The 61,681-nt window shown below is 46.6% G+C and overlaps 3 protein-coding genes across 5 annotated transcripts; 2 read left to right on the top strand and 1 right to left on the bottom strand.

Annotated features, from left to right (window-relative positions):
• The first annotated feature begins 6,010 nt into the window (after nt 1–6,010).
• On the top strand, nt 6,011–37,061 carry TREH (trehalase). Of its 2 annotated transcripts, XM_048511390.1 has the most exons (16): nt 6,011–6,315; nt 9,890–9,990; nt 17,823–17,994; nt 18,318–18,405; nt 20,143–20,252; nt 23,393–23,485; nt 23,706–23,822; nt 25,383–25,505; nt 25,641–25,690; nt 26,827–27,027; nt 30,671–30,888; nt 31,242–31,353; nt 31,646–31,758; nt 34,048–34,101; nt 34,923–35,009; nt 36,652–37,061. In XM_048511390.1, exons 6-16 carry the CDS (start codon nt 23,433–23,435, stop codon nt 36,673–36,675), a joined length of 1,152 nt encoding a protein of 383 aa, XP_048367347.1. In that variant the 5' UTR covers nt 6,011–6,315; nt 9,890–9,990; nt 17,823–17,994; nt 18,318–18,405; nt 20,143–20,252; nt 23,393–23,432; the 3' UTR covers nt 36,676–37,061. The 2 variants fall into 2 exon arrangements, with proteins under 2 accessions (XP_048367347.1, XP_048367265.1); XM_048511308.1 differs by lacking the exon at nt 36,652–37,061 and having other exon boundaries at nt 34,923–35,647.
• An 868-nt stretch (nt 37,062–37,929) lies between these two features.
• RBM8A (RNA binding motif protein 8A) lies at nt 37,930–44,058 on the top strand. Of its 2 annotated transcripts, none has more exons than XM_048513616.1 (6): nt 37,930–38,094; nt 39,683–39,742; nt 40,617–40,694; nt 40,849–40,985; nt 41,787–41,923; nt 43,687–44,058. In XM_048513616.1, the coding sequence occupies exons 1-6, from the start codon at nt 38,028–38,030 to the stop codon at nt 43,730–43,732; spliced, it is 525 nt and encodes a 174-aa protein (XP_048369573.1). In that variant the 5' UTR covers nt 37,930–38,027; the 3' UTR covers nt 43,733–44,058. The 2 variants fall into 2 exon arrangements, with proteins under 2 accessions (XP_048369573.1, XP_048369574.1); XM_048513617.1 differs by having other exon boundaries at nt 37,937–38,081; nt 39,682–39,742.
• A 3,183-nt stretch (nt 44,059–47,241) lies between these two features.
• LOC125438588 (gonadotropin-releasing hormone II receptor-like) lies at nt 47,242–59,721 on the bottom strand. The gene is made up of 4 exons (XM_048507033.1): nt 59,390–59,721; nt 51,361–52,542; nt 49,869–50,073; nt 47,242–47,901 (listed from the first exon to the last, which is right to left on the bottom strand). The coding sequence occupies exons 2-4, from the start codon at nt 51,934–51,936 to the stop codon at nt 47,411–47,413; spliced, it is 1,272 nt and encodes a 423-aa protein (XP_048362990.1). The 5' UTR covers nt 51,937–52,542; nt 59,390–59,721; the 3' UTR covers nt 47,242–47,410.
• Nucleotides 59,722–61,681: the final 1,960 nt, after the last annotated feature.

Genomic DNA, 61,681 nt, shown 5'->3' with positions numbered 1-61,681 from the left:
GTTTATACCCTGGAAAGGAAGACCCCTGGCTCAGTGGCAGAGCATCTGTTCGGCATGCAAAAGATTCCAGGTTAATTCCCTGGCATTTCATTTGGCAGTTGGTGAGGTGGGAAAACCTTTGCCTGAGTACTGAGACCCTGGAGAGCCACAGCCACTCTGAATACACAGTGCTGACCTTGAAAGGCCAATGGTCCAGTTCAGTGTAAGACAGCTTCATGTGTTCAACTTTTGTTGTCTCTTTAAGGTGCTACTTGGACCTGGATTTTGCTCTGTTAGGAATTGTGTCAGTGCTGCACCAACCAAGATGCTGTGGTAACGTGTGCGTCTTCACTGCCTTGATTGAGTGCAGCTATGGATCAGTGTGACTGACTATCTGTAAGGCCTATGAAATAGGTTGTACACACTCGCCACACCGTCCTCCTTCTGGTGTATTGCTGGCTTTGGGTTTGTAGTGGAGTCTGAACTGTAGTGGAGACCATTGACAAATACGTTCACAGAAAGTATTTTCTCATCATTGGCTAGAAGCTGGTTTGCATGTCTAGCAACCCCTTTATATGTAGTGCAGACACTTCAGTACATCCACTGTTATCATCCTTTAGGTAGGATAGTGAGTGTCACAATAGATTGACGTTATAGTTGTCTGTGTGGCGAGATTACCCCCAAGAAAAGAAGCAATAGTTCAGTAATAAGCCTTGATGACCCCTACATACATGTATAGAACTGAATACCCATCAGTGGTCCCCCCCTCCCTCCTTGCTCTTTTCTCCTGCTACTGGGGCAAACCTTAGGATTAAATAGATGTGAGATTGGCTGGTCTAGGTAGCATTTATCATAACTGGCTAAACCCTGAAGCAGATGGTTTCCCTTCTGAGCTGAAAAGCTGATGTGTAAGGATTTCCCCCCATATGCCCCTGTGGAGACCTGCTTCCGTGTTCTTTATAGTCTGCACCATCATCACCCCAACATTTTAATACAAATATATAAGGACAGATGGTTTTCCTATTGTCCACAGGAGTAAGCCTTTCCTGTTCGATTTTATGTACGTTTCTTCAATATATTTACCGTATATACTCGCTTATAAGCCGAGTTTTTCAGCCCTGTTTTAAGGCTGAAAAATGCCCCCTCGGCTTATACACGAGTCCTGCTTACCAGCCGGCTCTTCAAGCCTCTGCCGAGGCTGGGGGCGTGGCCGGGAAGATGTCCCTGCGGCTGCACAAGCCGCTGCCCTCCTTCCAGGGTGAAGGGGAACCCTGGCTGTCTGGGCTTCCTCAAACCCCAGGAGGCAGAGGGAGCTCCTTATTTGGGCAGTGACTCCCCCTGATGTCGCCCAAATAAGGAGCTCCCTCCAGCTCCGGTTGCCTGGGCTTCCTCAAACCCAGCAGGGAGGTGGAGGGAGCTCCTTATTTGGGCAATGACATCAGGGGGAGTCACTGCCCAAATAAGGAGCTCCCTCTGCCTCCCAGCTTCCCACCTTCGGCTTATACGCGAGTCAATACGTTTCCCCAGGTTTTGGTAGTAAAATTAGGTGCCTCAGCTTATACGCGAGTCGGCTTATACACGAGTTTATACGGTATACAGAAAGCGCAGGATAGAAATATTTTAAAGATTGCCTTTTAAATATGCCTGAGCCTGCAGTCTCTTTTCTCCAGAAATAAGAGCTGGAACAAAACCATACAGTGCTATATTAATATATACTGACATTTCAAATGTATAACCTGATAGTGTCAGAAGTCCCACAGTATTCATTGGGGCGTCCTACGAGGTAAGTGTCACAGGCTGTCTGCCGAGCAAACCAAGGAGGTGGGCTGTAGTTAGCAAATGTCTACAGTCTTCATTTAACAGGCAAAATAGTCCCCAAAACACTAGGCAAAGCAATGGTCAGAGTCCAGTCTTCGGTTAAGCAAGAAAGCTCACTGGCCAACCAAGTAATAAGAGTCCATAACGCAAGTCCAGAGAGCAGGTCCAGGAAGGCAGAGTCCGGGTGATGGAGTGGAGAGATCAAGAGGGGGGTGCAGCGTGCTGCTTTTGTTTTCCAGCCCATCAGATGTCCCCTTGCTCTCCGGCAAGGGAGGTGGGAACAAGGACGGAGGGTTGGCCATGACAGTAAGTGTGCACAGTGTTGAATATTTGTGAAATCCATCCTATTGAAGTAAAACAATTGAAAAATGTACTGTGGAAGTTGCTTAGGATATCATTCAAAGATGACAGTGGTTCTTGTTAACAAGCTTGGATCAATTCTCTAAGCCACAGTCTCTTTCCTCCCACCTCAAAGCTGCTGGGACTGTGAGCCTAAAATAAGGATATGCTTTTTGGCATGTTATAGCTTAAACATTTTGTAAATAATTGTGGTATGAACAGACTGAGCAAATCACCCTTCCTTACAGTGGGGGGGGGGGGTGTGTGCTTGGATTGAAACCCTGCAGTGCCACCTGCTGGACAAAATGTTCTAGGCTGCATCAAATTCATGTAAAGCTTTTATCTTGGATTATTTTGTACAGCAGTCAGCAGTGTACAAATTGAAGGCTTAATTTCACACTTCAGACCGAAGTGAGCTTGTAATGAAAGTGCACCCCAAAGCATGTAAACTCAAAAGTGAATCATTTTGAGGTCATTGGGTCTTACTTCCTTGTAGCCAAAGACCACTCAAGCCCTGTGTATTATGAACTGATATAGGGCAATGATATCTCCAGCAAACACAAATAGGTAGCCAAATGCTTGCAAGAAGGAGCTGAAAACTTCAAAAAAATTAAGATGATTGGTGGCAGTATCCCAGTTAAACAGGACCAGATAAACAGTGCTAATTAAAACCCAAGTAAAGACACCATGTGGCTGAGAGCACATAGACTAGTCATGTTTACATTATAAATTATCAAACCAGATTTATTCCAAATTTCCAGCATGCTGGTTTTGTGAGATGATTTTAAACTTGTGATTTGTTGTAGGAACATATGTGAAGATGGACTGGATGCCTTTGCCTGTTAAGAGTGGTATTTTCAAATTACCTAAAATGGGTCTGGAGGAAAAGAACATTATTGGTAACTTATTCCTGACAACATTATGCACAGATCATTGGACTCCCTCTCCTCTTTGCCCGTTTTCAAGGCTCCAAACAGGGCTGGCCCACCTCCCCTTCATCTTTGTCACTGGTAATCTATCCTCTGGATAATACAATTTGGAGCAGCCCAAGAGCTAGGAGGTGTGACCTCAAAGAGCATTATCATCGCATCAACTTGCCCATGCTTGAGTCCTATGAGAGCCTTCCGCTAAGATGGATCCTCTGACTGCCTTTGACAAGAAAACCTTTTCTCCATATGAGGAATCCCTCCATAAGTAGAGTCCTTTCAGTTGGAGAAAGTTTCCTTTGGGCTGGCAGAACGTCCACCAGCTTAAGACAGGATGTGTGCCAACATCTTAAGACTTCTTTTGCATTTATAGGTGTTACTGTGAAACACATTTTAAAACAAGTACAAGAAATTTCTCTTGGCAAGGAATGATGCAGGCAGTTGAGCATTCTGAACTTAGGCAGAACAAAAGATGGCAAGGGTCGCCATAAGTCAGCTGTGACTTGACCGCATTTTACACACACACACACATTGCAGAAAAGATTATATGTCATGGGGATATAAGTCCACATTTCTGTAGATTGGAACACCCAGCAACTCCAAAACACAGAGGGTTGAAGATTCCCAATGTAAAAATCAATTGGTTTTAATAAGCTTGTTTGTCTCAGAGACTTGTACAGTTGGAAGGGGACCATCTTGTCCAACCCCCTGCTCAGTGCAAAATCAGAGCATCCCGGATGTGTTTGTCCAGTTGCTGCTTGAAGACTGCCAATGAGGGGGAACCCACCATCTCCCTAGGCAGCTGATTCCACTGCCAAATTAAACTTACTCTTTAAAAAGTCTTAATATCCAGCAGATACTTTTCCACTTGGAATTTAAATCCATTATTGTGAGTTCAGTCCTATGTAGCTCCCTGCCCTCCAAGAGAGCAATCACATCCCCCCCCCCACCCTAATCTCCTCTTTTCTAGACTTAAAATTCTCAACCTTTCCTTCTAGGACTTGATCTCCAGGCCTGATCATTTTCACTGCTATGTTCTGCACCAATTTCATTTGTCCACATCATTTTTGAAGGGAAGCTTCCAGAATTGCACACAGTACTCCAGGTGTGGCTTGACCAATTCAGTGTACAGTGGGACTTTGGCATCTTGCAGTTTGGATGTTATGCCTCTGTTGAAACCACCCAAGACTGCATTAGTCTTTTTTGCTGCAGCATCACACTGGCTGCTCATGTTCAGTTTATAGTCCACGCATATCCTAAAGTCTTGAGAACTATATTTCCCATCTGGTACGCATGCTTCTCATTTTTGTTACCCAATTTGGTGTCATTTGCAAATTTATTGAGTAGTCTCTCCATCCCTTCATCCAGATTATTTATAAAAATACTGCAAAGTACAGGGCGCAGAACCAAGCCCTGGTGCACCCCACTGGACAACTTCCAATCAGATGAAATGTTGTTGACAAGCATGCTTCGGCTGTGGTTCTCCAACTAGTTCCCAGTCCACTGATTATTGTTGAGCAGTCCTTAGTCCTCTAATTTACCCATTAGAACATCATGGGGAACCCTGTCAAAAGCTTCACTGAAATCCAGGTAAATCACAATCCAGAAAGCCCATCACTTGATCAAAGAAGGAAACAAGGTTAGTTTGGCAGGACAAACCCTTGCTGATTTCCCCAGATCATTGAATTGTCCTTCAGATACTCACACATTGATTCCTTTAAAATCTGCTCCATTATCTTCCCTGGGACAGAGGTCAGACTGGCTGGCCAGTAGTTTCCCTCTGACTCCCATCAACACCTAAGGACATTTTTGCTCTGGTGTTCCCTCCCTAACTCTTATTTGACCTCCATGTTGGTGCATTTTTGTGTCCAAATGCATAGAAATAAAATGTTTTGTTTTAAATAGTTTATATAACAGCTTAAATAATAGTTTGTGTATATATATAATAGCTTAAATAATTGTGTGTGTGTATATACACACTGTTATTTAAGCTATTATATAAACAATTTAAAACAAAACATTTTATTTCTATGCATTTGTGTATATGTATGTGTGTGTTTTAAATGTTTTTTGATGCTTGAAGTGTTCTAATGTTTGCCGCCTTGGGGAGCCTGAATTGCGTGGAAAGCATGGGAATTGTTTAAATAAATAATGAATTATTTGCATCTCACATATTTCTTGCTGCTAAGCCATGCACCTCTCAGGCAATCAGCCTTTCTCTCTTAATCGATCCACCTCTCTTATCTTTTTAACTTCTGCTCTACAGAATATTTGTTTGGCTCAAAGTCTGTTTGTGAAATCCACAGGGCATGTTAGAAAGTGCTGGATCTAATGTACTTGGCTTCAGTCTTTTGACCCTAATAGGACTTAGATCTTCTTTCACAGTCCCCTAGCTACAAGCAAGTCATTTCCATTGGGAACAAACTGAACTTTGCTGGCTCTGGAATATTTTAGCAACCAATCTCAGTTGAACAACTGAAAACCAGGCGTGTGTCATGGTTTGAAAATTAAGTGGCTTCAAGTCCTCAATCGAGCACCTAGATCAAATCTCGGTTTTTCAATGAGGAGTAAGGACTTTGACCCAGTTCAAGTTGTGAATATATCCTGATTATATAACAATAGGAAGAGTTTGATGTTTGAAATTTACACTGTGTTAATTTCCTAATACAGCAGTTTAGATCTTCTGTGTAAAAAAAAACATGTCATTGTGCAAGTTATTTTGGGTTGCCAGTGGGATCTTCCCTTTGTCTTTACACATTGCTGCCATCATCTGTAACTGGACATTGAAACTGTTTGCAGGTGGCCTGTCGGTACTGTAAAAATCTACCCATGACATGTTCTCTTTGTTGGCACATTTTGGTAAAGGATTTACGTTTCACATGTGCAGGCTTGTAAAGCGGAATTCAGTTGATTACAATGTATAATAATTAGCCCATTGAACTCTGAACAGCATGCACACCCATTCAAGTTGGCCGGGGGGAGGACATGGAAACTGTGGCAAGCAGGAATTCCCAGGGATGATGCCCCACCTCCATGCCCTTTATATTTCAGAACCACCGATCAGATTTGATTTTACTTCCTTGAAATTGCATGGATGAGACTTACTAGCTGTCTGTCTCGCTCTTCCCTGGATCAAGCATCCATTTCTTGCCTCTGCAAGAATGCCAGTCCCACCTTGGGTGCTTTTGGGCCTCTGTATAGCTGTACCAGTCTGGCAGGCAGCAGAAGGCCGCTTCCCACCACCCTGTGACAGGTGAGTGAACGACACTGATACTGCCGAGGTGAAGAGGGTATGAGGCTGGCCTCATTCTGTAGAGGCTGACTCAGAACTCACAGCCCAGATTCAAATGCGTACTCAACAAAAGGTCCGGGTTGTAAGAATGGGAGGCTGTTTGCCTTAGGAAAGTAAGCACATATCTGTGACCCACACCACAAAAATCCTGAGCTGCACCCAGGAAGGGAGATAGTCAAGTAAATGGAGACATATAAGGAAGCCAAATGGATGGGTCTAGAGCCCTAAAAATCTGTAATGTAAGACCGTTTGCTTTCTGCTGATGGGAGTTTCCTTATACTGGCTTTGATCTATCTGACACTAGCTATCCAATTTGGCATCTTTTGACTGGCTGTTTTGGGTTTTCCAGGCTGTTTTCTACTAGACCACAGCCTCACAGATCAGAAACCCCACAATAGCCAGTTCATTCCAGCTGTGAAGGCTTTCAGCAAATACATTGGCTTCTACTAGTGTGGTATGGTGGTTAAGAGCAGGTGGGTTCTAATCTGGAGAACCAGGTTTGATTCCCCACTCCACCTGAGTGGCAGAGGCTTATCTGGTGAACCAGATTTGCTTCCTCAATCCTACGTTCCTGCTGGGTTACCTTGGGCTAGTCACAGTTCTCTCAGGACTCTCTCAGCCCCATCCACCTCACAAGGTGTCTGTTGTGGGGAGAGGATGGAAAAGGAGCTTGTAAGCCACCTTGAGTCTCCTTACAGGAGAGAAAGGTAGGGGTATAAATCCAAACTCTTCGTCTTCCACTAACTTTATCATAGGCTGTCGTAGGGTAGCTGAACCAGGCCCCATGTTGAGGGGGCCATGTTGGAGGGCCTCCAACCACCAAGCTGCCCTAGTTGCCAGCCACCTTCCCCCTCTCTGCTGCTGTCATCATGACTACAGAGGCAACAGCCGGCAGCCTATCATGATGTGGTGGGTGAGGACCTTGACTGCCCTGCAGTGACTATATTTACTGGCTGCTGAGTCTCAAGCAGCCTCTGGAGCAGCCAATAGTAGGGCAATGGGACAGGCCCTAGTGGGCTGCCTTACTGCTGACTTCTCCAGCTGTTGCCTGACTTCACAACTGCGCAGTCACAGAGATGGCATGGGATGGTGACAGTGGTGTCTCTCCGGCAGCAGCTGGCAATCAGCTGTAAGGCAGCAGGAGGCCCCTTCCTGCAGCTCCACATGCTGATAAGAGACCACTGTTCAGAAGCTGCCCTACCTGTTGCACCCCGTGATTCTGGCCCTCTCCATGTCTTTTGCCTAGTGTCCTGGAATCACTAAGACAGCCTCCTGACTCTACACCTTGTGTACCGCCTCCAACTAATCTTGAAAAAGTGAGCTACTAACTATCAGTAAATTTCCCAACCCAGGCCATAGGTGCCAGTTTCCTCCCATTCACCCGATACAATCCCTGCCCTTGGAAAATCCCTGTCTGCAGGTTTGTCTTTTGGAAATGCCCTGTTAAAAAGTTGTTAGTACCTGCTGTTAGCTCTGTCATCCTTCAGATTTCTGCTCCATCCCTGGATTCTCCAGAAGTCAAAGAAGTAAGTTGGGTCGTGGTGGATGCACCTTGTCCCTGGTGCACAGGCTTATTAACGGATGCAAATGAATGCTAGATGCCATGCATTTCTAAGGCTGCTGAGGCTGAGGTCTGTTCTGAATTGTGAGCAGTAGTGGGATTCAGCAGGTTCGCACCACTTCGGCAGAACCGGTTGTTAAAACGGTGCTTGTAAACAACCAGATGTTAAATTATTTGAATCCCACCACCAGAACCGGTTGTTAAATTATTTGAATCCCACCACTGATTGCAAGGCATATCATCAGACAAGTATATTTCGAAATGACCATTGGTAGTACCCGTGAAAGGTCCTTCTCGGCGAATGGAGGACACCTGAGGCAGGAAACAGACTGGAGTTCAAGGAGCAGTTCCGCCCACCAGGAAGGGGGAAAAAGTCATTTCCTGCCTTTCCGATGGGACAGTGGGAACCACCCACCCACAATATGTCCTCTAGTCCAGGGGAGGACAGATGGTCAAGCATATTCTTGTCCTTTAAGTCAATGGGAACCACCCACCCACAATATGTCCTCTAGTCCAGGGGAGGACAGATGGTCAAGCATATTCTTGTCCTTTAGGAGCAGCAGTGGCATAGGAGGTTAAGAGTTCGTGTATCTAATCTGGAGGAACCGGGTTTGATTCCCAGCTCTGCCGCCTGAGCTGTGGAGGCTTATCTGGGGAATTCAGATTAGCCTGTACACTCCCACACATGCCAGCTGGGTGACCTTGGGCTAGTCACAGCTTCTTGGAGCTCTCTCAGCCCCACCTACCTCACAGGGTGTTTGTTGTGAGGGGGGAAGGGCAAGGAGATTGTCAGCCCCTTTGAGTCTCCTACAGGAGAGAAAGGGGGGATATAAATCCAAACTCTTCTTCTTCTCAAACTCTTCAATGAGGAATTTTGCAGTGAACAAATATGCTGTACAGTGTGGTGCAGAGATCACCGTGCAGAACTAGGGCTTGGGGGCTGGGTTCAGTTCTCAATTCTGCCATGAGTTGAGCCCATCAGCATCTTAGAGACCAGCAAGAGTTTTAGCATATAAGCTTTTGAGAGTCAAAATTCTCTCTGTCAGACTCTCAAAAGCTTATGCCCCCAAAATCTTGTTGGCCTCTAAGGCACTACTGGACTCAAATTTAACTCTTCAGCGGCAGGTAGAGTTATTGTCATGGGCTGGCTGCCAAGGAGGCAGGCTGTAGTTAGCAAATGTCTACAGTCTTTATCTAACAGGCAGAATAGCCCCCCCAAATGCTTGTCAAAGCAATGGTCAACTTCTGGTGGTAGCTGGAACTCTCCCACTCTTACAGTTGATCTCTAGGTGACAGAGAACAGTTCCCCTGGACAGAATGGGTGCTTTGGAAGGTGTCTGGCATTATACCCCAGTGAATTCCCTTCCTTCCCCAAACTCCACCTTCAGCAGGCTTCACTCCCAAAGTCTCCAGGTATTTGCCAACCTGGAGCTAGCAACCTTAACTGCAGACCACCATGACTACCCTCCTGAAATCACTCTGCCAATGGGGTTCATTGGGTGACTGTGAGCAATTTTCTCTCAGCCTACCTCTACCTCACAGGGGTGTTGTGAAGGTAAAATTGGGTGGGATCAGTGGTATACCGCTAGTGGGGACATGTGGTATCCCATGTCCCCGGGTGCACACTGTTTCGTCACATGGGTCTGGGGAGGGCAGAAGCCGGCCTGCTGGAAGGACAGGGCGCTGCAGTGGGTGGCACAGGTGGGTGCTGCCACGCAGGCTGACCCAGGAGCCATCCCCAAGCCCCCACCTTTCCCTGGTTTCCCTGCTGGCTCATATAAGTGGGGTGTGGGGGGGAGCCAGGCTGGGGAGGGGTTGCGGGGAGGCAGTCATGCCCCGAAGTGCCATTTATGCCCGGTACGCCCCTGGGTGGGATAGATCTACATACCATCTTGAAGGATAGCACCTTGATGTAATAATAGCTTTATTTTCATTTGTGGCCCTATTTTCATTTGTGTGTTTGCTTTTTCCTAGTAAGATCTATTGCACGGGGGAGCTGCTGAGGCAGGTCCAGCTGGCCAAGCTCTTCACTGATGACAAACACTTTGTGGATAGGCCATTGAAGGCGAGCCCAGGTAAATGAAAACGCCCCAGCCAGGCTGCTGCCACGCCTCCCCTGAGCTTGACGCTGGGAAAGAGCTTTTGAACCCTGCAGGCCTGCCTGTATTTTGGCCTGGGAGATGTTTAGTTTGTCTGCCTGGTGTAAGACTAAAGAGACTCCTCAGTAGGAAAAATGTAGGTTTATTTTTTCTATGGAAGGATAGAGGCAGGATGTGAGGTCACATGCTCCAAGTTTGTGCCAAGAAGTAAACGGAGGCTTTTATGGCTCTCCACTCGTGTAAGACTTTGTGGGATTCTGGCACATTTCCCCAAATGTCCAGGAATGCCTACAGAGTTCCATACAAACTGCAGGGCTGATCTGGTATGATTTAATCGTCCCTCTTCACTTCATATACTACCCATCTAGGGGTAGGCTTTTTAGTAGAAAGGTATCTCTCATCCACTTAGCTGGTGTTAGCTACCGAGCTTTGAGTTTAAGATTAATATATTTATCTCCCTTCAGGAATACATCAGTGCCAAAGAGCAGCAGCTTATCTAATTGCTCCGGTTGCAAAGGGTTGTTAAAATTACATACACACACACACTAATGCTTCCACAGCTTCCAAGTTACACTGACTCATAAATTACATTGAAATGCTTACCTTAGCTAAATATCTGCAACGTGAGGGTTAACATGAAACAGACTTATCCAGTGAAAGTTGAACTGAAATAAATTCATGTCAACCGTGTCTATGTTTTTTTTAATTTGATTTCCTCCATCCAACCCCAACAAGTAAACTGACTCTCTTGTTTAATCTGGAATGGACATCATTCGTTTGGATCTTACAAAGAATCCTTGCCAACATTGTTTCTGACCTTTTGCATTTCAGCATTTTCTTTGTCATTTTCCCACCCATTATGCAACCAAATTTGTAGCACTGTTTCAAACCCAATTGCAATCAATTCAATCAAACCCAATTGCAATGCCGGTCTCTTTGCTAAAGGGTGGCACAGGACTACTGTCCCTTTAAATTTTCATCTTACCTCAAACAGCTTCTCCTTCCTGGCTTACTATGTTGTTTCTTACTAACTCATATTTCAGTATTCTTGGATCAATTCTTGATAAATTTCTGTTCCTAAAAAAAGAAAGAGGATTGCATGACTGTGTCAAAAGGAAGCATAGTAAGAAGTAATTGCTGTGGTTGCAAAGGGTTGTTAAAACCACATAACACACACGCGCCCATGCAAGCTCCAGTTGCTGGAAACAGAAAATTATTAAATAAGGACTAGTTCAGTCAACAGAGTTGGTACCAAAGTCTCCCAAAAAGGGGGTGGGTCAGAAGGGAAAGAGCAGGGGACAGCAACATGTTGACAGAAGAGCATTTGTGTGTGTTATGTGCTGTCAGGTCACCTCTGACTTACAGCAACTCTATGAATTAATAACCTCCAAACATCCTAAGGTTAACAGCCTTGCTCAGATCTTGTTAGCCTAAGGCCTTGTCTTCCTTTCTTGAGACAATATATTTCATATTGGAACTTCCTCTTTTCCTACTGCCTTTAACTTTTCATAGCTTCATCATGTTTCCTGCTGAGTCGTCTTCTCATGATGGGGCTAAAGTGTGATAGCTTAAGTTTGGTCATTTTAGCTTCTAGGGAGAATTTAGGCTTGATTTGATCTAGAACTCACTTATTTTGGGAGTTGGGGGATGGGGGTGGGAAGTTCATGGTATCTGCAAAATCCTCTTGCAACACAGCGTTTTAAATTAATCGACTTTCTTCCTGTCAGCTTTCTGCATTGTCTAATTTTCACATCCATGCATAGTAATGGGAAATACCATTGTCACAAGACCAGGAATGTGGGGATCCACGCCTGTCTTATAAATCCTGGGTTATTTTTTCCAGACACTCAAAACCGCTGAGTTTTCCAAATATTTTATTGAGAAAAAAAAACAGAAAATAAGAAATGTTATAATACATAGATTTTTCAGCTGTAGTATCGCTCCAGGCAGGTTTTGTTTCAGACCTGGGATCGGGAGTTGCTTTCCCCTGCCTGGTCTGGATCCGAATTCCTTTGTTCCTTCTCTTTGGTTTTTAGGTAAACTCCGTTGCCCCCCTGCTGTAAATCAGCTTCCCTGATCCCCAAGCATTTGGTTTCTAGCTTCCTTTGTGTAATTCAATCAAAGCCTTTTGGTTTCCTATCTGGAGATCAAAGGTCCTTGGCAGGCTAGTGTGAATCTGCCTGATACTGTAACCAGAACAACCCCTTCACAACCATTGTATGAATCACCTTGACCGCTGTCTCCAGTGACACTTCCGTACACTTAAGGATCTTTTCTATCCATGGCTGCCCTTCCCAGTCTCAGTCTCCTTCTGATTTCTTGGTTGCCATCTACATTTTGAGTGAAGGAATAAAACATCTTCAACAATTTAAGTTTCATCACTGTCAGCCTTAAAATTTTGTAATTCCTCAGTAATCATTATTTTCATCATCTTGGTGTTAGCTGTAATCCTGCTTTGGCATTTTCTGCTTTAACTTTCACTGTTAGTCGTTTCAGTTCTTCACAATTTCCTGCCAGTAATGTAGTGTCATCTGCATCTTGCCTTTGCTGGGAAAGAGTGGCGTGTTAATCAACTTAAATAAATAAATGAATCAAATTGTTAATGCTCCTTCTGCCAATTTCCCCTCCATTTTCATCTAAATCTAATCCAGATTTCTTTATGATATGTTCTGCATATACGTTAAACAGACTGAAAGATTGATAAAGAAGAGCGTGGATTCATACCCCCCTTTCTCTCCCGTAAGGAGACTCAAAGGAGCTTACAAACTCCTTTCCCTTCCTCTCCCTACAAAAGACTCCTTGTGAAGTAGGCGAGGCTAAGAGAGTTCTATGACCAGCCCAAGGTCACCTAGCAGGTTTCATGTGTAGGAGCGAGGAAACGAATCCAGTTCACCACATAAGAGTCCGCCACTTAGGCTGAGGAGTGGGGGATCAAATCTGATTCTCCAGATTAGAGCCCGCAAATCCTAACCACTGCACCATGTTGAATAGGTAGGGAAGGACAGAATTTGCTTTAGAGTAAATATGCAGTAGAATCTTGGCCTCGGTGTTACTGCATTTTTATGAAGAACAAAAAGCCCCATGGGAACAGAACAGCTACTTCAATTTCTCTTCTGGCTGACCACAGAAAAGGGTCGCTTCGTTGTGGGAAAGGAAATGGAAGGCTCTTCGGGGTTTGTTTGTTTTTACTGTACATCAGTTACTGCTATGAAGAGTTATTGAAGCAGCACTCTGAGCCTCTACCTGTTGGGTGCCCGTTGGGAGGTCCAAAGCTGTTCTCAGGGGAACAAAAACAAAAGAATAAGCAATGAGGAAGGAATTTTCAATAAGCATAAGCATCAGCATTTTATTGTCATTGTGCACGCACAACGAAATTCACAGCAGCATTCCTCGATGCACACAATTTCAGACTCATACCCCATCCTCACTCTCCCCTTCCTCTACCCATCCCTACACAGCCCCAAACACATCAACACGAAGCCACGGAGTTTAGCTTAGCCACAGCTCTAGAGTAGAAGCTGTCTCTAAGACTCTTTGTCCTAGTTTTGATGGACCTGTATCGTCTGCCGGATGGTAACAGTTCAAAAAGAGAGTGTGCTGGATGAGACGGGTCTCTCAGAATATTTTGGGCTTTTTTTAGGCTTCGGGAATTATAGAGTTCTTCCAAGGAGGGGAGAGGGCAGCCGATAATCCTCTGAGCAGTAGTGATCACCCTTTGGCCAGGAAATCACCCAGATTGGCCAGGAAATCAAGGGGGTTGCCTTCCATCTGGCATAAAACAAGAGTCAGTGGGGCGAAGGGAGGTAGTTGTGAATTTCCTGCATTGTTCAGGAGGTTGGACTAGATCAGGGGTAGGGAACCTGCGGCTCTCCAGATGTTCAGGAACTACAATTCCCATCAGCCCCTACCAGCATGGCCAATTGGCCATGCTGGTAGGGGCTGATGGGAATTGTAGTTCCTGAACATCTGGAGAGCCTCAGGTTCCCTACCCCTGGACTAGATGACCCTTGTAGTGGCTTCCAGCGGTTTTTCATCCATATGCTTGACCTGTTCAAAACACCTTGGGCAAATCTCAGAAATACAACCTGCAGGACTGTTGATGGTTCCCTCCCGTTTTGGTATGGATGAGTTAAGCTGGAGCTGTTGTTGCTAGGTCTCAGAGGCTGACAGAATACCAGAATTTCCTGTTTTGATAACATGTCTGAAAGCAGCACTAGGTTACACTTGAACTCCAAAATACCCCAATGTCCGTTGTTTGAAAACCAGGGGTTATATAACAGGCGGAAAGACACAGAGGGGTGTGGTTAGTGTCTGTTGGCCGAGGCCAGATGAGAAAGCAATTTCTCCATTAAAGGCCAAACTTCCAGCACTATGTAGCAGGAGCTTATCAAACAATCAAACCAGCCCTGCTGGATCAGACCAAAGGTCCATGGAGTTCAGCATTCTGTTTCCCAGAGTTGCCAGCCAAATGTGTCAGGGAACACCTCCAAGCAGGGCAGGAATGCAGACGAACCTCCCCTTGTACTCAAAGGTAGATTCCCTCTGAACACGGAGGCTCCATTTAGCCAATACCTCTTGATGGACTTACCTTCCATGGGTTTCTTGACTCTTCATAAGAACATAAGAACATAAGAACATAAGAACAAGCCAGCTGGATCAGACCAGAGTCCATCTAGTCCAGCTCTCTGCTACTCGCAGTGGCCCACCAGGTGCCTTTGGGAGTTCACATGTAGGATGTGAAAGCAATGGCCTTCTGTGGCTGTTGCTCCCGAGCACCTGGACTGTTAAGGCATTTGCAATCTCAGATCAAAGAGGATCAAGATTGGTAGCCATAAATCGACTTCTCCTCCATAAATCTGTCCAAGCCCCTTTTAAAGCTATCCAGGTTAGTGGCCATCACCACCTCCTGTGGCAGCATATTTCTCCCAAAACACCAACTCAATGCTGCGTTAAATGAAAGCTGTTTCCTTTTATTAGTTCTGTAATTCTTCCCCAGCATTTTCAATGAATGCCCCCCCTGGTTCTAGTAGTATTGTGAGAAAGAGAGAAAAATTTCTCTCTGTCAGCATTTCTACCCCAATGCATAATTTTATAGGACTTCCAATCCATATCCCCTCAGAGGCGTCTCTCTCCAAACTAAAGAGTCCCTAAGCGCTGCAGCTCTTTCCCTACATAGGAAGGTGCTGCAGTCCCTCAATCATCCTCAAGTCGCCTTTCTTCTCTGCACTTCTCTTTTCTATCTCTTCAATATCCTTTTTTTGAGATGTAGCGACCAGAACTGAACACAGTACTCCAAGTGCGGTCAGCACCACAGCTTTGTATAAGTAGACGCATGACACTTTGCAGTTTTATTATCAATTTCCTTTCCTAATGATCCCAGCATAGAGTTTGCCTTTTTCACAGCTGCCATACATTGATTCGACATTCCCATAGAACTACTCAGCTAAAAGCCCAATCCTTTCCTGGTCTGTGACTACAGTAGCACTGGACCCTCTGTAAGCGTGTATGTGAAGTTTGGATTTTTTGCCCCTAATGTGTGCACTACACTCTTGCATTTTGCTAAGCATTGGAACTGTGCATTTGCCATTTCTTAGCCTTACCTCACCTAATTTTATCAAGGTCCAGCTTGGAGCTCCTCAATCCTTTGTAGTTCTCCACCCACCCTACTATAATTGGTATCATCTGCAAACTTGGCCTGCGCTGCCTACTTCCAGGTCATTTTATGAATAGGTTAAAGAGCACTGGTCCCAATATGGATCCATGGGGACCACCACTCCTACATCTCTCCATTGTGAGAATTTCCCATTTACACCCTCTTTGCTTCCTGTTTCTCAACCAGTTTTAATCCATAGGAGGACTTCCCCTCTTCCTTCATTTGCTGAGTTTTCTCCAATAGTCTCTGGTGAGGAACTTTGTCAAAAGCCTTTGGAAATCCAAGTAGACAATGTCCACTGGTTCCCCTTATCCACATGCCTGTTTACACATCCTCAAGAACTCTAGTAAGTTTGTAAGACAGGATTTGCCTCTGCAAAAGCCATGCTGACTCTTTCTCAGCAGGTCTTGCTTTTCTACATGTTTTATAATTTTATCTTTAATGACAGATTCTACTAATTTTACAGGAACAGATGTCAAACTGACTGGCCTGTAATTTCGAGGTCCCCCTAGATCCTTTCTTAAAGATTGGTGTGACATTGGCCATCTTCCAGTCTTCAGGGATGGAGCCTGATTTCAAGGATAAGTTGCATATTAAAGTGAGAAGATCAGCAATTTCATGCTTGAGCTCTTTAAGAACTCTTGGGTGAATGCAATCTGGGCCAGGGGATTTGGTAACATTTAGTTTATCAATGGCTGCCAAGAACTTCTTCCTTGTCTACCACTATCTTTGTTAGTTCCTCGGATTAAGCCTCCTAGAAGCTTGGTTCGGGTGAATTTTCCTCACCTCACCTCTTGGGTGAAGACAGATGCAAAAGAATTCATTCAGCTTTCTGCAATCTCCTGTCATCTTTTAGCACACCCTTTGTTCCTTTGTCATCTACGGGCCTACCGCTTCCCTTGCTGGCTTCCTGCTTTTTTGATGTGCCTTGAAGAACTGTTTGTTGCTGGTTTTGATGTTCACAGCCATGTGTTCCTCCTCAATCCTTTTTGCCTCCCTTACAGCTAACTTGCTTCTCTTTGCCACCATTTGTGTTCTCTCTGGTATTCTTTATCGAGTTAAGTTGGACTTCCATTTTTCTAAAGACATCTTTTTTTTCCTAATAATTTCCTCAACGTCCCTTGTTAACCATGGTGGCTTTCTTTTGGACTGGGGCGCTGCCTTTCTAACCTGGAACACATTCCAGCTATTGAGCTTTGTGACTGTGTTTTAAATAACCTCCAAAGCATCTTGGACATTTTTGACTCTTGATTTTCCTTTCAGCTTCCTGCGCACTATCCCCTCATCTTTGAGAAATTTCCCTTTCTGAAAGGCAAATGTAACTACATTAGTAGTTGTCACTTGTTAGCATGCAGAGATACTGAATCTGACAGCATTGTGGTGTTGTTCCCTATCGGCTCAACAACACTGACTTCCCTTTTAGGTCCTGGGTCCCACATAGAATTGAATCTAGGATCACATCTCCCTGGTTGGTTCTAACCATCTGCTCCCTAACCAAAGTCATTTAGCATATCCAGGAATGTTCTCTCCTTACTATGACCTGAACATGCATTTTCCAGTTTATGGGGATAGTTAAAATAAGCCCATTACCACTGACATTTTGCTTTGTTGGCCTCTCTAATTTCTTTTCCATCTCAGAATCCTCTTGTGCTTTGGTCAGGGGCGATAATATATTCCTAATGTTAAACTATGCTTCACCCTGGTATTGATATCCACAGTGCTTCTGTGGGGGGGGAATCAGCTCCCCCTGCATTGTCTATTTTATGTGACACTATGCTCTCTTTGATGTAGAGGGCCACTCCACCCCCAATACGCCCTGTCCTATCCTTCCTGTAGAGCCTGTAACCTGGGATAACAGCATCCCACTGGTTCTCCTCATTCCACCATGTCTCTGTGATGCCCACTATATCAATGTCCTCCTTCAAAACTTCCTTTCAAAAGGTATAGTTTGCTGGTCATTCGTGCCATGTGAAAAAAATCAGACCTGTTTTGAACCAGGCAGCTGTTAGTGGAGCCAATTGGATCTCTGACGGGTGAGCCAGGCGCTAGCCATGCATGGGACCTATTGCTCCCCTGTCCCCCCACAAACTTTTTTCATCTGGCAGAATTGCACCTTGTCTGACTTCTGACAACCATTTCTTTGTTTCTCCCCCAGAGGTTGTCCTGGAAAACTTGTGCTAGCTGGCTGGTGAATACTCATCACATCTGGTGCAGGGTGGGCCCTCCTCAGGCCCAAGGGGAGGCCAAGCTGTGGGGTTTGTGGAGTCTAACTTTTTTCCTCGTGGGCAGGAACTTGAGCCCTGGGAACCCCCAGACTGGACAGACAGGTACAGTTTCAGTCCCAACCAGCCATCCCAACCTTGACCTCATGCTTGAAAATGGCCATAGACCAATCACATCTGGAGCCAGCTTTTAGAATGGGCTTAGAGAGCAGGGCAACCCCCCTAATGGTGTTTCTGGAGCTCATTGGGCAAGTAAGCATTTTTGGAATTCTAGCAGGGCATAGTGGGCATGGCAACAAAATGGTAGCTTGGGGAGGGGGCATTTGAGGCCAGGAAACGACACCAGGGCAAAAACTGACCTTCCTTTCTCCTGGGCCTGTTGAGTCCTTCTGTATCCCTGACTCTCTCTCTCTCTGATCCCTTTTTAGGCCACAGATCCTCAACAGGATTTCAGATCCGAAACTGCAGTCTTGGGTCCGGGAACTGAACGCAAAGTGGAAGCAGCTGGGAAGGAAGGTAATCCTGAAGAACCAGAACTGGTTGTACCTACTGGAGAGGCTATAATGGGTGAGGGGCAAGGAATGCAGCAGTTTTAATGTACAATTGCAGCTTCAGTCTGGACACTGGCAGAGTGTCATTAAAGCTTCTAAGAGCTACTGCTGTTCCTTTAAATTGTGTCCTTTCCCTTTTTGCTGTCTCTGCTTCTCATCCAGCTGTTGCTGCCATGGCCCCTTCCCTCTTTCTCCCTCTCTCCCTCTGATAGTTCTCTCTCTGTCCTTCCTTCACAGAGCAAGGAAAGAGGAGTGGGGGGTGGGAAGACCAGTAGGAGCAGAAACGCCGAAGCGAGGGAAAACACTGGGGTTTTCCTGATCTCACTAACTGTGGGGCTTTCAGGATCCGTGGCGCCGTAACACAGAGTGTGTCTGCAAGGAAGTCTCTGCCCAAAAAGAAAAGTTCCTTGCTGCAGGGCAGAGCAGCAGTGTGTAATCGGCCAAGGATTCCCAATAAGAGTTGATTAAGGACTGACTAGGGAATGCTGCAGCAAATGCTAGTGTTACCACGCTGCCTGGGTAACTTTTATTTCCCCAGATCCACTCAGCTCTTCATGCAGCAGCAGAGGAGACAGAAACAGGGACCCTAACGACAGCAAGAATAGTTGAAAATAAAAATGGAGTTTGACTGAGATGCTGACCCTGCGTCAGCACCTCCCATAATTCTACAGCGGGTAAACCTCCAGCCAAGCCGAAGCAGCTTCTTCTTACAACAACTTTTATACACTTTCTCCAGCCTGGAGTCCAGGGGGAAATACAGGACAGCCGGCTAAGCAACCATCTATCACTTTACAGATACAGTAGCAACCAATTAGAGTCCAGGAGGGCAGTCCCTCCTGAATCTTTGCAGAAGGCAGAAACAGGGGCTAGGCCGAGAAGTGATGACGTGAGCACAGGCGGAAAAAATACAAAAAAAAGTCCTATGGGTGCTTTGGGGGCCAGGAAACGTAAACCTCTAATGTGATGACGGTGCACCCTTATCTGCCTGCTGGGGTGGGATTAAGGCAAGATGGAGAAGCTCTTCGGGTTCCCTTTTGTCAAACGTCCATCTGGCATAGGTTTTGCAAATGAAAGGGTCAGCCTAGGTGTGGAGCAGGGGTGGATTCCTGCCCCTTAAGGGCAAGGAGGAGGTTCCTGTATACAGACACAAATACAGAATATACAACTTTAATCCCTACATTCTACCTAATACAACTTGTTCCTACCTAACTTAGAAAGAAAGAAAACATAATTTCACCTTTATTAAACAGCAAGATCAGAAATGGAATAATTCATTTCTGACTCCGCTATCACTAGTGAACAGGAAGTAATCAATTAAGATGAGAAGCAGGAGGTCAGTGAGCAACAAAGGGGGAAAGGTGAAAGATTTAAAGGGATAGTTGCATGGAAAAGCAGCACCTGTCCATGACTGGGGCACTTCCAAGTAAGACATGGCAGCGGGATGCATTGCCAAATTTGAACGGGCAAATGTAATGTCCTATGAAGTGCCACATGGAATCATTATTTTAATTCTGCCTGCTGCTGTTGGTGGAAAAGGCATTCTTCGGCAAAGCGTAAGAGTCTTAGAGTGGCAGCAATTTTGGTTTGTAAGGAAACTCTCTGAATACCATCTAAAGTCTTCCATGCATAAAAATCACCCCTCTCCAAGCAAAGGCAGGTCTTCTACACGTGAATAAATAAACCATCTTTTACGTTACTCTAGATTTCCTAACAGCAGTAGAAATCCATAGCCCGAGCGTTATTCCCCTGATATCACGGTGCTAAGCACCCACTGATAGTGCCAGGGGGTCGATTCATTGAATACTACTACTGGTAAGGAGCATATATAGTCTGGAGGAGGGGGCACAGGATGGAAGGGGTGTGTGGCATGTCCAGACATTTCTTTGGAGGAGTTGTGGCTCAGAGGTAGAGCATCTGTTTAGCACGCAGAAGGTTCTAGGTTCAGTCCCCAGCATCTCCAATTAAAAGGCCTAGATACCAGACAGTGGGAAATACCTGTTAGGCTCTTGTTACATCCCATTTGCAAGAATTGAGACTCCAGGAAAAGGTTCCTAAGAGCTTGTATTGAAGACTGTGTGGGATTCCATAGCTGCAAGTAGCCAGAGCTGGGGGGCCCCACTGGCTTTGCAGCCCTCCTATCTCAAATTTCCACTGCCTTCTCCCACTCTTTCCCACAATAGAATGAATAAGAAAAGGACAGTATTTATTGTTATGTGTTCCAGGATTCAAGGATGAACGATAGTCTCACTCCGGCCCCAGGGAGGGGCAGGAGCAAGGGAGGCATACTTCACTAGGTTACAAGCACAGCGATTGAAACAGCGATTGAATGGCCCATTAACATACAGATAACAGCAAGCGCAGGTGTGACCTTGGCGCCAGCCAGTTGATGCCCACCCGGCCTGACAATACCTTAGCATAGACCCTTGGAGAGCTGTTGTCTGAGTACACATGACTGTCCTTGGGTCTTATGACGACTGAGGCTGGACGACTGAGGCTGAGATTAAGCTTGGGAGAGCCACTCTTATCTCACCTCGGTCCTGGGTCCTTTTCCCTCCTAATAATCTCCAGACAGCCATTGGATTTCTCAAAGATTTCCATTGTAAAAGTTCAAAACAGGAGAAATAAACATAATAATGCTTTTAGAGAAATTGACCAGCTGTATGTTTCCTGTAATGTGGATCTCTTGGGACCTCTAGCTCTGCAGGTGCTTCTCTTAGCTTAGCCTCCATGATAGAGTCACCTTAGGGCTTTGTTCCCTCTACTCTCCAAGAAAATCCTTTTCCTGGCTCGCCATGAGAGGTTTCCAAAACCTTTGAAGTTTCCCCATGCTAGCACCCTCTGCATAGTTTTCCCTGTCCCCTCAGGGTAGACTTCAAAAGGCAAAGCATGCTTTTTTTCACAGTCATATGTGACTTCCTTTTACTGTAGCGATAGCATCTCTCTCCCAAGTGACCACGCCCCTTTTGGGATGAAGTCTGTAAACTCCATGTTCACATACTTCAGCTTCCTATTAATACTGGTTGCATAATATCACATGTTTCTAGCTAATACATAGTTCAGCTAACTATTTTCCATCACAGGTCTGATTCAGTATAAGGCAGCTTATGTTCTTTCAGCACCCAAAAGGGTGAGACCGACAAGTTGTGCTGGTTGTCCCAGGCTTTTTCTGAACCCTAGGCCAAATTCCCACTGAAAATTTAATCTAGATACAACCAAGTTTCAAAAGAATCGGCACCTTTTCAACCAGGTTCCAGCATCCTCACTGCAGCATGTTTCTAGTGAAGACGTCTAGGCCTGCCCCTTGGGGAGGTGGGGGGGTGCCTGCTGTCAGGGGTGCAATTGTTAAGCTAGCAGCATCAACATTTCAGAGTATCTTTAGGAGACCCTCCTGATGATACCACCCCAGTTTGGTGAAGTTTGGTTCATGCGGGCCAACATTATGGACCCTCAAATGTGTAGCCCACATCTCCTATTAGCTCCCATTGGAAACAATGGAGGATGGGGGCACCCCCTTTGGGAGTCCATAGCTTTGGGCCCCCTAGACCAAACTTCACAAAACCTGGGTGGTATCAGTAGGAGACTCCCCTAATTATATCACCCAGGTTTGGTGAACTTTGGTTCAAAGTTATGGACCCTCAAATGTGTATCCCCCATCTCCTATTAGCTCCCATTGGAGTGGGTTTTTTAAAAAAGATGCATATGCAAGCAGGTCCAGGAAAATCCTGTGAAGGGAGGAGGGAAAGCCAGAAACGGGACTGTTCTGTGTTCTGCGGTTCGGCAAAGGGGGGGATCACGAGGAAACCTGGATATTTCGGGTGACTATCCCAGGATTAATCGCCAGTGGGAAATCGCCCCTAGCTAGGGGTGTCAATCTCCAGATGGTTGCTGAAGATCTCCTGGGTTTACAATTGATCTTGAAGTGACAGATCAGTTCACCTGTTGAAAATGGCCACTCTATGACATTATATCCTCCCCATGTCCCACCCTCTCTAGGCTCCACCTCCAAATATCCAGGAAATTCCCAACCCAAAGTGAGCAATCCTAAAGATCACACAGTGCTGCTGGAAAGAAATCTTAATTTGTTCTTCATGGAAGGCCTCCTCGTGCTTGACTTTGATTTTCTGTCACTTGACTGTTTTGGCTGTTGCCCAGAGTCCTGTGCCCTAAAAACAGTGAGGTCATAACTTTGGCTTTGAAGATGGAGCATCTTCCTGTCATGTGCTATGAAAATGTCACATGACTTCCTGTCCCTTGCTTGCAGTTCAGTGGGCTCTAGGGTTGAATCTTGACAAACATTTCTGAAGACAAAGGGATTTTCACCTATTTACCTCTCACCTGGCAGACCTCCATCCTACTTTATTTCTGGGCTGTATTGGGAGCACATTCTGGGCTGTAGGAGGAAAGAAACTGGGGACATCATGTTCTATGGGTGGAAATCATTCCACCTGTAGACATTTTGGATGAGAGTGAAGCCCAGATCTAGACTGAAGACCATTATTGTAAACAATAGCAGTGCAGTATGTGAGATAGTCAGATCTCAGAAGCTAAGCAGCATCAGCCCTGGCAAGTATTTAGAAGGGAGACCAGCAAAGAACACCAGGTCCTGAATGACATGGAGGCAGGCAATGGCAAACCACCTCTGAACGTCTCTTGACTTGAAACGCCACCAGAGGTCATCATAAGTCAGATGTAACGTGGCAAAAAAACCACCCCTCTGTGTTATATGCCTTTCACTGCATTTTGTTTCGTGACACATTTGAGACTGGATTAATAGGATCCCTGCAGTTATCCACCAGAGCATGTTACTGGGCTGCTAAACTGCCCCCAGCCCATCTCCTCTGACATGACTGTGTTTTCAACTATGAAATGTGGGAGGATCTGTGGGTGGTGTTTTCTCAAGGACTCTCAAATGTTGGAATGGTGAGTGGCTAAGGCCCTGCCTCTCCCTACAGGGACTCCTTCTGGGTGATTGAGGGCCTGCTGCTGTCTGACATGGCGACCACTGCCCGGGGCATGATCGAGAACTTCCTTTATCTTGTGGAAAAGTAAGAGACATCTGGGGAAAGGTGACAAGGGAGGGCTATATTTTTGCTGATGCCTTGGAGAGAGGTGGAGAAAAGGAAATGTCCAAGCAGTGTTTTTGGACCTGCATTAGGGATGACCTGTCCCCAAAGGAGCCACGTTCAGATGTGTGGCCCCTGTGTAACTCAAAGAACATGTCCTCCGCTCTCCTTCATTGCTACAGCTTTTCCTTCTTGGTAACAGATTTGGGCACATCCCCAACGGAGGCCGCATCTATTATGAGCGACGAAGCCAGCCGCCCTTGCTCACCCTCATGGTGGAGAGTTACTTGAAGCACACCAATGATACAGCCTTTCTGAGGTAACTTCCCTGTTTTCCCCTTTCTCTCTGAAAAGGCAAACAAGATTGAGCTTTAAATACAGTTACCAACCTCCAGGTGGGGCCTGGAATTACAGATGACCTCCAGACTACAGAGGTCAGTAGCCCCAGAGGGACCGTCTCTCCCTATATCACCCTTCTAGGTCCCTCCGCTCATCAGAGGCGGACCTACTGGTGATCCCTGGCCCCAAGGCGATCCGGCTGGTCTCTACAAGGACCAGGGTTTTTACGGCTCTGGCCCCTACCTGGTGGAACAGGCTTCCAGGTGAGATCAGGGCCCTGCGGGACTTACAAAGTTTCCGAAGGGCCTGTAAAACGGACCTGTTCCGCCAAGCGTTTGGCCAGCTGGGATGATGTCAACTTCGCCATAAGAACATCTGGCCTCCCGTGGGTATATAAAGGGGGGAGGGAGGGGTTGAAGCCATCTTTATGTATTCTTTTATGTAAATTTATATATTATGATGTTTTAACTGTTTTATCATTGATGGACACCGCCCTGAGCCTTTGGGGAGGGCAGTATATAAATATAATAAATAAATAAATAAAAATATGGATACTCTGGAAGGTGGACTGTATGACTTTATACCCTGCTGAGATCCTTCCCCTTCCAAACCCTGCCCTCCCTAGGCTCCTTCTCCAGATCTTTTGGAATTTCCCAAAAGTGAGTTGGCAGCGCTAGCTTTGAAGAAGCTATGAGGTCCTTACTTGGAAATTGGAGTTAGTGGGAGGGTCTCAGAGGTGGGACTGCCTGCTCAATTTGTATATCATGAAAGGATTATTATTACTATTACTACTATTACTACTATTACTACTATTACTACTAGTAATAATAATAATAATAATAATAATAATAATAATAATAATAATAATAATAATAATAATAATAATAATAATAATAGTGAGGCTCGAATTGTATATTACTCTGCCACAGAACAAACCATACTGGGCCTTCTTTGTTGTAGAATGCTCCGCCTGGGTCCTAGTGCCCACCTATCCGTGCTCCCCCATCCATTTGAAAATTTGAAAGCAAAAATACACTTTGACATAAATGCTCTTGTATCAAAGTACCATATTCAATAATTCACAAAATAATGGTTTTGACAAAGGCAGCACATAAAAATGAATGATAATTCTCATATTTGTTTGGGTCTACATTCTAATGTGCTCCCATGTTGGATTGTTTTTATGCCATCTTTGTACTTGCTTTTTAAACCTGTGTATTTATGCTTTTAAAATGTTTATATTTATAGTATATTGTATTTTTGGACTGTTTTATTGTGAGCCGCCTTGAGTTGTAGAGATATGGCAGGGTATAAGTGTAATAAATAAATAAATACATAATGTTGAAGCATACAACTTTCTCAACCACTGCACCTCAACTGACCAAACTATTATCTTTATGTGGAACAGAGTTATCAAACACAGACGGGAATTCTGTGCATCCAAACGCCACCCATGTATTCTAATCCTGGCATATGCTGCATACTGTCACTTTCTGCCAATAGCTGCGATTCATAGCTAAAACTCATGCCCCTTTTCCAGAGACAAGATCCATCTTCTAGAGGCCGAGTACCAGTTTTGGCAGAAGCAGCGAGCTGTCAATGTCACCATTGCAGGCAAGGAATACCTCTTGAATCGCTACAATGTCCAAGTGGGTGAGCCCAGGTGAGGAGATGGGAATCAGAGTCGCAGTTGATTGACATTCCAGTGTGCTTTTCCAAGCTGGTGCTTGGCCCATCTGATGGTGCCACTTCCTTGCTGATAAAGAACTGTGTTCTTCTGTCTTTTCTCGTTCCTCAGACCAGAATCCTATAGCGCAGATGTGGAACTGGCAGAAGGACTCGATGAAGGTACCTGATGGTGTTGACAATATAAAGACACTGCTACCTAGAATTGGGAATAGTATTTCCCTCCAGTTTTGTGTTCTGTAATAATAGCACAACGAGCAAAGAATATCTTGATGCAATATTCTGAGTGATTGTCTTATATGATTTTAAAGTTCATTTTATTTTATTTTTTGATTTATATCCTGCCCTCCCCCCGAAAGTTGTTTTGAGTCATCTGTTCTAGGAGAAAAGCAGCATACAAATATATGTAAAATTAGATCTATCTAAATTAATTTAATTTAAATGTATTTTAACTATTTTAGATTGGATTTTAACTATCATAACTGTTTTAATTGTTGAATAGAGCCAGGGGGCATACATTGAAAATGCTGGGGGGAAGAATTAGGACTAATAAAAGGAAACACTTCTTCATGCAACGTGTGATTGGTGTTTGGAATATGCTGCCACAGGAGGTGGTGATGGCCACTAACCTGGGTAGCTTTAAAAGGGGCTTCGACAGATTTATGGAGGAGAAGTCGATTTATGGCTACCAATCTTTGATCTGAGATTGCAAATGCCTTAACAGTCCAGGTGCTCGGGAGCAGCAGCAGCAGCAGGCCATTGCTTTCACCTCCTGCATGTGAGCTCCCAAAGGCACCTGGTGGCCCACTGCGAGTAGCAGAGAGCTGGACTAGATGGACTCTGGTCTGATCCAGCTGGCTTGTTCTTATGTTCTTATGTTCTTAATAATTGTTTATTTAACCAAATGTTATATGTTATTACTAAAGTAAGCTGCTCTGAGCCCTTGTGGGGAGGGGGGCATACAAATCACATTAAATAAAGAATAAATAAATAAAATACCTGCCTCACTAGATATTTCAGGGGTTTAGACATATGGGAAGCAGGAAAAGTTATGTGTATCTCCACCAGGTATAGTATTATAAACCCTTTTTGTGTCAACCCCTTAGTTTAAACTTAGAAACACGCAATGGTTTGGGGAAGGTGCTCCAACTCCCTCAATCAAGCCCTCCTCCCCTCCAACAAGTGCCAAGTGATTTGCTATGCATTTATCATCCCTGGCATGGGTGGGCACCGCTGAAGGGTTTTCTCATCCTGCTGTCCTTCAACTCTCCGCCCCCTTCATGTTTTTTTTCCTGCAGATGCCCAGCAGAATCTTTGGGCAGAGCTACAGAGCGCAGCCGAGTCTGGCTGGGATTTCTCATCACGCTGGTTCCTCCCAGGACCGCCTCCTCTGCCAGCCACCCGGCAAGACACCCAGACCAGTATGGTGGTCTCTGTCGATTTGAACGCCTTCCTCTGCAGGGTTGAGCAGGTGCTGGCTTCCTTGTACAGGACTCTGGGTGAGTGTGGTGGAAAGTGCCATCAAATGGAAGCCAACTTATGGTGATCCCATAAGGTTTTCAAGGCAAGAGATTCAAACAGAGGTGGCGACCCTGGACCTCCTTGGTGGTCTCATCCAAGCATTAACCAGGACCAACCCTGCTTAGCTTCTGAGATCTTCTGAGACTGGGTTAGCCTGGGGCAAGAGTCTGTCTGCTCTGCCTAAAAGCAAGTGAGCGGTTGGTGCTTCTTCCAGAGGATAGGCCTGATTACTTGCAACCCATTTCTCCGATCAAAGATACCCAGAACTGAATTCTGGTGAAAGGTTGGGGTGGACAGGCCTGTCTGAAGCTGGAGTAGCAAGCCAAGCTAAGAGACATCACAACGTCTTTCTAAATGGTCACTGGAACCAGAAAGGACCTGTCCAATTTTTGCCCCTAGCAATATGCCTAGAGCAGAGGTGTCCAACTCTGGCGCTTCAGATGTTCGTGGACTACAATTTCCATCAGCCCCTGCTGGCATGGCCAACTGGCAGGAAATTGGCCATGCCAGCAGGAGCTGATGGGAATTGTAGTTCATGAACATCTGAAGCGCCAGAGTTGGACACCCCTGGCCTAGAGGATCCTTTTTTCTACCAAGGGTCATTTGTATATTTATAACATCATCCGCTGGCCATACAAAATTATCAATTTAAAAATCAGCCTACTATATTTGGTCAAACATTTAATCAACTCATCCCTAGCATAAGGGCTGGAACTGCTTCTCTTTGGTAAGCCATGTGATGCCAGCTGGTCGTGATGATGTTGCTAATCACAACTGCTTTTCCAGGCTTGAATTTTGAGCCCCGCCTGTGGTTGCCTTGTCCAGGCCAGACCAAATGATTCTGTGGGCCTTATGCACCCCCGGGCCAGATGTTCCCCACCCCTGGCCTAGAGTGTTGTTTGTCAGCTGCTGTAAAGTAGCTCATGCATTCCCTAAAGCCGTGGTGGCGAACCTTTGGCACTCCAGATGTTATGGGATACAATTCCCATCAGCCCCTTCCAGCATGGTCAATTGGCCATCCTGGCAGGGGCTGATGGGAGTTGTAGTCCATAACATCTGGAGTGCCAAAGGTTCGCCACCACTGCCCTAAAGCCTGATCTAGGCTTTCCACCCCTGCTGCTTAGTTAGAATAGAATAGAATAGAATAGAATAGAATAGAATAGAATAGAATAGAATAGAATCTTTATTGGCCAAGTGTGATTGGACACACAAGGAATTTGTCTCCGGTGCATATGCTCTCAGTGTACATAAAAGAAAAATACATTTGTCAAGAAGAACTCATACAGAAACAACACTTAAATGATTTCGTCATATAGGTCTAGTAAGCAATCAGGAAACAATCACATAGTAGCTTGAAACCATAAAATGTAAAAAATCATAGGCAAAATAAAATGAAATTAAAATGAAATAAAATGTAATGTCAGCACAGGCTATGGGGGTCATACAGTCATAAAGCGGGAGGAAGATGGGTAATAAGAATGATGAAAAAGTGAAAAGTAGTGCAATAATTATATAATAAAATATATAATAAATAGTTTAACATTATCGTGAGGAAATTATTTATATTTAACAGAGTGATGGCATTGAGGAAAAAACTGTTCTTATGTCTAGTTGTCTTGGTGGTGCAGTGCTATATAGCGACAAGCTTAGAGGGTAAGAGTATGAAAGCTCAGTTTATGACTCAGGGATGCGAGGGTCAGTAAAATATTTCCCACAGCCCTTTTTTTGACCGATGCAGTACATACAGGTCCTCAATGGAAGGCAGGTTAGGCAGCAATTGTTTTTTCTGCAGTTCTGATTTATTCTCTGGAAGTCTGTGTCGATCTTGTTTAGGTTGCAGAACCAAACCACACAGTTATAGAGGCAGTGCAGATGACAGACTCCAATGGATTCCTCCTGTAGAACTGTATCAGCAGCAGCTCCTTGGGCAGTTTTGAGCTTCCTGAAGTTGGCTTACAGAAAGAAACATCTCTTTGTTGTGCTTACTTTTGATGACATTTTTGATGCTTTTTTTTTTTTTGAGGTGACCATTTTGTGGAATCATGAGATAATGATGGAGCCTAGAAATTCTAAGGTCTCCTACCTGTTGGATAACTGTGTTGTTCTACAGTATTGTGAGAGGAGGTAGGATGGGAGTGGTTTCTCCTGAAATCTACCACACCATTTCTAACGGTTTTAAAGTGTGTTCAGTTCTAGATTGTTCCAGTGGCACGAGGCTAGTTGTTCAACCTCCGTCTGTATCGCGGTTTCATCGTTGTCTCGAATGAGACCAATCACTGTTATCATCACCGCAAACTTCATTATTTTAACAGATGGATCGTTTGAGATGCAGTCATTGGTATACAGAGAGAAGTGGTGAAAGTACACAGCCTTAGGGGGGGCCTAGCCATTACAAGTGTCTGATGTAATTTTTTCCTAGCTCTCACCTGCTGTTTCCTATCTGTTAGGAGCTTGTGATCCACTTACAAATATGCTCAGGTACTGCTAGCTGATTTAGTTTGGTTAGAAGAATGTCGGTATGATAGTGAATGCTGAACTAAAGTCAACAAAGAGGACCCTTGCATAGGTCTTTGTGATTCAAGATGCTGTAGAATATAGTGCAAGCCATATTAACAGCATCATCTGTCGATCTATTGCTCGGTATGCAAATTGCAAGGGGATCCAACAGTGGATCATTGATGGTTTTCAAAATGATACATCACTAGCCTTTCAAAAGTTTCACTTAACTACAGATGTTAGAGCAACTGGTCTGTAGTCATTCAGTTCCATGATGGAAGGCTTCTTGACTCTGGGACGATAGTGGAGTGTTTGAAGCAGGAAGGAACATAGCACATCTCTAGTGATTTGTTGAAGATTTGGGTGAAGATGGGGGTTAATACAGTATCAGCTGGTCACGCAGAAGGTCCCAGGTTCTATTCCCAGTATCTCCCGCTAAAAGGGTTAGGTGGTCAATGGTATGAAAGACCGCTGACTTGAGACCCTGGAGAGCCACTTCCAGTCCAATTAAACAGTACTGACCTTAGGATGTTGTGGGTTTTCCGGGTAGTATGGCCGTGTTCCAGTAGTATTTTCTCCTGATGTTTTGCCTGCAGGTGAAACGTCAGGAGAAAATACTACTGAAACACGGCCATGCTACCCGGAAAACCCACAACATCCTAGTGATTCCGGCCATGAAAGCCTTCAACAAAACTGATCTTAATAGACAAGGGTATGATTCACTATAAAACACATGACAAGTTCATTCATATGTTCATTTCAGGAGCTCTTCCCAGTCCGTGTTCTGTTTCGAAGACAAAACTTTGTAACACGTCCCCTGGGAAGTAACTCACATCTTATACCAGGGGTCTGCATCCTGCGGCTCTCCAGATGTTCATGGACTACAATTCCCATCAGCGCTTGCCACCATGGCCAATTGGCCATGATGGCAGGGGCTGATGGGAATTGTAGTCCATGAACATCTGGAGAGCCGCAGGATGCAGACCCCTGTCTTATACCAATGGAATACCCCACCCCCCCAGAAGTAACCCAGGATATTTTTCATTAGAAGTAAAAGGAGAATATTAGTGACCCTTGACCTTAGAGGTCTTAGGAGCTTCATAAATAATCATGTCTCCTCTCAAGGGAACACTGAGAAAGCCAACCAGTTCCAGGCGGCTCACGAGTACCGAGTGGCTGCGGTCCAGGCTGTCCTGTGGAATGATAAAGCTGGGGTCTGGTTGGACTACAACCTCGTGCGACAGAGGCACAACGAGGCCTTTTACCCATCCAACCTCACCCCTCTGTGGGCAGAGTGTATCACGGAACCAGCTGCTGCCGAAAGGGCCCTGCGCTACCTGGAGGTAAGCAACCCTCACTTGCCACACTTGGCCTTTTTCACCGACTGCTTTTTGCTGACTCACCCAACCTGCAGGTTTTGAGGTGCTGACCGTACTTACATAACCCGCCTCCCTTTAGACCATAGGTGTCAAACTCATGGCCCTCCAGATGTTATGGACTACAGTTCCCATCATCCCCTGCCAGCCTGATGCTGGCAGGGGATGATGGAAACTGTAGTCCATAACATCTGGAGGGCCGCGAGTTTGACACCTGTGCTTTAGACCACTGGTCCCTCTCCTCCTGACCTCTTTTTTTGCTGCCCTGCTAGAATTCTTAATGGTCTCTTGGCATTTCATACCACACTGTGTGCCCACAGGAGAGCTCTGCGCTGTCTTATACCAATGGGATACCCACATCACTGGCTCGTACAGGGGAACAATGGGACCTTCCGAATGCTTGGGCTCCCCTCCAGTATGTAGTGATTGCAGGTGAGGACTTGCAACAAAATGGCCTGGTGGTGCTACCCCATTTGTGACAATGGCAATTGGCCATGTATCAGTTCTGAAGAAAGTCCTGCTAAGCAGAGGAGATATCCCTCAATAACTAGAACTCTGGGGAGGGGGTGACTTCCTCTCCAGCACACTAGCCTTCCTTGTTCCAAACTGCTGAGTTGTAGATTTTCCTTGTATTTGTAGAGGCTCCTCACATGGAAAAGATGGCTGTTCCTTTCCTATTTACAGCAGGAATTCTCATCGACACCCCTTTCTTCACAATTGCTAGGTCTAGCCAAGTCCTCCTCTCCTTGGGCCCGTGACCTGGCTTTCACCTTGGCACAGAACTGGGTGAGAACCAACCTGGCTGTCTATGAGAAGTACCATGCCATGTTCGAAAAGGTAATGCTGTCTGTATCCCACCCTGCTGAGTTTTCTCCTATTCTCTGAAATCTTCGAAGTGTGTGTTGTGGACTTTCCAGGCTGTGTGGCCGTGGTCTGGTAGATCTTGTTCCTAACATTTCGCCTTCATCTGTGGCTGGCATCTTCAGAGGTGTATCACAGCCACAGATGCAGGTGAAACATTAGGAACAAGATCTACCAGACCACGGCCACACAGCCTGGAAAGCCCACAACAACCAGTTGAGTCTGGCCATGAAAGCATTTGACAATACATTGCTGAGTGTGTGTTTGTGTGTTCGTCCTAGAGGTTGTATGTATGTGTGTGTGTCCCCCAGCGTTCAACATGCAAGGAGGCCACAGAGGTGTAACTCAAAGTAATAGAATAGTTACTAACCGCACTGCCTCTCCATCCATAGTTATGGATAAATACCCCCAGAATAACAGATGAATATGGAAGAGCTAGGAGCCACGTGGCGTAGTGCACTGCCACTCACATGGTCAGGAGTTTGTCAGATATCCTGGCAGATACCCTGGCAGCTGGGTCATGGTCAACTCAGCCATCCATCCATTTCTTGGTCAGCACATGAGTACCTAGCTCATAGGTAAAGAATAGCCGGGGAAAGCAATGGAAAACTACTCCACAAAAGAGGCTTGCCTATAAAATCACTGCTCGCAGTGGTACCCCAGGGTCGGACACAACTGAAGGGGAAACTTTACCTTTATGGAAGAGCTATTTTGACCTTTCCCCATCACCTCTAGGCAAGGGTTCCCAGTTGGATTGGGCAAATTATTGGAATGCATAGAATACATTGATTCTTGGTGAATGTTCAAGGCAAAGTCTCGCTGTCTCCGAACACATGTCACCGCACCTATGGCCATCTTTAACTTAACTCCTGTGTGCTGTGGAAGCCTTTCTGGAATCACTTGCTATTGGGGATATTTATTAGTTACTATAACAAAGTTGTTCCATTAAGAAAAACATGGGGCCAAACACCGCAAACACAAATGAAGCTGGAGTGTGTTGTGGGTAAAATGCTGTCACTGGGGTGCTGTGTGGTTTCCGGGCTATATGGTCATGTTCTAGCAGCATTCTCTCCTGATGTTCCACCTGCAACTGTGGCCGGCATCTTCACTATCAGCCACAGATGCAGGCGAAATGTCAGGAGAGAATGCTGCTAGAACACGACCATACAGCCCGAAAACCTCTGAAGATGCCAGCCACAGATGCAGGCGAAGCGTTAGGAGAGAATGCTGCTAGAACATGGCCATACAGCCTGGAAACCTCTAAAGATGCCAGCCACAGATGCAGGCGAAATGTCAGGAGAGAATGCTGCTAGAACACAGCCATACAGCCCGGAATCCACACAGCACCCCAGTGATTCCGGCTGTGAAAGCCTTCGACAATAAAATGCTGTCAACTTGCAGGCAGCTGAGAGTTGACAGCATTTTCAAGGCAAGAGATCAGCAGAGGTGGTTTGCCATTGCTTTCCTTGGCATAGTGACCTTGGGATTCCTTGGTGGTCTCCCATCCAAGTACTAACCAGGACCGATCTTGCTTATCTTTTGAGATCTGACAAGATCAACCTGGCCTGGACCATCTAGGTCAAGGTTACAGGAACTATTAGAAAAAAACAAAGCTTTCTTGAAGAAGGTCCACATCCACTGCAGTAGAAAGCAGTAGATAAAAACCTAATGGAAAAGATACGTTCCCCTAAAACAACCTACTATTTTGTATAGAATCAGTTGAATGCAAGCCTGATCTGGTCAGCCATGTTTAGACCTGTCTGCAGGGCCTCTCATGGGAAAGACACACATGTAGTTTCTTGCAAGACTATGAGGAGAAGGGGAGACCACAAAGGGGCAGGAAGAGGAGTTGCAGAAGTAGAGTCGCCAGAGAACACAGAGAGGCATCCTATTCCAAAGAAAGATAACACACACACATATTCTGGTTCCAGTGCAATGAAGAACGTAGTACCCACTGTTCTCAGGCATACTGAATTGCCTTTATTCTAACACACATTTCCAAACTTTCCTTGGCTTCCGAAGTTAGGTTTGGATTTACCCCTCCCCCCCCCCTTCCCCGAATAAATAAATTAAGCCAAAGAAGGATGCTTGGCTCTTGGGAAAGCTTTGAAGAAGTGGGAAGGTGAAGGAAGAAAAGTTGCCTCCTTTGTAGGGTATCTCCTGGGGTTTTTTGCGCCACACTCCTGTGTTTTGTCTGGGCAGAAGTCCCCTTGATCTGATGTTGAACAGCCCTTCTTCATTAACACACTCTCTCTCTTCTTCCAGTATGATGTAGAAGGAGATGGGAACCCAGGTTTTGGTGGAGAGTATGAAGTACAGGTGAGGCCATTTCCCCTGCCCTGCCCACAGTGGGTTGAGAGTCGAAAAGGGGGTTATGGGCCTCACAGCTGGGTTTCAGGAAGAGTTCCTTCTTCTGAAGCAGGGGTAAAGTTGCCAGCTGCAAAACTCCTGAAGATTTGGGGTTGGAGCTTGGGGAGGACAGGGCCCTCAGCCGGGTACAGTGCCTCAGAGTCCACCCTCCTTAAGCATCCATTTTCTCCAGGGAAATGGATATTAGCAGCAGTGGCGTAGTGGTTAAAAGCAGGTGCACTCTAATCTGGAGGAACCGGGTTTGATTCCCCGCTCTGCCGCCTGAGTTGCGGAGGCTTATCTGGGGAATTCAGATTAGGCTATGCATTCTGACACACGCCAGCTGGGTGACCTTAGGCTAGTCACAGTTCTTCTGAGCTCTCTCAGCCTCACCTACCTCACAGGGTGTTTGTTGTGAGAGGGGAAGGGGAAGGAGTTTGTAAGCCCCTTTGAGCCTCCTTGCAGGAGAGAAAGGGGGGATATAAATTCAACTCTTCTGAGATTCCAAATGCCTTAGCAGACCAGGTGCTCGGGAGCAGCAGCAGCAGAAGGCCATTGCTTTCACATCCTGCCTGTGAGCTCCCAAAGGCACCTGGTGGGCCACTGCGAGTAGCAGAGTGCTGGACTAGATGGACTCCGGTCTGATCCAGCAGGCTTCTTCTTATGTTCTTTATAATGTGGGGATGAGCTGTGTTTCTGGGGGGTCCCGAGATTCCACCTGGAGGCTGGCAACCCCAAGTCAGGGAGAGACAGGGTTGCTGGGCCTAATTTTTCTGATCTCTCTTGTGCAGGAGGGCTTTGGGTGGACCAACGGTGTGATCTTTCAGCTCCTGGATTTCTACGGTCCCACAATGCGCTCATCATTGCACAGCTCTGCGGCCAGAAACAGGCCCTTCCTCTCAAGTTTGCTGCATAGCAGCCATTTTTCGTTTGGGAGGCAATAGATGTGTGGGGGGAGGGGGGGTTACCCTTTCCCCTGAATCTTCTCCAAGAAAAAATCTCCTTGGCTTCCTCTAATGGGCCGAGACAATCTTGAACTCTTGCTTTATCTGAGGGCAGGACAATGAATAAAGCTTGATTGCGTCCTCCTTCTCCATTACATTTTATAACTCCCTCCCTCCAGATGATAAAGCACTGCTAGATGACAGCAAGGGTCCAATCCTGCATTTCCTTCCAAGAGCAAAAGCACCCAAGCAAGGGCTTTGTCATCTACCAGTAACTTGAATTCATAACATGGAAGTTCTGTTGTAGCGGTAGCCACTATTGATAGACCCATGCAAAATAAATGTTATATAAACTTTTGCAAGAGCTGCTTCGAGTGCAGAATTCCATCATTAACCTTGGCGGGCCAGAAGCTTCAAGAAAGTTCACAAACGGAGCATGAAGGCAACCCTTCCTCAGACATGGAGTGGTATACAAAGATACGCTGCTCCCGAATGGGAGATTCCATTCTTCAGAGATAGGGGGCATTCATTGAAAATGCTGGGGGGAAGAATTAGGACTAATAAAAGGAAACACTTCTTCTCGCAACGTGTGATTGGTGTTTGGAATATGCTGCCACAGGAGGTGGTGATGGCCACTAACCTGGATAGCTTTAAAAGGGGCTTGGACAGATTTATGGAAGAGAAGTCGATTTATGGCTACCAATCTTGATCCTCTTTGATTTGAGATTGCAAATGCCTTAACAGTCCAGGTGCTCGGGAGCAACAGCCGCAGAAGGCCATTGCTTTCACATTCTGCATGTGAGCTCCCAAAGGCACCTGGTGGGCCACTGCGAGTAGCAGAGAGCTGGACTAGATGGACTCTGGTCTGATCCAGCTGGCTTGTTCTTATGTTCTTATGAATGTGCCCTATCTGAGATCTTTGCTGGATCAGCCAGATGGGTCCACTTAAATCCCTTCATGATTAACCACGTGCCTCTGAGAAACACACAAGTGGCATGTACTGTTTAAAGCTTTCTCCTGTTGTAAGTGGTATTTGAGTGCCTCTGCATATGGAAGTATTATTTAGGTGCCTGTTATTTTGGTAGACATTTTCTACATGGAGACAACAGAGTCATGCAGAACTTTGTTGCCATGTGAGGCTGGGGAATATGTGTGCACGAGACATGGGTAGGAGGTAAATGTGACCCACTTTGCAGTCCAAAGATCCATACTAACAATAGCCCAAGCATAAGGAAGAAAATCCTCCTACTATGCTAAGAGTACAACAGTCATAGGTTTTTACAAACAACTAAAGCCTGAGTGGCATAGTGTTTGTAGTGATGGACCAGCATTTTGGAGACCCTTTGAATCCTCAATTTGCCTTTGGAGATTGCAGGCTGACTTTGGGCCAGGGCTCTTTCTGACCTACATCACAGGGAGAATAAAATAAGGAGGAGACGTAGCTGTTTTAAGCTATGTGGGGCCTGTAGCGTATGTTATACAGGGATCCAGGTTGTTTTAAATGCACATGAATATTAAAACATGCATTATTTACTTGAATAGTGAAGTAATTCAGTGTTTTTCATTTGGTATACAGATAGATAATGCGACAAATGCCTGACACTTGAGTAAATACTGCTCCTTCGCTACGCTTGTGCACACAACACAGCAAGAAGCCAGCACATGCCTTCACACATGCAGAACCCACAATCCCCACTGACAGGGACGGCACCTAGTCGATTGAGGTGCATTGCTGATTCCGGGCCAAAGCTATAAAAGGGATGGTGATTGTATCTAGGTGATTGATGTGCACTGCTGTCAATGTAACTGCTTTTAGATATATATGCTTTGCCTGCTAAATGTTACCACTGTGTTAATGGAACATTCTTCTCTTGATCGTGCTTTAATGATCTCTCACACTTGGTAGATAATTAGGCTTGTCCCTGACACTTGTTACTGTTGTTCTGTGGGGGTGAGAGTCCAGGTGGATTGTTATCTTCCAATAAACTCTACTGATCAACAGTTCCAGAGTGCCTGATTCAAGGGTCGAGACCTAACACCTACACACCACAACAGCATGCAGCTTTCCTGACATGCAAGCAACAGGGTGGTCAGATTGTGAGAATATGGTGAGATGCTGCCAGACAGCTTGGAAACGTTTAGTGTGGGGCTTGTAGGAGGACCTCTTCACACCTTGAAGGTGCATCTTCCCTCAGGAAATGAAAGGCTGTCCCAATGAATACAGCGAATCTCTAATGTTCCAATGGATGTTGCATACCAGCAGATCAAAAGAGGCTTGTCAGGTTGCTCAGCTTGGGTGGGAGAGTTCATTTCTACTTTCTGGGTGGTCCGCTTTTGCCCTCATTTTCACCTCCCATCAAATACCAGTCAAGGCTTCTGAGCAGCATCTGAGTCTAGACTCGTTTTGCGTCGAAGCAGAACCTGAGCAGACGCCGCGATTCAGCGCCTGCCTACCTCTATGGACAAACACCGGCCCAGTTGAACGCGGAAGGAGCCAATAAGCGGCGTGTCAAGAGTCCCATGGAGATAAGAAAAAATTGACACAGGATACACTTCGGGAAACATTGAAAGCCATTCTTAACCATGCTTAAGTAGGGCGTGTCCCTTTATTTCTGGCCCTCTCTATGGTGAGCCCTTCATTGTTATGGCGTCCATAGAGACTCGGGCAGTCGTGTGAGTCTAGCCTTGCTCTCATTTGGTGGTTATAACTAATCGAAAAGAGTGGTGGGTAGTAAAGAAAGACCTTCCCAAAATGGCGACTATACCGCCTTTTTCATGCCCCCCTTCTTCCCAGAAGGCCTTCTGTTCCCTCTCGATTCGTTTCTCTCGCGATTAATCCGACTGCGCAGGCGCAGGGTGGCCAACACATCCCGTCGTGCCTTGCGACTTTCTCTGGTCTTACTGCGTGGGCCTTTCGTTCTTCCTCGTCTGATAGAAGTTTACCGGACCGAAATGGCGGACGTACTGGACCTTCATGAGGCGGGCGGGGAGGACTTCGCTATGGACGAGGACGGGGACGGTGTGTGGTGGGGCTTGCTTGGGGACGGGTGCCAACTCTGAGTCTGGAAATTCCTGGAGACTTGGAGGTGGAGCCTGGGGAGAGTGGCGCTTGGGGAGCGGAGGGACAACAACCGAGTATAATGCAATAGATTCCACCATCTAAAGCAGCCACTTTCTCCAGGGGAAGAAGTCTGATTTGTGTAGTCTGAAGACTAGCTATAATTCTGGGAAAACTCCAGGCACTTCCTGGAAATTGGCAACCACAGGGGTGTTAATAACTCGCTTCCCCTCCCCACAATACTTAAACTTTTACCTACATTTATTACTATTTTGGCTGAGTGAACTCTCTTCACATAGACGAGAGGATTCTTCTATTTTCAACCCTGGGAGGCTTCCTGTTGCATCTCTTAAATCTCAAGGTATCTTCACAACAACCCTGCCAGGTAGAGAACAGCGTAGTTCAATGTTTGGAGTATTACTCAAGGCTCTTGGTGACCTGCTTCAAATGCCCACTCTGCCATCAAACTTGTTGGGTGACGGAGGAACAGTGGTGGTTCTCTTTCAAACTAGCCTCCCTCACAGGATTGTTGTGAGAGCAAAACTGAGAACCAGTTATCTTGCTTGAAGTTTCTTGGGAGGAATGGTTCGTCAAGGCTTCTAATTGACTGTCAGAGATTTGATTGTGCCGATTTTTTAAAAAGGCTGCTTTGGCAGTAACTGCTACCACAGCGCAAGGATCTACACCAGTGGTTCTCAACCTTCCTAATGCCGCAACCCTTTAATACAGTTCCTCATGTTGTGATGACCCCCAACTGTAACATTTATCCATTTTACAAATGGAGAACGCTGATGCAGAGAGTCTTAGGCGACCCCTGTGAAAGGGTCGTTCGACCCCCAAAGGGGTTGCGACCCACAGGTTGAGAACCTTATCTACACTGTGTTACTGACATTAAGCTGCAGCAGTAATTTTACAACTGGCTCCGCCTCCTGCAGCAGCCATTTTATGGCAGTGATTTTGTTGTTGGTCCTTTCTTGTCATATCAGAATTCAATAGGTGTCCACAGGCTCCAAAGGGTTGGTCTGTTTGTCTGTGTTCTGAAATGGTGGAGTTCAGTCTCAGGTTTATCACCCCTTTGAGGAATTTGGCTGCTGCTCAGTCTTCTTTCCTTTCCCAACCCACCGTTCTCTTCTTTCCTGCCTGCTTCCGATTTCTGTGTTTATCTAAAATATAAATGACTATATATGCACATCTGAGGATTGGGCTCCAGAGGGATTCTTCTAGAGAACCACTGCCAGGTTCTCGTACAAATGAGGGAGATTCCCTATTCTTCTGTCCCAGACCCTGATCCACCTTTACTGCCTTTGGTGGCTGTCAGAATCATCCCTGCCTGAGTTTTGGGCTTTGAAGCATTCTGTGATTTTCGGACTGATCCCTGGCTCCCTTCTTCCATAACTCCAGGCTCAGGAGGAATCCAGTGGCTGTCATGTGAGCCGGCAGTAGTGAATAAATTAATATTCATTGTTGATGAGTATACTTTCTGTTCATAAGTGATTTGTGTTGACGGATTGACTAAGCTGTGTTTGTTCTCACTTTTCTCTCTTTCTAGAAAGCATTCACAAATTGAAGGAAAAAGCCAAGAAAAGGAAAGGCAGAGGCTTTGGTTCTGGTAAGCTGCTTGTCTTGTATTGGCTGGATTAATTTCAAGGGTATTCCGCCCATTGGGATGAATTTGTCCAGAGCTACCACATTGACTTAGGGAAATTGAATCCCGTATTCATTTGGTGTTAGGGTTAGCTTCAAGGCTGAATAGTGGATAGTTACAAGGCTGAGTACAAGGCTCCTCCCAGTATATGTAGACCATGGGTCTGCAACCTGCGGATCTCCAGATGTTCATGGACTACAAATCCCATCAGCCCCTGCTAGCATGGCCAATTGGCCATGCTGGTGGGGGCTGATGGGAATTGTAGTCCATGAACATCTGGAAAGCCGCAGGTTGCAGACTCCTGATGTAGACAGAGGAAGACACTTTTCTGTAGTACTCCTTGGTTAAGGTTCTCTTTGAAGGGTGGGGAAAGTTGGATTGTTGTAGCCCCTTGAGAGGAGGAGGAGGAGAAGAAGAAGAGGAGGAGGAGGAGTTTGGATTTATATCCCCCCTTTCTCTCCTGTAGGAGACTCAAAGGGGCTTACAATCTCCTTGCCCTTCCCCCCACACAACAAACACCCTGTGAGGTAGGTGGGGCTGAGAGAGCTCGGAGAAGCTGTGACTAGCCCAAGGTCACCCAGCTGGCATGTGTGGGAGTGTACAGGCTAATCTGAATTCCCCAGATAAGCCTCCACAGCTCAGGCAGCAGAGCTGGGAATCAAACCCAGTTCCTCCAGATTAGATACCCAAGCTCTTAACCTCCTACACCACTGCTGCTCCTCCTACGCCACTGCTGCACCAGCCATAAAGGAAGTTGGAACTGCTGTTTCCATGCAGTGAGCCCTTGATCTGAAGACTGTATCCATTGATCTTGTGTTTTTTATGTTTATGTGATCAGAGGAGGGCTCCAGAGCTCGAGTTCGCGAGGACTACGACAGTGTCGAGCAAGACGGGGATGAGCCAGGCCCACAGAGATGTGAGTATCCCCAGAGCGTTCCTCTGTCTCCCCTCACCCCTCAGCAATTGTCTCTTTTCATGACTGTGGAGGGGGTGGAAGTGGATCATTTGGCTTGACTGTTTTGTCTGAGCACAGCTGATTGCTTCCTGTATCTCACATTTGATTGCTACAGCTGTGGAAGGCTGGATTCTCTTTGTCACTGGTGTTCACGAGGAGGCCACAGAGGAGGATATTCATGACAAGTTTGCAGAATTTGGTGAAATCAAAAACCTGCACTTGAACCTTGACCGGCGGACGGGTTACCTGAAGGTACAGAAGTGTGTTCGGTATCTTTGCATGGAGTTTAATTATCCTTAAGGGTGGGTGGGCATGACCAAAGGGTTATGAAGGTCACTGATACATACCTCCATTGCCCCTTGGACTAGTCACAGTTCTTCAGAACTCTCTCAGCCCCACCTACCTCACAGGGTGTTTATTTGGGCAGGGGAGGAGATTGTAAGCCCCTTTGAGTCTCCTTACAGGAGAGAAAGGGGGGATATAAATCCAAACTCTTTTTCTTCTTCAGTGCCACCCACCTCCCCCAGTGCAAATCTGGGCTGACAATTCCACTGTGGGCTCACCAGCTAAGGCAGCTGCCCCCCCCCCCCCCCAAATATTGACCACCTTTCCCACTGCAGGCTCAACAGCTGAGGTCGCCACACAAACATACCTGTGCCTATCTGGGCTGGTGAGCCTACTGGGGGCTTGCCATCCAAGGCAGCCACCTCTGGGCCCAGTGTGACCAAGTCACGTTTATGTCTCATAACAAATGAGTTTGACACCCCTTCTTTAACTGGTGTTTCAATCCAGTCGTGGCCAGCCTCATCTTTTCTCTGGTTGCGTTTGTAAGAGAAAAAGTTTATCTAGTCTGCAGCCACTGGCTACAGCTAGATGCCTGTTCCCCTTCCTTCTGTAATCAGAAGGCAGCTATCTGCCAAGAAGGCGTGAAAGGCAACTTCGCACCCAGCTGGGAAGGAGGAAAGCAAGAAGAGCCAATAACTGATTTCTGTTGAGATCTGGGGAAACCAGCTGGTTTTTTTCCTTGTCACTTCTCTCCCTCTTCCCTCACAGGGTTATACACTAGTGGAATACGAAACGTACAAAGAAGCCCAAGCTGCGATGGAGGGCCTCAACGGACAGGACCTCATGGGGCAGCCCATCAGCGTGGATTGGTGTTTTGTCAGAGGACCTCCGAAAGGAAAGCGAAGGTAAGGTGTTCACAGGGGTGGGTGTGACTGTGCCCTTCTCTTAACTTGTTCTCTTGATAGTAAACCAGAAGCAGGTGTTTACAGGAAACTAGCACCGTATATCTCAGTGGGGACATTGCATAAAACTGCGGTTGAATTAAACTGACTACAGTTAGTGTGATAGACAAAACTAGGGCTGCTCAATTAACTGTGGTTAGAGGAAAGTGAGCCAACGTGGTGTAGTGGTAAAAAGCAGCAGACATGATACCCTTTTCAACAAAAAGAATTAAGTAGAATTGTAACTTCATCTGCTACATGCTGGCATTAGGACCCAAGTGGAGCATTCTAAAACAAAGACGATCCAGCACGTGGTGGCTGAAGTTACAATTCTGCTTAATTCTTTTTTTGAAAGGGGCATGATCTGGAGAACCAGATTTGCTTCCCCATTCCTCCATGAGAAGCCTGCTGGGTGATCTTGGGCCAGTTTGCTCAAAACTGCCTCAGCCCACATGGAGGCAGGCAGTGGTAAACCACTTCTAGATGTCTCTTGCCTTGAATATCCTACAGCTGTGACTTGATGGCACTTTACACTCACAGTTAGGGAACATCAAACAAGGATCTGAAACAGTGGTTTGGATTTTGGTTTGGTGGCTGCTGTCTCAATTATGGTTTTGCAGAATTATTGTAGCTTGTTCCCGGGGCTGTCCTCGCAGCAATGCAAACAAGGATGCCGTCCAGATCTTTGCAGAGGAAGTAGGGGAAGAACGAGAACAATTAAAAGGGGCAGCAGTGGCGTAGGAGGTTAAGAGCTCGTGTATCTAATCTGGAGGAACCGGGTTTGATTCTCCGCTCTTCCGCCTGAGCTGTGGAGGCTTCTCTGGGGAATTCAGATTAGCCTGTACACTCCCACACACGCCAGCTGGGTGACCTTGGGCTAGTCACAGCTTCTCCGAGCTCTCTCAGCCCCACCTACCTCACAGGGTGTTTGTTGTGAGGGTGGAAGGGCAAGGAGATTGTAAGCCCCTTTGAGTCTCCTACAGGAGAGAAAGGGGGGATATAAATCCAAACTCTTCTTCTTCTAAACCAGTGTTTGTCAGAGCAGGCCAGAATTCGTTGCATGCTGAATTCTGGTTTTGCAAGCTAACCATAGTTAAAACAAGCCATTCCTTTCTGTTACAAGTAGACTGTGACACTGTTCTGATTGGCCATCTCCCAATGGTAAAGTAAGTTTTCAGGTTAAGTTAACGCAAATGGTGGGGAGTTTTTTTGTGAGAGGGAAGGAAGAAGCTGCGGGCTGTCTGGTCTTGACATGGAAGGCTGGTCTTCAATTTAGCAGATTTTGCAAAATCACGCAATGTGCCTACCGGGGGAAAAATTACCTTCTTTTTTGTTGGTTATACACAGTGTTTGTACTTCTCACCATGTATTTGTTTACTTCATTTATATCCCTCTGCTTACACTAGTCTCCCCTCCTCTGTTTTATCCTCACAACAACCCTGTGAGGTAGGTTAGGCTGAGATTGTGAGCTTCTGTGGCAGGAGTGGGAATTTGACCCGGAGTCTCCCAGGTGCTAGCCTTTCACACTGACTGCTACACCACACTGGCTCTCCAGTGTGTGAGGGTTGACATTTGGTTATCTCCACAGACCAGGAGAGGCACTAAGGCCTAGTGTGTGTGGCTTGCTCAAGTCTTCTCCGTGAACTGATTCTTGGGCATTGTAGTTCCCACCTGAATTACTGTTCACAGAAACTCAGCAGGGCCTTTAATAATCTCTTTAATTTCAGGGGTGGCCGTAGGAGGAGCCGGAGTCCTGACCGGAGAAGGCGCTGAGGAGAAACCACCACCACTGCCCTTCTTTCCCGCCAGTTCACAGTATACGTTCTTGGTGAACATGAGAGAGGCACAGATGTCTTCTAGTAGACCTGAGTTCCAGCATTTGTCTCTTGCCTCTGTTCCTCCCCAGGGTTTTTTTTTGTTGTTGTTATGCTTAATTTTCCCTATAGATTTTTAAAAATTTTGTATCTAAAAGTACACAAGGCTTCCTTTATTCCTTGGAAGCAACCTTGTCCCCTTTGCTGTGATGAGAATTGCTTGACTTTTTGGTTTGTGAAAAGAAGCCGTTCAGAATAAAAAGACTGATTTTTTTGTAAAAAAAATATCTCTTGTATCAATCCTTTTTCTACGCCAAAGGTGTCCAACTTTGGCACTTCAGATGTTCCTGGACTACAATTCCCACCAGCCCCTGCTGGCATGGGCTGGTGGGAATCCTAGTCCATGAACATCTGAAATGCCAGAGTTGGACACCCCTGCTCTATGCTATGAAATGGCTGTAGCATTTTAAATGTGACCCATGGTAATTGACTACTAGCACTGCAATTCTACTGTAGTCCAGCAACCTTTCTGCGCTAAATCAGTTTTCACAGGCTAGAATGGACATCTGGAGGCAGAATCTCTGCTTTAACCGCAAGATTTAACCCTTGTGGACCCCTGAACTCAATCTTGCTAGACCTCTCGCATATATTAACCATTTGCAAGGAAGCAGTAGCCTCAGAAGAAAAAAGACCGTTCTTTTCCGGTCCCCCAAAATTGCGTTAACGTGATCCTTCCTTGCCACAAGCAACCAGGCAAGTGACTTTTCCTAAGTCTACACTAAGCTCAGAGTTGCATTTTATTTTTGGTGTCTCTGATCGCAATGCATGGATTTGTGGCTGCTGCAGTTTTCAGCAGGCATTTAAAGAACAGGGTGGGGGAGTCCGATGGCATTCAGAAGAAAGTACTAAAAGCAAAGCTGGCACGATTCAGCTCGGCATCCTCTCTTGCTGGAGGGAAGGAGTCTTGGAATGGGTATCTCCTCCCGCCTGCTGCTCAGGTAGGGCAAAGAGTCAAGATTCCTTGCCTTAATCCCCATGGATAGCTCAGGGGAACCTCCTCTTGTCATGCAAAATCTCCTCTTGCTGCCTAGCGTGAGAGCAGGGCACACCCACTCACCCACCAAACTGCCTTCAACTGAACCAGACCATGGCCCACCAGAATCAGTATTGCCTTAGACCAGCAGCGGTCTCCAGGGTCGGAGGTCTTTCGCATCACCTTCCTGATCCTTTTAGATGTACATGCCTGGACCTGGATCCTTCTGCACACCAAACAAGGGCCCTCAGCCACAGCCTGCTGGGCTGTAGACTGTAGGGAGTCTTGAATGGCTGGGAGCCAGAACCAAAAATCTTGAGAAGTCTAATAGCTATCCATTCACACACACACGAATACTTACATATATTTAATTGCACTGTGCTGTGTTATTAAATTGCAAAGATCAAATGCACAAAGTCTGAGATATTGTGTATTTGATCTTCACAGCTGAGGCTTTGTGGTTTGTGATATATTGTGTAATATTGTGATATTCTATGTGTTTTTAGACAGGAATGTCTATTTTCTGTTGAGATGTTTAAATATATGTTCAGAATATAGCACCGTGCAATAAAATATATATTTAATATGTATTAATAGATGGATATTAAGACTTTTCATCCTTTTTGGTTCCTAGCTTGTTTTTCAGATTGGGTTTGGATTTTCCCCCCTTTCTTTGGCTGCTTAGCAAACATTTTGCCCTTAGGCACACATGCACGCTTCCCCCCATCTCTTTTCGCTCTTCACAGTCCAATTTTTATTGTAAAACTTGGACCAGACTTGTAGAGTGAAGGGATAGGGGCAGTAAGGCATGTCTGGGGCCCAGCCATGCCCTGGAAACACAACGCATAAAGAACTTTCCTCTTTGAGAACCAGTGTGGTGTAGTGGTTAAGAACAGGCAGATTCTAATCTGGAGAACTGGGTTTGATTCCCCACTCCTCCACCTGAGTGGCAGAGGCTTATCTGGTGAACCAGATGTGTTTCCGCACTCCTACATTCCTGCTGGGTGACCTTGGGCTAGTCACAGTTCTCGCAGAACTCCCTCAGCCCCACCTACCTCACCAGGTGTCTGTTGTGGGGAGAGGAAGGGAAAGGAGTTTATAAGCCCCCTTGAGTCTCCTTACAGGAGAGGAAGGTGGGGTATAAATCCACAACTCTTCTTCTCTTTGGAGAGAGCCAGGAGCTTGCATGCAACAGCTGCTCATCCTCACTGGACTTTCACACCATTGCAGGTGGCTGTGTGCCCCTACTCATGGCTGCCTCTGAGTCTGGAGCCTATTTGGGGGGGGTGGGGTGCATGCACACACATGCATCAGAAGAGGTAGAAGTGTTTTAACAGGGTGTTTCTAGTTTTGGTTGGCTTTTTGAAGTGTCATCTTTGGGGGAACTGCAGAGATGCATACACAGTGGATTGGATTCTACAAATCTGTTTTGCTCTAGGCAATGCTTCCCACCCACCCACCCACCCACCCCCCGGCGCCCCCCTCAGCACAGGGAGCCTTTCTGTGATGCAGGAGGCTCTTCCAGGCCACCCACTTGGGCTCTAGCCTGTGAAAGTTTTAACACTAGAATAAAAAACTGGCTAGTCAATGACTCGAAGGAAGGGGTTGATTAAAAGAGGCATGGATTTGTCCACTGGGTGGCACTGTTACTTCACAGTGTGGACAGTTCTCTTCCTGCCCCAAGTTTTCCCTCCCACCATTGGCATTTTATGTTTTTCTAGTGTGGGTAGAAGCGTTCAGTTTGAACGGCAGAACAGACAGGGGATGTCCTGTCTAGCCAATTATTCCTCAGATTCAATTCCATTTCGAAATGTATTCTTTCCCCTAACCTGCCCTCAAAACATCCATTCCACAGCAGAAATCCTGCGTACACACGGTGTGCTATGTATGCTGGAATCTTTTGGCTAGTGTGCTTATTTGATGCTAGTGGGGGAACAGCCGGTCTTTAATACTACCTCACACATCCCAGAGCTTCAACAGCCCTAAGATCTTAGCCCTCTGGAAAACACTGGCCCCATTTGCTCTCTGCCCTTGTGTGGGAAGCACGGACTTAGCTCCGCACTCTGATTGGCCCTATGAATCTCAAATCCTGTATGCTATAAGACAGTACTTGCAGAGTACAAAGTTGGAGGTGGCTCAGGCCGGTAAGCCCAGCTGCCCAACATACGGGTGGCCTAAAACAACCAGTTGAGAGACAGAATGGAGGAAACTTTGCAATGGTGGTTCTTGCAGCTGTTGAAACTGTCAACTTGAACATGGGGGCCTGCCCAAACTGGAACATCATGACTCAATGTGTCAGATAGTGGTTCCTGTAGTTAGCTTTCACAAGCACTCTCCCATTCATTGGATTAATTTTTCTGATCTAGATGTGCACGTTGATCTTTTCTACATCTGTGATAACAAAGAGAGGGACAATTGGAATCTCATTGCGAAAATATTCTGTATTTATTGGTTGATGGTGCTGACTGTTAGAATTATTGATATCGAAACTTTCTGGGTGTCACAGTTAGGTGGAATAGAACCATCCCTTCCGCCTGCACCCAGAAGCAAAGGCAAGATGTTCAGAGATGAGAATGTAGCAGACGGTCATCTCCTTCCATCCTGTCAGATGAAACTCTCCGCCATCTTTCTTCTGTACAACGACAGCTTGGCCTCAGGTGGACTTTCCACCGCCATAAATTCTGCTTTGTACTTTTCCTGGGTCTTCTCCGACCGCCTCGCTGGCAGTGTGGGGGAAGCGCGGAAAGAGCCGGTCAATCCGGAAGCCGCCTCTGACTCCTTTTTGCTCTGGCCGCAGCAGCAGCTCCGCCTGCTTCCTGCCCGGAAATGCATGGCAAAGAGGCCGTAGATGAGAGGGTCAAGGCACGTATTGAAGAGGCCGAAGAGGAAGAGGATGTGGCTGAGGGAAGGAGGCACCTGCTCTCTGGTCAGCATCTCTGGGGAGAACCAGTACCAGAGACCGAGCATGTAATAGGGGGTCCAACAGACTACGAAAGTCAAGACAATGACAACAGACATCTTCAGGGAGCGCATGCGTGCCTGGGGGATATTGTTGTAGGAACGGCGAAGGTGGAACTCTCTGGACCTGGGTGCAGCTGCAGAGGGAAGCAGGAGACAAGTGGGGGGAGATTCTGAGGAACGAATAGGCTGATATCAAAACAACAACACATGGATTTTCTGCAAATGAATTTTCCACAAGACGCAGCCTGCTTCTGTTTCTTGTGGTCTCCCACAATACTCAGAGGAATATGGAAGTTCCATTTAATCACCCTTTTCAATAACTCTTGACAGCCCCCTTTCTCTATTAATTTGTTTAATTCCCGTTAAGGTCGTTTTAGTTACTGACCATCACCGCATCCCACAGCAACAACTTCCTAATGGTTTTCTAGCACTGGGTAAAGAGATTTAAATCTAGACTATAATTTTCCACTCATTGAAGGCAGTGGTGGGATCCAAAAATTTTAGTAACAGGTTCCCATGGTGGTGGGATTCAAACTGTGGCGTAGAGCCAATGGGGCCGGGCATTCTGGGGGCGGGGCATTCCTGGGTGGGGCTGTGGCAAGGACACAGCTGCTGCGCCGGTCCTTGGGCGGGAAATGAATGCGCGCAGGCTGCCACGCACGCCGGTGCACCTCCTGCTAGACTGCTTCAAGTTCTGCGCGCTACTGCTGAGAGGAGGGGCGTAACTAAGGCAAAAATCACGTGGCAAAATCACCAATTAGTAACCCCCTCTCGGCACACACAAATAATTAGTAACCTACTCTCGGGAACCTTTGAGAACCTGCTGGATCCCACCTCTGATTGAAGGTACTTCAGCTATTGGAACAGAGCTTTTGTGCCTGTTTTCCTTCCTCTGCACTCTACAGATATCCCTGAAATTCTTCTCCTGCATGATAAGGGACCCTGGAAAATGGCATGAGTGGTGAATGTGGGGAAGGGGGGGCGGTCTGCAGCAAGGAGGGGAAAGTGGCGGAAGTTTCATGGCCTCTTCCATTAGCGGAAAATTGAGTCTGCATCTGACCCTGAATTTCCTTCTGTTCTGAATCTGCGGCCCGCCAATGTCATTAAGTGACTCCCAAGTTTGACTGTTCTGGGAGAGAGGTTTTGTCTGCAGTTTGCAATTTCAGGAGTATCAAGTGCCCTGCTTCGCTAGCTTTCTCTCTCAAAACTGAAAAGCTCTGTTCCTCCGGAAAGAGTGCAGAACATTCTCCCCATGTTCAAAGACATTCCGTTCTTAATTCTCTCTCATGCATCCCAGAGCTCAGTCTTTGTACTGCAAACAGGCCCAGGCTCAAAGAGAACAATTTCGTAATTGCTCTATCCAGCCCTCTTTCTGTATTTCCCCGTGTGCTTCTGTTATTCGGCAAAGACTGAAGCAGACGTTGCTTTCACTTTGCCGGAACTCCACTGCCTCCCCAAAACTTTCTCTGGCTGTCTTGCTGACCTCTGCCCACCTATTTCAACTCTTTGGCCCTTTCTGCACATGCAGAACAATGCACTTTCAATCCACTTTCACAATGGTTTGCAAGTGGATTTTGCTACTTCACACAGTAAAATCCAGCTGTGAAATGCATTGAAAGTGCATTATTCTGCATGTGTGGAAGAGGTCCTTGACTCATTCCTATGTCCAAAAGGGTCTCTTCTCTCCCTCCCAACTTAAGGTGACCAGATGGTCACCTTTGTGAACTGGGACGGGGGTAGGCAGCCGCAGGAGCGCACTGCCTTCTGGGGCTTGCCGTTTCCCGCCCTGTGACAGGGCGGGAAACAGCAAGCCCCAGAAGGCCGTGCTCCTGCGGTCACGCACGCAGGAGGCTGCCGCACTGCCTTATGCCCCAGAAGGCAGTGCAGCAGCCTCCCAAAAATCGGGACAATTTAAATTACCCGCAGGACAAATTGTTTGAAGGTGGGACTGTCCCGCCAAAAGCGGGATGTCTAGTCAGCCTGTCCCAACTCCATCTTGTTAGATTTTTGCCCCACTCTTTGTCCAGAGCAGAAGGCAATGGCTCTCTGCTTCCCCTGAAGAGAAGCTCTCCATGGCCGGCACTTTCCACAATAATCTCACCACAAGCTTTCTTCATCTTCCTCGATATCTCGATGAAGACGCGAGAGTAGCAGGCGACCATGATCAGCAAGGGCAGCAGGAAGAGGAAACAGAAGGTGAACATGTTGTAGAGGATTTCTTGCCAGCGGGCACCAAAACTTCCCACTGTGGCACACTGGATGAAGTAGACAGGCTGGGAGCGGCTGACGGTGTGGAAGACGAACATCTGGAAAAGGTAAAGAGTAGTGCCCAGCAAAGGGACAAATGAGAGCTCAGGGTTATAAAAGAGGCTGCCATGTTGGAGAAAAGGGTCTTCCTATTTTTGCCCCATAGCAAGCTATTTGGGGTTTGGGTCAAATGAATTGCACTGAGACCGTGGCTAAGAGCAGTTTGCTGCTGCTTTCCATCTGTCTAGTATTGGTACTCTCGGAGCAAAGTGATTGCTATTTGCAAGGATTCCTAGTTGGCGCAAAGCCATGGTTCTGCAAAAGTATTCCCAACAGGGTTTTGGGTTCTGGTTTGCAAGTCAGCAGTTTCAGTTTTACAGAAATCACAGCAAACTAGTTAGTACAGTAAACCCTGGGTTCTACAGATGTGCTAATGTTATACCATGCACGTCTGCAAGATGATGCCGTTACTAGAATATGTATGTGGGAACCAGTCCACCCTTTGCAAAGCTCTCTAAAAAATGGGGTCTGATTCTGGCTCGCTAGCTGGCTGCAAACCGTGGCTTGTCAATTTTAGAGATCGCACCAAACCCTAATTTAGCATGGGTTGGTACGGTGTGTGAACTGAGCATTTACCTAACTGCATTTAGCTGATGTCATTTGGGACTAAATGGCACGTGAACACGTAACGACACAGTGCAACCCTGCAAATATTCTGTGAAAGTTAACCACCCACACCCAGCTATACAGAGCATGTCTGGTGCATTTGAATCCCCATTCTGCCCCAGAAGCTTGCTGTGTGGGCTTCGGCCAGACACACACGCTCAGCTACAAGGCCTCACAAACTTCTTGAGGAGAAAAGTGAGGCTTAAGTGAGGAAAATGAATAATAACAGAACCCATGGAGTGAGACTCGCTTTTGTGAAACTTCCTAATCACCGCTGCTTGTTAGATCAAGGTCACCCAGCAAGCTTCCATGGCCAAACTAGGGGTTTAAACTTGGTTCTCCCGGCCCCAGTCCCAAACTCACCAGTACACCTCACTTGTTCTAGCCCTACCATTTCGTCGTCCTCCTCAAACCTAACAATGTTGAACAACTTTTTTTTTCCTGGAGGTCCCCTTTGCAAACAAAATTGATTGGTTGTAAGTGGTTCAACCCCCATTTCCATAAAATGGCGACTACAGATGCCATTTTGCTGCATCTTTCATGTCTGTAGTTATGGCGATTCAGTGAGCCAGAATCAGCCCAAAGGCCCCCACTGGCTAATCCCAGCATCTATAGATTCCAGCATCTATAACATGACCAGACACCTACTTTATCACCACAAACCCAGTTTGGCCACCTACCTGAGGTAATGCCAGAAGCAAGCTCAAGGCCCAGGCCATGCACAACATGACTTTGTTCTTCCTCTTGGCCTCACTGACACTTAGAGGATTCAAGATGGCCGCCCGGCGGTCTAGGCTGATCACCACAGTGACAAAAGCTGAGGCATACATAGCCACCAGTTTCAGGAACATGAGCACCCGGCAGGCCACGTCGCCAGCATACCATTGCACGGTGATGTTCCACACAGCATCCAAAGGCATTACCACAAAGGTTACCAGTAGGTCCGCAGCTGCCAGGTTCATGAGGAGAATTCGAAGGTGGGGTCTCTTCTGGTATTTCTGCGTGATGGTCCAGAGCACAGTAATGTTGAAGAAAGCAGAGGAGAGGAACAGCACTATGGTTATAGCCACTCGGACTTTGGCAGCTGTGGAGAAAGTGGGCAGTTGGAAGAGCTCCTCCACTGGCAAACTACCATTGGTGGCACCGCCAGCCAAGATCTCCTCGATGTTGTTGGGTTTCCCGTGACTTTGGTTGCTTATGGTAGCCAGCCCTGACTCCACCATCTTGTGGGCCTTCATTGGAACGGTGGTGTTCATCCAGCCAGTGTCAAGCCTTCCCAGAACAAAGATAACGTCCTGCCCCAGACTGGCACAGAGATTCAACCAAAATCAGGGGTTTCCAATATGGCTGGTCCCTCGCCAGTCCTTTGGGAAGCCCCTCTCTTTCAAAACCCTGGCAGAGTTGACAGATTTTTGGCATGGTTTTTTGCTCAGACAGAGCCACTGCTAAACTGGAGCCGGTCAGATCCCGCAGCGAACTGAGCCAACGATCCCTTTTGCCAGATCAGTGGATTTTATTCCTTTTTCTACTAGAGATTTTAATGCTGCCGACAAACAGTTCTTCTACGGGTGACAAATAGGCCTGAAATGCTCGCTTCAGCTCACTACCGTCACTTGTAAATATTCTGGTAAAGAAACTCCCCTCATGAAAACGATGACGATATTCTACTTTTTAATTTTGTGGCGGGACTCAGAGAATTCGCTCTGGTGCAAGGTTTGTGACTTTTAAGACTTGAGTATTCGGCACAACCCCGTCCTGGCCAAAAGTGCCACAGTTTTGCCTTCTCAGTGTGGGTCTGTCTTTCCTTCACTGCATTTGTAGCATGCCCCTCTCAACTAAGGCACCAACTCTGTTCCAAGAACCTGCAGGAGAAGAAAATTCAGCTTTGTTTTAGGTTCACTGGTCCAGGCTCACAGGTATCCTCCAATTATGGAACAGGTGGCAGATAAGTATAAAAGAAACAAGGAAGAAGGAAACTTTTAGGACAACTGGGTTTGCTTTGTGCACATGTGTGTGTTTGTAGGCAAGGCACTCTGAGCACTCAAAAGTCAAAATATATGCTAAGTGCGAATACAAACTTGACTGACCAACCAGCCAACCAACCTTAGGTTATTCATCAAGTGTATTACAGGGCAAGCATACAGTGGCATATAATTTTAGTTGGACTATAATCCAGTTAAAGATTGTTAAACATGAGTTTTAGTAAAATTGATTACTAAATCAATTAAATCTACTTACGTTGACACATGAATGTAATTACTGAAAAAATATATTTTACATCGTGTCTTTACATATTGCAGCATTTTAGCAGCAATATTTCTTTTCCCTGTGTGCAAGAAGGTGGAATGATTCTTCAAAGGAGACATTCATCGTCTAATTGTTTTATGTTAAACACTTAAAAGCTTTTTTTTTAATGGAGGAGGGAATCTGTTGCCCAGTTGATTAGGGATACTAAAAGGGATTTTAATTAATTGTTCATTTAGGTTAAACACAGAAGTCCTAGTTTTAAATACAAGTTTTTGAATCCTAAAAAAGAGGGAGGGAATAGAAACTTCCCCCAGAAAAGTTTTATTTAAAAATCATTTATCTATTGTGTCTTATCCATAGTTGGGGAAAGACCAAGCCAAACTTTCATCCCATCTCACTGGGGACTAACAGTCTTATTTCCGTCAATCTATTTCCACTTAAAAAAAACAACTTGGTTTTCCAATTAAATGCAATCCCTCTCCTTGAAGCTCTGCAGCACCCGCTTCAGGCCTTGCCACCCTTTTCACGTTTATTTTTAGCTCGGCCGCTGTGCAGCTCTGCCAGTAGCTGATTTATTCAGGTGCTGCTAGGAGAAAAATAGAAAAGGAATAAGAGATAAGAGAAACAAGAAGGTACAGAGCGATTTCCAGCCGTGGAGCTGGTGGGTAGCCGAGGATATCGAAAGAATGGCAACCCCGAGGTCTATTTTTCTTTGCTTCCGTTCCTCACCAGGGATGTTTCTTGAAAAGGATTGCCAGGCATGAAAGTCCTGACCAAACAAAAGACTGGGACCAGCATGAAAAGGGCAGCCCGGGTGGAAATGAGGATGGTGTCTAAATCAAATAGCAAGTCAGGATCTTTTTCTTCACTACTGAGTAACCTCCTCAAAGGTTTCCGCAAAGGCCAGGTCTACATTTTTTTGGAAGGGGAGCAAAAGTCCACAATGACACCCCCCAAATAATACCCTGTTTCCCCGAATATAAGACATCCCCTGAAAATAAGACGTAGTAGAGGTTTTGCTGAAGTGCGAAATATAAGGCATCCCCCGAAAGTAAGACATAGCAAAGTTTTTGTTTGGAAGCATGCCCGACGAACAGAACACGGAAAAATAAGACATCCCCTGAAAATAAGACATAGCGCATCTTTGGGAGCAAAAATTAATATAACACACTGTCTTATTTTCGGGGAAACACGGTATATACACATTTTTCCTTTACATGTACATATATAACTAGTGTATATAATCAGCCACTCTTTTAAATGATATGTTGACCTCTATGAACTGTTAATGAACTATTACACTTTTACATTTATTTTATCTACCTATAATGTTTCAATATTCCCTCAACGCCTCTGCACACATAAGAGCCCAAACCGAGGAGAAGGTTTTTCAGCCTAGTCTTTTCCCTGACTTTTTTTGTAACTACAGAACACTTAATTTTGACATGGGAAACAGCAAAAGCGTCTCATGCCCCTTTACAGCCTGATAAATTGAAGTCCAAGAAAAGCTTTCTCTGGTAGAAACTGAAATGACTAAACGGAAGCTATTGTACTTTTGTGACTGGAAAAGACTCACTGGTCGATTCCGCACTTGTATTATCGACCTAAATTCGAGCTGCGTTCGACCTAAGTGCTCCGCACAACCACTGGGATCGACGTGGTTTTGTCCCAGCTTCGCCCCGTGTAACGGTCAAATTTCCGACTCCAGTTGGGAACTACTACTTTTTCAGGGAACCACGCTCAAACTCAGCTCGATTCCAGTAAAGTGCGGAATCTCTGGTGCCAGGAGTCCCCCATTCAGCCAATCACAGCTGAGTGTTTTGGGCATGCGTACAGCTGGCCAATCAAAAAATGCCACCTTTGTCCCTCCATTCCTGTGGCAGTTTTTTTATAACGTGGGTGGGGATAGACAGAACATGGCCGTAGAACAGTAGCCAATCGGAACAGAGAGGCGAAGAGGCACAGGATGATTCCACCCTCCGAGCTGGGATCAAGCTGGTTGCAGTGGGGAACAACAATGGCTTCGACCTAGGTTAGTACCCTTTTCAGGGAACTGGGTCGGAATCGCCCACTGGGAAAGACAATAATGCTAGGAATTGTCAAGGACAGTAGGAGAAGGCACACCATGAGTTGGGCTGACTCAATAAAGGAAGCCGCATCCCTCAGTTTGCACAACCTGAGCAAGGCCTCTTTAATGAGAGGACGTTTTGGAGGTCATTGATGCATGTCAGAAATGTCTTGGTGGCACAAAACACACGCGAACAGGCCTTCCGTTCTTGTTCCTTACCCTTCCCAAGGTGTAAAATCAGGCTGTTGGAGAAAGGCCAAGCCGATCAGGTGAGGGAGTATCAGGGGGATTGTATCTAGTTGATTGAGATGCATTCCTAACTCAATGTAATTGCAACAAGATATATGTAACCAGCCTGCTATATGTTACCACTGCTGTATTGGGGCATTCTTTCCTTGATCTTTTCTTTATGGCTTCACATGCCGAGTAGATAACTAGGCTTACTCCTGATACTCTTGGTCTTTTGGGAAACGGGATGTTTCTGTTGCTCTGTGGGGGCAGGGGGCCAGGTGGCTTTATCTCTATCCCTACCCTTGGGGTGTCTTGGCTCCGAAATAACTCTTTCTCACATTCTTTGGGAAAACAGAAGGGGGGATCAACATCTGAATAAAGGGGATAGCAAAAGCCAGGTTCTCCAGAGCTGGCTTTGACAAGCTGGGTGATTCGATGCCAATCAGTAAACGCTACTGATCAACAATGCAGAGTCCATTTATTGTTTCACGGTTCGAGACCTTGTGGCCTTTGGCACAGCCAAGCGTAACTCAGCTCCCAGTTTTAAAGCAGAGGAGGGGGTCAAGAGAACAGCACATTTTCTTCCCCCTCTGCCCCATTTGACTCCAGGCTCCTGCGGGGCTTGCAGCACCTCAGCAGAGCACAAGAAGGCCCGGGGGGGGGGGGGGCAGGAAAGAGGGGCACATCAGGTGTTCTAAGCATTAACTGTTCTCCCCCTGTGAGAACTCAGAACATGCTCTGACCCCACAGCCCAGAAGTCTTGCATGCCCAAAGCTTACTATGGCCATTTTCAGTGTGTGAAAATGTGGTGGGGGATGGGGACGGAAGAGGGATGACAGGAAGTCAAGGAATTGGAAGGTTCTTCAGGTAGAAAAGTAGAGAATCCCTCAGCCAAAGGAAAGAGGAAGATTAGCCAGGCCAACAACGGTTTCCTAGGGGTCTGTGTCTCCCAATACATAGAACGTGACATCTTTGGACATCTCTGGCTCCTTTAGCTCTCCCTCCTCTTCGCTCACCATAATCTTGGCGAACAGCTGCAGCATCAGCCTTTCTAAGGGGCTGCAACTCCCCTCTGAGCCTGAGGTCTCCCTCTTCCCCCACCTCCTGGCAGCAGCCAAGTCAGGGGAATGGGGCCTGTGCGCTGCAGAAAGAGCCCTCTCTTCTGGGCAACTGAACCACCTCCACCTCCTGCCACCACCCAGGCCAGGGCACCTGCCCCTCTCCCTAGAGCAGTGATGGCGAACCTTTTTGAGTACCGAGTGCCCAAATTGCAACCCCAACCCCACTTATTTATCGCAAAGTGCCAACCCAGCAACTTAACCTGAATGCTGAGGTTTAAGTTTAGAAAAAAACTGATTGGCTCCCTCTTCCTCTGCTCCACCCACTCGAGCAGGGGCCAGCCTGCTCTAGCCTCCAGCAAGTCCCGCGTGCACAGCTCTGTGCCTCTCTAGCATTTCTGCCTCCTCTTCACCCCACCCCCACCCCCCCAGGCAGCAGCCACCCGGAGCACAGGCACCAGGACTGCCAGCTGGGTCCTCCCTGCTCACCATGGTGCGCACACATCATGCTCAGTGGCCCAGGCCAGCCTAGATGTGTGTGTGTGTGTGTGGGGGGGTGATTTTCCACCTCCACATGATGAACTCTGTGTGTGTGCCCACAGAGAGGGCTCCGAGTGCCACCTCTGGCACCTGTGCCATAGGTTTGCCATCACTGCCCTAGAGCCAGTCCTACTTATGTTTCCACTTGTACATTGATGGATCTAAACCCTGGTTAGCCCAGGGCACAGGAGAAGCCCCATCCACAAACTGGAACAGGCTTAAAATAAAGACTCAGAAAACTCTTTGCAAAAGGCTGCCATTTGTGCCCAGGGCAAAACCTTTCAGAGTGCATCAAAATGCCGGAGGACCAAGAAGCAAAAGTGGGTTGAGAGTTTTGGTTCTGGGTATCAACAAGCTTGCCCTACCTATATTTTCTTGCCTCAGCATAATAAGATGGTCAGATACGGCAGCTTCTACCAAGCATGCCCTCAAACACCTGTTCCCCTTTAGCATCCAGCTTGCAGAATTCTGTTGCATTTAAAAACTTGCTCACTGAATGGTTCACCCTGGACATGTGAAGTCGCTTTATATTGAACCAGGCCCCTGGTCAGTGGCATATTTGCCTAGGGACAAGGGGCAAGTGGGGGCACAAAATTGGCCCCCCATGTGACCAGGAAGATGACAGCGGGGGTTGGAGCTGGGTGCCCTCGACCCCGCCCATGTCATCATCGACATGGGCAGGGATGAGGTCACCTGAGGGCACCCGGCTCTGCTCAACTTGGCTCCGCCCCCCCGCTCCCAGGCTCTCCCGTACCCCCGGTACGCCTCTTCCCCTGGTCCATCAGTGTTGTCTCCTCGGACTGGAAGAAGCTGTCCAGGATATCAGGCCGATGCCTTTCACATCATCACATCACTGGATCTTTTTACCTCAGCCTGCTGCGGACTGAACATGGGATCTTCTGCATGCCAAGCAGATTCTTAAGCATAAGCATAAGGATTTTATTGTCATTGTGCACACACAACGAAATTTACAGCAGCATTCCTCGATGCACACAATTTCTTTACGGCTGAGCCACCGCCCCTTCAAGAGGCTCAGGCCTTTAGTCCTGTCTGCCCTCACCAGAAGCAGCTCTCTAAGGGCTCAGGGACAGAAATATCTCCCTGGTGTCCAGAGGCATATCTGGGGGAAATGTAGCCCGGTGCAAAATCTGAGTTTTCCACACACACACACACACCGTATGGGCCACTGCTGCCCTCCCCTACCAGGACCAAACAACTTTTTTTGCACCAGGTCTTGAAGTCAGTGTATGGCCCCGGGTGGAAGGAGGACGGGTCCGGGGGGTGGGGGGGTGGGTAGGGGGAATTGTGGCTAAATGACTGCAACTGCAGGGACATTTGACACCAAATGTCATGTCCCCCTGCTGGTGCCTGCTGCCTGAAATCTTTCAACTGCAGTGTGCCAGAGTGTGAGCCCAGCCCCCTTCTTCATGCAAAGTACCTACAGTTTTAATGAACTGGGGTACTCATCCCAGCAAACCCTCCCTCGCATATTTATTAGAGAGATCAGGCCCAGCAGCAGCAGCACCTCTCTGCTCTTCCACCGGCTGGCTGCCCTGGACAACGAAAAAGCTGAGTCAGCTTTTCTCTCACTAGGGTTACCACCTAGAGCTGAGTTCTGAGCATGGGCAGAGTGCCTTGTCAGAGGGAAGCAAATTTATTTCCCAGGTGGAAAAAAGTGATCTACAGGTAGTGTCTTCGGAGGTCCGCTGCTGGTTACCGTATTTCCTGTAAAGACTTTTTATGTAGAATTTCCATTTCAGTTAAGTAGAGTCTGAAACTATTTCCCAAGCCGTTCAAGAGAAGGCCAAAGAGCATGTCAGGTTTGACTTCAGCCAGGAGTGCTTCTGTGGCTGCGAGGCCTGTCTTTTAGCAGCTTATGGTAAGGGAAGCCACCTGGGACAAGTTGAAACTGAACGAGGTTCCCGGAAGGGTCAGGATTCTGAAACAACTGAACCCCAGGCTACTCATTAAAGCAAAAAAGGTTTGTCAGCAGTTGTGTGTCAAGAAGATTGGCCCGCGCAGGTGATTTTTGGGATGTTTGATTTCTAGGTAAAAAAATCTGACAGGACTATGAAGGTGTAGGAGAGACCCGAAGGAAAAACGCTGAAGCCGTAAGGGAGCACCGCAGAGGCTATAATTCGATCAGTTAGCGCACAGATGTTTAGGTGGGACTGTCACATTTTAAAAATAGGAAAGAAGGGAAATCGGACCTGTGAGTCCACCCGATACACCCAAGGATTGAAACGGCCACAAGGATCTCACACCCCACCCCATAGATGTTAATTTATTGGGCCCGCGCCAGCAATGCACACAGCGCTTTTTCGCAGAAGACACTCGCGCGGGGTTATTTAATATTCAGCCTGTCCCTCCCAATCATCTTAGATCTACTGCAAAGGGGAAGCCACATGGCTGTCAATTAATTCTCCGTCTCCCCCCCCCCCAAATGTCCCAATGTCCCCCCTCCCTTCCTGGGCCCTAATGCAGATGTTTGTTCATCTGAGCATCCTTGCCGTTCTCTTGGCTCGTCTGCTTCAGATGTGCAGATGGGACATTCCAGCCACTTACCCATCTCTGCTTTCTTTGCTCTGCAGACCTGCTGCATAAAAATGGGGAGAGGGAGGCCTGCCCAAAGAGAAGGAGGGACGGCGGTGTTTCCTCTGCCTTCCTGGATGAGCACCTTTGCAGTCCTGAGGCGAGAGCGTTGCTTTCGAGAGCGTGTGCCAGCGAGCGCTGCTGCGTCCTTGATGCCGATGCGGGATAGTACGTGCCGGTGGTGAATTTCTCCGGTGCTTCAAGTCTTTTGGAGGTCACTGCAGAAGCGTGGCTGCTTCCTTTGCTGTCCTCCTCACCCACCCACCTTTACAGTCTATTTAAGGGTGTCTCTTTTGCTCCTTCTAACAACCCAGACACTCCACAGATGGCTGGAAACCCAGAAAGGGGCTTTCCCCCGGGCATCATCTATCTGTTCCTGGCAGGTACCAGATGTCAGTGGCTCGCTTAAGGCAGAGCATGCAGGCGGCTCAATTGCGGGGTCCTTCTAAACGTCGGGCTGGTTTCTAAAGATTTTTTTAAATATATAGATTAGAGTAACCAAAGCATTTGTTAGACATTTGAGAAATATTCCCCCCCCCAACTCCCCAGCATCTTTTGTACTGACACTGAGCTAGGAATCAGGAAAACTCTGCCATCAACTCATTACGGGGCTAATTTCTCAGCCTCCCTTCTGCAATATATGTGTGTGGGTTGATAATGTTGACCTGCCTTGCAGGGGCGTTGGAAGGATCAAAACAAGTACCACTTGTGAAACGTTTTCAGCGCTTTGAAAAACACTGGACAAGTGCCAATGACTGACTCTGCAGATGCCAGAGATGCATCGTTGTGTATCAAGGTTCCGTTCTAATCTTACCAGTGAATGTAAACACTTTCCAAATTCCTAACATTTAGGGTGACGTGGCACTCTGTCCTCTCCCTTCTCAGGACTCACTGGGTGAAACTGACAGGCAGTAGCTGAAGGATGGATAAAAGAAAGTTCTTTTTCCACACAAGACATCAACAACTTACAGAAGTCTTTATCGCATAAGACATATCAGTGTCCAGGGACTAAGATATATTTAGAGGAGGATTAAACACAGCATGGGGAGAAGAGATCTCTCATCAACAACTATGTGCTACGATAGCGTTCCCATGTCCAGAGGCACTGCGCCTCCAGTGAACAGATTCTGAAGTGGAGATTTCCAGCAAGCCATTTCCTCACAGTATTTTCGTTAACTGCGGTCACTGATGCAAACACAAACTATCTAATTATAGCTCTGATTTGAGAAATATTGAGATTTGGAGGGTGGCCTGAGGAAAACAGGGGTTGGGAAGGGGAGGGACTTCAATAGGGTATTGTGGATGGCTGACAGGGTATCATTGTACTCTATTAAAGGCTATGATTATACCCTTCAATGGGGTATAATGGAGGCTGGATGGCCATCTGTGAGGCTGGAGGGCCATCTGTCAGGAGTACTTTGATTGTGTGTTCCTGCATTGCAGGGGATTGGACTTGATGGCCCTTGGTGTCGGTTCCTCCAACTCTATGATTCCATGATTCTAATGCCATAGAGTTCATGTTCCTTCAGGTGAACTGATCTCGGTGGCCTGGAAATTAGTCGTAATAGCGGGAGACCGCCTGGAGGTTGATAAACCGACTCCAGAATCCAGAAGATGGAGGACCAGCTCTGTTCAATTTTTTTGTAATCCTGCATTTCATTTGCCTATTTGAAACCCAGAGAAGCAAACAGAAAATGAATCGGGGTGCCACGCAGGAGGACGTTTGGGCCTACTTTCAGCAATGGACTGGTTCCTGCAGATCTTTTGTAGTGGTGGCTGCACCTTCTCCCAATGTAAGGATCCTTTCCCCTGGTGGCAGAGGTGGGATCCAGCAGGTTCTCACAAGTTCCAGAGAATAGGTTACTAATTATTTGTGTGTGCCGAGAGGGGGTTACTAATGGGTGATTTTGCCATGTGATTGTTGCCTTAGTTACGCCCCTCCTCTCAGCAGTAGCGCACAGAACTTGAAGCAGTCTAGCAGGAGGTGCACCGGTGTGCGTGGCAGCCTGCGCCTGCGTGCATTCGTTTCCCACCCAAGGACCGGCACAGCGGCTGCGTCCTTGCCACAGCCCCGCCCAGGAATGCCCCACCCCCTTCATGCCCCGCCCAGTCCCATTGGCGTTATGCCACAGTTTGAATCCCACCCCCATGGGAACCTGTTACTAAAATTTTTGGATCCCACCACTGCCTGGTGGCATTAGAGAAATTGATCTTCAGGATCCAGCTCAGCGGGCTTCTTTGTGCCTGGAACATTTCAACATTACT

This window comes from Sphaerodactylus townsendi, linkage group LG01 (assembly GCF_021028975.2).
Source record: "Sphaerodactylus townsendi isolate TG3544 linkage group LG01, MPM_Stown_v2.3, whole genome shotgun sequence".
NCBI lineage: Eukaryota > Metazoa > Chordata > Lepidosauria > Squamata > Sphaerodactylidae > Sphaerodactylus > Sphaerodactylus townsendi.
This window is presented reverse-complemented; position numbering and strand designations above follow the sequence as displayed.

Excerpts from the sequence above, each read along its gene's own strand:
- TREH (XM_048511308.1), top strand. The coding sequence starts at position 23,433 with ATGGCGACCACTGCCCGGGGCATGATCGAGAACTTCCTTTATCTTGTG. Across the intron at positions 23,486-23,705 it reads TTCCTTTATCTTGTGGAAAA|ATTTGGGCACATCCCCAACG; the intron begins GTAAGAGACATC and ends TCTTGGTAACAG. Across the intron at positions 27,028-30,670 it reads TTCCTTGTACAGGACTCTGG|GGAACACTGAGAAAGCCAAC; the intron begins GTGAGTGTGGTG and ends TCTCCTCTCAAG.
- LOC125438588 (XM_048507033.1), bottom strand. The coding sequence starts at position 51,936 with ATGAACACCACCGTTCCAATGAAGGCCCACAAGATGGTGGAGTCAGGG. Across the intron at positions 50,074-51,360 it reads TGCTTCTGGCATTACCTCAG|ATGTTCGTCTTCCACACCGT; the intron begins GTAGGTGGCCAA and ends TACCTTTTCCAG. Across the intron at positions 47,902-49,868 it reads GAAGATGAAGAAAGCTTGTG|CTGCACCCAGGTCCAGAGAG; the intron begins GTGAGATTATTG and ends TTCCCTCTGCAG.
- RBM8A (XM_048513616.1), top strand. The coding sequence starts at position 38,028 with ATGGCGGACGTACTGGACCTTCATGAGGCGGGCGGGGAGGACTTCGCT. Across the intron at positions 40,695-40,848 it reads TGAGCCAGGCCCACAGAGAT|CTGTGGAAGGCTGGATTCTC; the intron begins GTGAGTATCCCC and ends TGATTGCTACAG. Across the intron at positions 40,986-41,786 it reads GGCGGACGGGTTACCTGAAG|GGTTATACACTAGTGGAATA; the intron begins GTACAGAAGTGT and ends CTTCCCTCACAG.